General features: G+C 35.5%; 1 protein-coding gene across 1 annotated transcript; it reads right to left on the bottom strand.

The window, feature by feature from the left end:
• Positions 1-18244: 18244 nt before the first annotated feature.
• On the bottom strand, positions 18245-27660 carry LOC149188740 (putative boron transporter 2). The gene is made up of 5 exons (XM_089413091.1): positions 27533-27660; positions 20068-20163; positions 19833-19970; positions 19056-19737; positions 18245-18944 (listed from the first exon to the last, which is right to left on the bottom strand). The coding sequence occupies exons 1-4, from the start codon at positions 27650-27652 to the stop codon at positions 19342-19344; spliced, it is 750 nt and encodes a 249-aa protein (XP_089269217.1). The 5' UTR covers positions 27653-27660; the 3' UTR covers positions 18245-18944; positions 19056-19341.
• Between the last annotated feature and the right edge of the window lie 44429 nt (positions 27661-72089).

The following is a 72089-nucleotide window of genomic DNA, read 5'->3' as shown; positions in this document are numbered from 1 at the left end:
CCATGGGATAAATTAAGGGGTTTTATATTTTTATTGGGCTAATATTTTGTATCATAGTACATTGTTACAGATCGCTTCAAATTTATTTTATAAAAAAATTAGGTATGGAGGTTAGCCCACCTTATTTTAAGGGAGAGGGTAAAAAAAGTAAATTTAGCCCTTGAAATTAGGAGTTACAATCTTCCATTCGCCCTCTTTTTCAAGAAAATGTATTTATGATAGTTATAAATATAAATATAAATACAATGGAGGTATGGTAAATTAATAAGAATATAAATAAACGAGAGGTATGCTAAATAAATAAAACATTTTTTATATTTACTCCATAAGTCACCTTATATTTATGAACACTCAAAAAATGTGTTATATTTAGGTGAAGCCTATGGGTCAAATTATCATTAATACCATGCAAAAAACATTATTAACCCTAATATTAGTATTAATAAAGATAAAGATGGCACATGGTATTGACCCATTATATTCACATGGAATGCAGCCTATTTAAAAGGGGGAATTAAACTGCATAGATCCATCTTTACCCTTGATCAATTATCATGATATGCAAACTAACATAGAGTGAAAAAATATTTGATCCCTCTTGAGGCTTGGTAGATCAAGAGTAAAAATGGACCTTGTAATTTAATGTCACTTAAACATTTTAACATGGTTAAAATAAAAAAATTCAAAAAATTAAAAATTAAAAATTAAAAAAATTAAAAAAAAATCAATTATTAATTTTTATAAATTACTAATAGTAGTTTTTACGCTCCAAGTTTATGATAACCCATGGTATTGACCCATGGTAATACCATGGTATTCATGTGAGCATAGACTATTTAAAGGGGAAATTCTATCAGCTTAGATCCATCTTAATTCCAGGTCTACCAAGTGTTGGGAGGGATAAATAGATTTCATCTCTCTAACAGTGGTAGATGTGGAGTTAACATGGATATAGGTTGGTTTATGATAATGAAGATATTAAATAGACTTAGGAAATTATATTGTAAAAAAAAATCTTAAGGTGAATGGTTAAAGCTACATTTAGTCACTTCACAAAATTTAGTAAAAAATAACGTTATCTCCATTAATATTGGTTTTTCTGATTTAACAAAAAAATTTGAAAACAATGAAATCCTAACTCTTTCCGCATCACCCTCGCAGAAGAGAGATAGTTGCTGCCTAGATTTCCCACCATTTTTCAAACATTCTCAATATGATATTTTCATGAAAAAGTTAAGGTACTGATCTTGGATTAGTTTCATGAAAAAGTTAAGGAATTGATCTTGGATTAGTTGTTTGAAAAATACGTTGGTTTGTACAACCTTTCATCTTCTTTGCTATCCTTAGTTTGTCGTAATGATCTGTAGGGGTTGGGTCCCTGCACCATATTGTCCTAAAAGGCGGAGATTGTGCACTGAAAAGGAATTAATATACATGTTACAACATTGTTAAAAATGGTATGAAGGTAGTGAATTATGCTAATAAGAAATTTAGATTGGGAGAGACGTAATTAAATTTTATTATTTAATTGAAGATTTCCGATTAAAAGAATAATAAATCTACATTTATGTATTGATATATTTACTGGAAGGCTTCTAACAACAGTCACTTCTTTCTATTATATCCCCTTCAGGCCTTTGGGATACCTACTACTTCATTATATTATATAGTTGGGGCTTGCTACTTGTTGGCATGTTGGGGTAAACAAAATTGATGTGTTTTTTTTATCTCGCAGTTGGAGTCTATGGAATAAGAAAGAAATTTGATAGCTTGGCAAAAGTGGTAGCTTGACAAAAGTGGTAGAGAAAACATTAATCTCTCATACCATGACAAACATGGCCACCAAAACTTGCAACATTGTAGGAAGTGAAAATTATGTTTCCTTTTTCCAAACAATTATGCTAGTATATTACAGTTTAATGAATGTGTTTTATTATTATCATATATGGTTTCATACTTTAACAAAACATTTGCCAAGACTTTACAATGTTTTATTATTCAGTGAAATATTTTCCAAGATCTTACAAGATTTTATAATTCAGTGAAAAGTTCACCATGACTTTACAAGATAATATAATCTGGTGAGAGATTTGCCAAATATATATATATATATATATATATATATATATATATATATATATATATATATATATATAACATATTATATTAGTGATAAAATCACCTCCCATTTTTCCTATGTATCATGGGGATTCACCCATTTATTATACATATAAATTTAGGGTGGTTCTTAAAATCTTCCCTATGTTATGGACATGGAGGATTTGTTGATTGGATGCAAGAAGACCAAGATCAAGAGGGTGCTGATATACCCTCACGAGATAAGTACTTTCTTAATAATTTCTATTATATTTTTATTTTCAGTCTCTTGTCTTTGTATAATTTTCTTCATTGTATTTGTTATTTCTTGGCCTTCTAATTAGGGTTGCAGGTACATTATAGATATTTCCAAGGTCATGGAAATCAATAGAAGAACAAGGTGACAAGAATATTTGTGATTGATGAGGATTAGACTAAGAGGGAGTAGACAAAATAAACTTGGTTGAAGTATTGATCTATGAAGAGAAGTATGTTATGACTTCTAAAATGGCTAGAAGTATTGAATATTGTTGTTGATCTAAATCTACTGAAGATGAACTCACTTTGTATGCTTTTCATAAGTGCGGAGGATATTTATACCTAGTGTAGGAGGGAGTTAATTAAAGAATATTTGTTCTATCCAAGATTGAAAGTATGAAGTTTGGTGAACTCCTCGCTGACATTTGGCATAGTGGATTGTGTGTCCATAGATATCTACATGATAACGAATCTATGTTTCTGACTTAATAAATAATATTGATTGGTTCGTTGAATCGTCTAATGTTGATTCCATTTTGACTGGATGCATAACACTTTTGGGTGCTATATGAGCTTGAATGATATGGAGGTTTTTGTTGCCTTACTGGTTTGTATGTTCTGATATCTGTAATGAGAAATTTGTTGATTATTGTCTAATATATGTTGCAGATCAGACTGTAGGGATTCTCTAACTTTGATTGGACTAGAAGTATTGAAGATGGAAAGATTATAACCGATCGGTGTTTCTGTCTGGGCTCCACAATGGTTTCTTGGATAAGCAAAAAATAGTCTTTTGTGGCACTCAGTTTTATGGAAGTTGAATTCATGGTAGCCTATTTTTTTAATCGAGAAGAAAATTGGCTTTAGAAATTTCTTGTCAAATTGTTTTAGCAAATGTTGGAAGCCACAACAATATTCCATAATAATCAAAGTTGTTTAAGCTGTCAAAGAATCTAGTTTTCCATGGAAATTCAAAGAATATTGGCATCAAGTATCACTATATTGTTGACATGGTGCAGAAGAGAGAAATGAAGCTCTAGTATATTTATACAAATAATCAAACAATTGTTATTTTGATGAAGCCTATCCCCAAATAAAGTTTTGTGTGTTTCATAGATAAGTGTGAACTTGTGGAGAATGCCTCTCTGGTTGAGAGGGAGCATTGATCTACCATGATCATGTTATTCTTCCCGTGTCACTTGAGTAGAATAGGGACATTGTCCCTTTGTAAATGTGACTCATATAGGAATAATGGTTTGACAAATTAGACAACATGTTGGATATGCATTCTCTCTGTGTCTTAATGTACTTTTACTAGTATAGGGATATTATCTCTATGTCTTGTACCTTGACCAGTATAGGGAGAATGTTTCAATGAGCATATTCTTGTGTCATGTACTTTCACTAGTATAGGGGTATTATCCCTATGTCAAGAACATTGACTAGTATAAGAAGATGGACATTTTCCTATGTCTTGTACTATGACCAATATAAGGTTGTTGTCCCTATGTCAATTACAATGACTAGTATAGGAAAATGGGTTTAGAGGCTACATGGTTGGATAGAAGCCTCCTAGCATCTAGCTCATATCTCATTTTAGATAGAGTTTATTGATGGAAATCATGCATGGATTTGATTAATGTATTATTAGTATACTTTTTATTGATATGATGGTACCATGGTTATGAGACACTAGATTATTGATGTCTCTTGGGGAGACCATGCACAGATATGTTAGTACCATGGTGATTTGGTACTATATGGTTAATGATGCTAGTGATGATGAGTTATTAATGATTTTGATATAATATTGACTCTTCATTAAAGAAACTTTCAACTTGTTTGACATCTTAATTGTGATTATGAATACCTCCCTAGTTAAGCGAGAGTGTTGAAATTGTAGCTATGGTTGGTCTTCATAAAATTGTTTATTTGCATGTTCTTCATATTTTTGTTTTGTTCAAAAATGTATTTTTGTAAAGAAGAAGAATATTATTTTATTTGTAATTACAAGTGGATCCACATGTACTAAGTTGGCCCTTCTAATTGTTCAAGTCGGCTTGCCTAGAAATTCAGTCATTTGAATCAGATCAACCCTTCTAGATGGTCAAGTCATTTTTCTTGTTTAAAGAAACCAATTCAATATCATGGTGGCTATATAAAGATTTTCATTCATCCTCCTTGCTAAGAAATTCGATCACACATACTTTTCTCATTTTTTCTCCTATGCAAACATATTCAAAGAAGGGTTCAACTGTTAAATCAAGTGAAGAAGGATATATTCTATCTTTCATTGAGATCTGTATTAATTAATTGCTCCTATGGATCAAGTCTGAGATCTATTACTCTGTACAGTTGTCTGATGTATGCTCATTATTCTTCTAATCTGTAGTTTGGTGGTCATAGATATGCTTCTTATTCTTGCGATCTAAAGTCTGGTGGTCTAAGATCTACTTCTTATTCTTATGATTTAAAATTTGGTACTAGGTCGAGACCTAGTAGGATACTTCAAGAATTATTCCAAGGTTCAAAATCTCTTGAATATCTACTTACCAAGATCTAACTCAGATCTATCTCTAGTATGAGATCTGAAGCTATTCCAAATTTTTTATTTGACCATAGTTTAGTTCCTTCATGGATCTGTTTACTGAGATTTAACTCAGATATTTTGAGATTTGAAGTCCAAAATTATAATTTGATCAAATTTTTGGGTCTCTACAAATCTACATTTGAGCCTTAGAAGGGAAGTGATTTGAGCTTTGTCTCTGTGGTAGGGTGAGACGACCAGTCTCTCATTTGTGAGCTTGATTGGAAGACTTTTTGAAGAAGACCCTTAGCACTTATCGAAGTCATCTTGATTGGTCAATTGTTTTTATTTATTGATGTCTTGTTGAAGGATCTCTTTAAGGAAAAGCTTGATAGTGTTGAGAAATAAATATGGAAGCAGATTAGGGTTGATTTATCTTACTGGATAATTACTTGTGAATGTTGTTGGCATTTTATTACATATATTATCATCTCTTCATCAAGCAATTACCAAAAAGTACAAAACATGAATATCACAAGAGACAAGGAACACAAATATGTAGGCTCCAAGCTAGGGAAGAACCCCACAAGGGTGAAAACCCAAGAAAATATTTTTCTTATAGAATCAGATCAAGGTGAGGTGTCCAAGAGTTAAGACCAAGACCAAAACTGCCACAAAGACCCAAGTCATCCCTCCTTCATTTTGTGTCTAACAAATCATAGTCAATAGAAATTAGTGTTGGTCAAATCTTAGAAATCTAGTCATCTCCTGAAATTTTGTCCCCTAAAATTTTGGGCATGCAATATCACAAGGGCTACTTCAGAAAATTCACACATGTGAACAGAAACCAGGGCACAAATCAACTCATCTTCTCTCTCCTTTGACTTTGGTTGGTTATCTTCTTATTCTTGGCATAAAATTTGATGTGATTGAGCAAGTGATCAAATGAGGTCAAGCAACCTTCTATTATATATGTCCAAGAGGTCGAATAAGCGCATATTTAGGCCAAAATTTTCAGGAGGGTTGACTTGGTATTTGTGATGATATTTTTGTCTCTTTGACTTGATTTTCTTTTTCTTTTACAAGAAGTCCAAATGGGAAATTAATTGAATTACATCATAATAATTTTTATTTTCACTCAGTTGACCCTAAAATCACGAATAACATGCCTTGAATAGAAAAATAATAGTAATAATGAATGAAAATAATCAATAATCAATAATACATTTGAATTTCATTATGAAGACCGAAACTAGTTACATTTCCAATAGATGGGGTTCTCCCCTTTATGGTCGGGTTTTTATTTTTTGATGAGGCTCATCAATAGGTAAATTATAAGCACCTTAATTCCACTCTCCAACTTATTAAAATCAACTTTTCTCACATTTCTTTACATATTTTATTATATTTTTCTTAGTGAGAAGGGTAAAGGTGAGATGGCAGATCGAAGGCTAAAACAGCACCCAGATGTACTCTTCTTGTCGACAATTTTTCTTGCCCAATCAACATCGGTATATCCATGAAGTCGAACATCTCCGACAGAATATCTCAAACCAAGGGTGATCATCCCATGCAAATATCTCAAAATTTGTTTGGAAGTAATCCGATATGCATGGAGAGGCTTGGTCATGAATTGACTTAATGTATTCACTGCATAGCATATGTCTTGACAGGTTTTCATTAAGAACATCAAAGCCCCAATCAATTGTCTATACTCTGCTGGATTCACCAAATCGGGCCTTGCAGCTTCTCCACATAACTTCTTGAAATTCATTTCCATTGGTGTGGGCAAGGACTTGCATTTTCTCATTCCAAATATATCCAACATCTTCACAACATATTTTCCTTATGAAAGGAAAAACCCACTGAGCCTTTGCCACACCTTAAGGCCTAGAAAGTAGTGCATGAGTTCAAGGTCCTTCATCTCGAATTTAGAGGCTAACTCCCTCTTACACTTGATAATTAGGGGCTCACTACCTATCAAGAATAGATCATCAACATAGAAGACCAAAATCAATGGCATATCTTGGACTACCTTGAAGTAGAGGTTTGGATCGACATTTATTCTTATGAATCCCAGCTTCACTAGATAATATTCTATGTGGCCGTACCATGCTCTAGGGGCTTTCTTCAAGCCATACAATTCCTTCTTCAACCTACAAACATGCATCTTTTGATCCTCTACTTTAAATCCATGTGGCTTCTCAACGTACACTTCTTCCTATAACATGCCATTAAGGAATGCAGTCTTCACGTCCATCTAATGAAGGGTTCATCCTTGACTTGCAGAAAAGGAAACTATCAAACGAATGGTTGTATATCAAGATATAGGTGAAAATATATCATCATAATATTCTCCCTCTTTTTGGGAGAATCCTTGAGCCATGAATCTTGCTTTATATTTCTCAATGCTACCATCAACTCCATGTTTGATCTTTAATAGCCACTTTGAAGTGAACGTAGATTTCCCCTTTAGTCTCGACACAACATCCCATATTTCAATATTCATAACTAATTCATATTCTTCAACCATATCATCCTTACAAACTTGTTATATAATGTCTTCTTCAAAGGTGGGAGGTTTGGCTTGAATCATGGTTCTCATGGCTACAACATATCCATGGTACCTACATGGCTTCTTCCTTTCTCTAAATGATCTTCGAACGTGAACACATATCCCGTCATCCTGTAATGTGTCATGAAGCCAAAGTGTCCTCTTCCTGGATTGAGGATCACATGGAGGAGGATCTAAGGGATCCATGGGCTCCATGGGATCATCAACAATGTCTATCTCAGATTCAGGAACAGAAGGTCGCTTTCTTTCCCAAGGGAAGAATATTTATCTAATGTTACATCCCTTCTAATTTCAATCTTCCTTTGACTAGGAATATATATTCTAAGAGATTTAGAATTTTCACAATATCCAACAAACATACCTTTTCTTCCTGTGGATTCTAGCTTGTTTCTTTTTCCCTCCAACACATGAAAATATATGGGGTAACCAAATATACAGAGATGGCTAATCTTGGGATTGACATCTATGAACACTTCTTCAGGGGTATTTTTGTCCAATGCTTGATGAGGTACCCTGTTTTGAACATATATGGAAGCATTTGTTGCTTCTCCCCAAAGGAACTTTGGCAACTTTTGATCATGGAGCATGGCACAAGTGCCTTCTAAAATATACCTATTATTTCTTTCAGCTTCTCCATTTTATTTAGGAGTATATGGAATAATCATATGTTTCTTGATGCATTTTTACTTTCAATAATCGATGAACTTATTCAAAATGTACTTTCCACCATTATCAGACCTGAATACCTTGATTTTCTTACCTGTTTGATTTTCAACCAAAGCTTTGAACTCCTTGAACATTTTGAAGGCTTCATCCTTGTGCTTCAAATAATATATCCACGTCTTTCTTGAGAATTCATCAATGAAGGTGATGTAATAGATATGGCCACCAATAGAATGTACAGGTATCAAACCACATATATCGAAATGAATAAGTTGGAGGATGTCATTTGTATTGTTCTCACTAGAGGGGAATGGTCCCCTTTTCTTCTTTCCACTGGCACACCCTTGACATACTCCATCATGCTAGGTTTGAATATCAGGAATACCAGAGACCAATTTCTTCAATTTTGGAACAACATCATAATGTAGGTGGGCCAATCTTCGGTGTCATAGCTCACTTAGATGATTAGTATCATGGACTAGTGCTAGAAGAGGTCTACCAATGACTCTATAGAGTCCTTCAAAGATTGATCCCAATGTAAATTCATCTATCAAAGGGGATCCAACAGGCCAAGTAAGAATATTTACCTTAATGAAGGAAACCCTAATCCCTATTTCTTTCAAAGTAGATATTGATACTAAATTCTTCTTTAATCATAGCACATAGATCACATCATGGATAAAAATGGATTCCCTAGAATCCAAATGAAATTTGACAAACCTAAAGCCTTTAACAGGATTAGCGAAGTTGTCTCCACGAATAATTTCCAAATTTGACTGCCTCTCTTCCAAATTAGAGATAACTTCCTAGTACCTAGAGAAATGATGAGTGCCCCCACTATCAACCAACCAACTATCCCATGAATCCAGAGGAGAAGAACTAGTGAGAGCAAAAATAAGAATATATTCAAATTGATTTCCAACATTACTTTTATACCTAGAGTATTTTGACTTATTTTTAGGATGATGATCTTCTTATTTATCACTTGGAGCATATATTCTTCTTCTTTCATCTCTTCCATTGCAATCATTCCTTTGGTCATCTATTTTTCTTCGGTCATCAAACCTGTTATTGTTGCTTCTAGTGGTAATGAAGGTTTCCCAAATGGGAGGGAGACCTCTAAGAGTTATAATAAAAAATTCCCTATCAAGCACAATTTCCCCAACTCTTTGCAGCTGATCTCTAAGACGAGATATCCTCATAATGTAGGATTGCACAAACTCTCCTTTGTTCATTTTCATGTCTTTGAGATGATATTTCAAGGAGATGATCTCATTCAAATTTTTTACTTCATACATGCCAACTATCTTATCATATATGTCCTTATACTTCCTCAAATTTCCAACATATGCAAATAAACTATCTTGCAAATCCACAACTATAATTTTATTTGCTTTTAACTCACCTTTCTTGTACTTGTTCTTGGCAACAATAGGAGCATTTTCAAGAGGCTCAGGGAATTTTCCTTGAATGTATTCCAAAATATCATTATTATCAACTATGATCCTGTTATAGACATTTTTGGGCCCTACAACCCCAAGCATGAAATGTCCATAAACCAAGGGCTCCTAAGTCCCTAAAAGTGTTGTTCTAACCCCTAAAGGAACAAGGTCAACAGATTACAGCTTCTCCCAGAAGTTCTCCATGAGAAATTGCTCAGAATTGGTCAAAACAGGATCATTGCAGCTGCTCCATTGGCTAAGTGCGTTTCATTGCACCTAAATACACTGTGAAGGTGCGTTGCATTTCAAAAGTCCCTTCTGTGGGGTGCGATGGGCAAGAAATGACAAATGGCAGTGTCATTCCGCAAGGTGGAGAGGCAATGGAAGCTTCCAGAATCTTCTCCTGTGACACTTGCCTCACTGAATTCGACCAAGGATGAGTAAGAGGCCATCAGTCTCCAAGTGGAAGCAACAACTATCAGAGAGAAGACACTAATCAAAACACAAGCTGACTCATCCCCCTTACAGATATCTATATATGGATCCCTCATCCCAGAGATCCAGAGGCTGGAATTTTGCATATTGTAAGGAATTGTTGTTGGTTTTTTGAGACAAACATCAGATTGTTGGGTGATCTATGCTTTGTTTGAGGTGAAGAGGGGCTTCTTTGCTGGGAGGTTGATGTTGGGTCGGAACAACTGGTTGTAACTCCTCCTGGATCTTTTCTTGTTTATCAATAAAAGCTATTTGAGTTTTCCTCCATGCTTTTGTATCATTGATGCTTATTACATTTGTATGGTCAATTTACATCTGATCCTAGATTGTTTATGATTATAGATCCTTGTCTTTGTATAGTGCTATGCTTTTGTGATCTTACAGGTACTTTGTGAAGTTGGGCGTGCAAGGGAGCAGGTAGCTGAGGACTATCAAAGAAGAGAGGGATCGCATCGAAGGATTAGCGCAAGACAGAGGTTGGTCTTTCTATTCCTCTCTATCTATAAGTCATAAAGGAAAAACAAAAGTAGCTTTTCTCTGTTTGTTTCTAAGGCAACTGTCACACCTTAGTGGGATAGAGCAGTTCTATATAGACACTTTTCCCTGTAACAAAATGGCGACTCCGCTGGGGAACTAATTAGTTTGTTTGTTTATCATTCTTTGTTGTTTGTTTCATAAACTTACAAGTAGCATTCGAACTGCATTTGCCATAACAAATGCAAAGTATATAACTGCTGCTTCAATCCATTCACTGGATCTGTTTATGATTTAAACATCTGATTCACAAACTATCTAATTGCCCTTGTGATAGCTCTTAGATCCTCCTTAGATCTACCCCTGATTTTTGCATTACTGATTGCTTTTTGCTCGGCCAAAACCCAAGAACTGAACTGCAAACTGTGACCCGGAACCCGAACAGAGTCTCGTTTCTAGCCCAGCGCAGGTACTATTCAGAGATTCTGAATTTCAGCGCACTTCCCGAGTGGACAACCTGCGCTGCATTTCAGATTCTCTGTGTTACAGGTGCGCTGATCAGACTAGCTCTGTCCAGTTGTGGCTTCTGTGGTTCAATATTTCTAGTTCTATTCCTGAATTTTGCTGCCTGTGATCAGTATATGTCTGTTTGAAACTCCTTTTCCTTGTTGTTATTCCGCCTCCTTTGTACAAAAGAACTATAGATGTTTTTGTGTGTTTGTTGAGACATTTACAGTTCTCCTTTGCAAAAGTAGCGTAATCGTACTTTCGTCCTTTGATTTGAATCGTCGCAAGTGTCAATTTCAATCGTAGGAAAGAGTTTGATTGCTGTTCATGGTCGATTATCCTGTTACTATTGCTTTTGGTCTTAATTTTTAATTTTCTAGTGTCAAGAACAAGTATTCATTTCAAAATCGTAAAGTGTTGTGATCGTCTCCATTTTTTATTTCGAAAAGAAACTTGTTGATATTTGTCGCTTGAAAAGAAATTCAGATTTGTGCGTCAACTTTCTTTTTAGCATTCATATACTAAGAAAGTCGAAAACAAATACATGCATGTGCATTTGCATATAGACAGTATGGTTGGCTTGATTTAGGAAAGTGCATCTTAGAGTGTGCTCTTTGCTCTTTGTGAAAAGATTCTGTCTTTCTTTTCCCCTAGTAGCTAGGATTTTCATTGCATAAAAGAGATAAAAAGTTTGTTTATCATCTTAGATTGCATTTTAGGAATTACATCTACATCTCGTGGTGAAACCGAAAGGCAAACTTCATAAACAAGATCAACTTAAAATAAATTCAATGAATCTAACAATGCTTTGGAACTTAACGCACAACATTTAGAAGTCTAGGCTCGAGACGTATCCCGGCGTCGTAAATCCTGGTAACTGTTGTTCTCACCGATAGTTGGGTGATTCCTCCACTTTGAGACGATAAGTGCCAGTACGGACTTGTGCTCCCACGTACCGTCGAGTATATTTTGGAAGACCCCAATAGGCTTAATCCTTTATCCATAGGAAGTCATGTCTGCTGCCCTAGCGATCGCAATGCACTGAACACAACATTCGGGAAGATTGGCTGTCGTACCGTAAAAAGTATTCTGCAGTTTTGCGATTGGTTTGGTAATACCTCTACCTAGATTTCCAGAGCAGTCCCTCTCGTTCCTTTTCAGACTCTTTAACAGAAAAGGTCCATCTGAGCACTTGTCACTTCAGGCTCATTAAAAATCGAAGGAGACTAGAGTCATCTTTTGTTTTTTCTCGACTCTTAAAAATTGAAAAAGCAAGTTGTGTCAAAGCGTCTAAAATTTATTTTAAACGGAATAATCATCATCTTTCCCTCGTTGGTCTTCGAAATTAGTCTCCCTTCATCGCAAGTTCTTATAGAATCGCTAGGAAATCTTTTGGATAGACTAGAAATGTCTGAACAACCGTCAACATCTAGGACTGTGTCATCTGACAAAGCGACGACAGAACCCCCTACTATCACTCTAACAATGTTTGCCGGTATACCATCTGTCCCGGCAAGTTATCAACAACAAACCGGAGTCCAATCAAGGACTGTTTCGACGACATGGTCTGTTCCTATTTCTTCATCCGGATTATCATCTGGTATTTCTTATGTTGAAACTCAACAAATTGATCCAATGTGTCTTCAAAGGCCAATTTACCCTTTAAGTACTGGATTGCCACCATATGGAGGGCAGTATGCCTTTTCATTGTTCCCTCCCGGAGAACAACCATATGGGAGTTTACAACAAAGTTCAGGTCAAACTGGAATTACATCTAGCGGTTGGGTACCAATACTGCCTCAACAACCAAGGGTTGTATATTCAATGCAACCAGTCCACCCTGTGTCGAATATTCCCACTATACCTGCTGTGGTGACTGCGTCGCAAGTACAAGCGCTACCTGTTGTATGTCAACCCCAAGTTTCTCAGGTTGCAATACAACAGCCTCTTGTCTCGACAACTCAATCACAACCTCAGGTTAGTGCCTCCTTATCTGGAGTGACTCAGGCTCAAACAAGTACTATGACTCCTCATCTTGGTCAATCATCCAGTATTGGGCAACAACAAATGGTCCAACAACCATGGCTGGTTCAATCTCAACAACCGCCATTCCAGCAATCATATCAAGGACCTGAGCAACAAGTCTTTGTAAGTAATGGGCAACCGCATTTCCAAAATGGTTATCAACAACCATATTATAATGGTTATACCCATCAACCTTGTCAAAGTTGCCAGCATCAAATACATTATGCTGGTATGCAAAGACCCACTGCTCAGGGGATTCCATCTTATCCTGGGTATGCTTCGCCTAACCTAAATCAATAGTTGCCCTTTGTAGCAACTCTAGAATTACCAGATCTAAACCGGTTGACGAATGATCCAATTGCTTATGCCCCTTGGTGGCCAGCGATTCCACATAAACTTCCGTTAGATATTCCTAAATTAAATGGAAATCCGGGTGAAGATACGTCAAATCATGTGATGACCTTTCATCTGTGGTGTTCATCAAACACCCTGAATGATGATTCGATAAGACTTCGCCTTTTTCAGAGGACGTTAACTGGTCCGGTGGCAAAATGGTACATCAAATTGCCTAGAGCTTCATTTGACAACTTCAGTACCCTAGCCACAACCTTTTTAACCCATTTTCAATTACCAATAAGGTACTAAACGGGAACGGAACTCCTTACCAACTTAAAACAGACGATGGCCACTCACATATCTGATCATATACATGAGTGGCGACGTCGTCGTAGAATGGTAAAAACGTATGTTCCCGATCAGCTCTTAGCTGAATGGTTTATCAAGTCATTACTACCTTCCATCACGGAAGATGTGGCAAAAGGGGGAGTCGTCACAGAAGAGCAAGTTATCGCTTGTGCGCAATATTTGGACTTGATTTACACTCAGTCCGGCATGCTCTACGATAAAATACCTGACGCCCCTAGACCGGAATTCTCAGTTCCTCCTCCTCCTAAATCAAACAATGACTCTCATGCTGGCGATGGCGTGATTGGCGCGACAGACACGAAATCGACAAAGGCTACATCCAAAAAGGCCCATAAGATTTCTAGTCAAAATGCAAATGAGGAACTTCTTGCCTCGGAAGTAAATGTCGTGTCGACCGACAAGGGCAAACAACTGAAGCAACCAGGGGGCAAGAAGAAAAAGAAAGGGAGAAAAAAGAAGCAGGATGAGTCATCTGCTAAAAAACCTTCTACAAAGCCTTCTGGGCAAAGGAAACCCCCTGCGAGGTGTCATATATGCGATGAGGATCATTGGACGAGAGATTGTCCACATAAAGCTGAAGTTAAGAAACTCTTTAAGAGTTCAAAAACCTCAGCAGTATTGAGTGATCTGTTTCCAAACCCGAGAACCAAACTGGTTGCTAATCAAAATGCTTCCCGATCCCAAGTGCTTATGTTGTCTATATCAAAGCAGAAAAATGATGCTTTGACAAGGAATAAAGATTACGGGAATCCACAGCTGTCGAATAACAAGGCTAATGAACAACCTAGTAGTTCGACAACAACTTTGACCGAAGTTGTGCCACCCATCATTCCTAAACAAATGATAAAGTCGCCAAAGGGAGTAGTACACAAATCGACATTTAATCCTCGTGCAAAAATAGCACAGAATTATAAAATAATAGAGGACCTGGCCCAATCGCCGTCCACTATGTCGACACTTGAGGTATCACAAAATTACCTCTCCCAAAAGCAAGCTTTATTATCAGCAATAGGTGGGATTGACCCAATGGATTCCAATCTTGTGGCCTTTTATCATAAAGGATATGACCCTCAGTTACCATCTCAACTAGCTTTCCTTATTCAAGTGAAAGCCCTCAACAAAACTGTTCATCGAACAATTATTGATGAGGGGGCATCCACATGTATTATGTCGATGAGTTGCTGGAAAAATTTAGGCTCACCACCCTTGTCGCGATCGTCAACAATGTTAAAAGCATTTTATGGATGATCATACACTCCATACAAGATTTTAAGTAACTTGCAAGTTGAACTGGGGGGTAAAACAGTAGAAATTGATGTTGAAGTAATCGACGGAAACCTCGATTACAACATCCTACTGGGAAGGCCCTGGATATATGCCATGGCCGCAGTTGTGTCGACCTACTTCAGGAAGATTGCATTTCCCTTCCAAGGAGGAATTACAATCGTCGACCAACAAACATTTCTCCCCAACAGTTCACAAGTTACGGGAAGCATTCCAATGATCCATGGAAGCAATCATTCGCTCCAAAATATCGGAGTAGGTCTCCTAAAAGACCCTGCCTTAATGGGTACTTTTTCCCTACCGCCTCCAAGTAATCTGGCGGAAGTGGCCACAGTGGAATATGAAATCTTCTATATCTAAACATTTTGTCAGCATGGATCATCGCCATTTTAGAAATATTGTAGCAATCAATTTTCTTGGCCTGGGGGGCAAACCCAAATCAACGCTCATCGAGTGTTTGGATAGATAGGTCTAAGGAATATGGCACCTCTTCAAATCCTTCGTCGCATGTACATTCAACAGATGAAGGAATCATTCATTCAATGATAGGAGAGGCACCATGGGAAGATTACCACCATCGCTCCCGTCTTCCAAATTACCACAAAGATTATTCCAGCAACCTTAATCATCCTTCAGTTTTTGATTCTCTATCAAATACTGTAAATATGGTGGATTTCGAGGATGGTTCTTATCTCGTGTCGACCTCGTTAAAAAATGAAACAAGGAGTCATGAGGATAGTTCTTTTACTGTGTCAACCTCATTAAAAAATGAAACAAATCCCCTTTCCAAATCTCAAAGGTAAACCTTCATTCCAACCACCGAGTTGAATGCAATGAAGCTTGGGGGGCATGCACCTCGATTTGCGTTATTATGCTGGGAGCATGCAAACTTATCATGAGCAGTGTTACCATAGGGTTCAAGCTCGTTAAAAAATAAACTCGCCATGAGCAGTGTTACTGCAGGGTTCAAGCTCGTTAAAAAATAAACCCGCCACGAGTAGTGTTACTGCAAGGTTCAAGCTCGTTAAAAAATAAACCTGCATCGAGCAGTTTTAGCGCATAGTTCAAGCTCGTTAAAAAATAAACATAAGCCATGAGCAAATATTTCCACCCGCATTTAAGCTTGTTAAAAAATGAACTATTCCCCGGTAAATAACCATCGTGAATGTAGTACTTCAGCCATTAAAGCCTTGGTTGTGTTTGCACCGTCCCCTCCACTTTTTCATTGGCCGATCATTCACCTCCATTTGATTGTTTACCCATTTTGAGGAACAGCTGCGAAGAGTGATTTCACTATCCATCCTTGTGACACTGCCATGATTGGAAAATTCCAAACCTTACCTAGAATCAGCTGCTACCCGTTTTATCACTTGTTCCTCAAAAGACGAGTCTCCTTTAAGCTCTTTTCAACTGACTCGTAAAATATGAAAAGATTGCCGAGCCATTGGCCTCTCCAGCTCGTTAAAGGCAGGGAAAATTTTAAGAACCCCCCCCAAATTTATAAATATAATAATTGGGCGAATCTCCATGGTATATAGGAAAAATGGAAGGCGATTTTATCAATAATATAATATGTATATATAATTTTCTGGCGAATCTCTCACCAGGCATGGCGAATATTTTACTCAATTATAAAATCTTGTAAAAACTTGGCAAATCTTTCACTAAATAATAAAACTTTGTAAAGACCTAGTGAATTTTAGCATTGTGAACTCTTAGAGAATTTTTTGAAGAAGTATAAAACCATATATGATAAGAGCCACATGGTGGCAATATCACTATTTTTTTTCACATTCCCACGACATGGAACTTGTCTATAAAATTATAAAAAAACCAACCAAGTCCCTTATAATATGTAGGTAAGCTTATAACAGAGTCTGATACCTCTATTATGCTTGTCTTCATTCAAGTGGCATAGCTGATATACTGTGAATCACAACTCGCTCAAAACTCAACTCTACAGTGTACTTAAAACCTTTGGAAATTGAATCTGACAACTCTATAAAAAGGATTAGTGAAATAGAAGCTTTTGTGAATGAGCCCACTAACTATCACTGCTAAACAATCAATCTAGACTATGAAGTCTTCCATCTTGATCACAATCGTGCTCACGATCAAGGGAGTGCGATCACCTGGCCTGACATAATAGCCATCATAGCTTCCCTGCCAATACACAAGTATGTTCCTGTTTGCAGTTAGAAAAATTACCCAAATTACAATCTATTTACTCCAACCTATGTTGGAAAGTTACAGAAGGATGACTAGTGCAATCAATCCATTCCTTTTAGCCCTGGATTTGTTTCAGTTTAAAACAGAACTATAAAAATATACTTGTCCAATGTCTACTGCTACTGAGCATTAGTTAATTCATAAGAAAGTATGTAAACACACAAACATAAATTCACACTCATGAATATCCCAACTTTCTATCAAGTGCTATGACTAGTGATGGAAATCACAATTATTGTCAAAAGCCTGGAATCATGCCTAAGCATCCTCTATGAATGACCTAATGCCTTCCTGGTTAGTTGTCTACATTAAAGTCGCAACAAACAATATGACATTAGGCATGGCTTGAAAGTAACAAACCGTTGCAAAACTCAGGCATAGATGGCAAGTACAGACCGTGTTTTCAAGATATCGGTTAGAAAATCCATAGCATATAATAGCACAAATTGAGAAACTCATAATGTCCTGTTTGTTGAATATTGTAGCCAATTTTCTCACAGATTATACTGCAGAGCATAAAACTGCTCATAAATTAACATAACACGCAGGCTTCATATTCCTTGTATATGGCTTCATATTCTTTGTTTTTCTTCAAGTTTGTTGCTTTACAAGACTTAAATTATTCCTTCTGAATTTGCTTTACAAGACTTAAATTATTAAAGATAATAACAAATCTTCCCAACCATTCAAGATAAATCTGATTTAACTTGAATGCACATATTCTTTATTTCCATTATCTAAATGTTTTACTGTCATGAAAAATAGATATTTCCATCTCAACATATCCTTGATCATTTGACATTTCCCTTGGTTAGTTTTTAAAGGTAACGGCTAAACATTTACAGAAGTTCTAATATTGTAAGCCTTACCATTTCCTTTTCATTTGTCAAGTTTAATTTCCACATTTTTTATTTCAATGAAACATTAAAGGCTGCAAACTTTGTGGTTATGATCCAACTGGTAGAATAAGGATGACTTTCTATGAAGCTCAAACCACTCACAAGACCCTTTAATACCACCATTCTTATTTGGCATGCCCGGGGTCTACAAAACCACAAGACTGACATAATAGATTTCATGCTTCAAGAAAACATAAATACTTCAAGCTTGACTTCCATTACATTTTTTTACACGCACTATATGGTCTACCCTGTCCTCTTAGATGGACAGAGGTTCTTTGTGAAGACACACCAAATACAACCGAGTGATTTATGGCACAATGATTAAATAATGATAAGCCAACAAAATATGTACTATTAAACATAAGATATGCTCACTCAAGGGAAAGATTACTAGCCGAGGATTTAGACTCCAAACACCTAATTGGAAGTTGGTTTATGTGGCCTCAAACCAAATGCACTTGGACTCGTATTTTTCCCTTGACTAACCAGGGGAATGCCGAATGCTTTTCCCCTCTGTGAGGGCTATGTGTCTTTCTGATCTCACTTATACGGGGGCTATATATTTGTTTAGCTTCTGCAACTTGGGGACTTAATGTAGACTCGGATCCATGAATTAGTGTGCAATCACTCGAGCTAGTTATCCGTGGACTATATATGTGTTTGACCTCACCGCGACTTCATGTAATCATCTCATTCAAAAATTCGCCATCATTTGCACCTGTTCCCATGCTTCCTAGTCCGAACCCCTGAATTCCAGCTTCCTGCAATCAATATATGTTACAGTTCAATTTATTATTGTTCATGCTACAGGGCTTATGAAATAGAATTGAGTAATATTTTTAAAATTTGTTTGATATGTGTCTTGCACTCACTGTTATATTGCATGACATTCCAGGGGCTTCTTCATACTCTGCTGCATCCAATTCTTGAAGATGTGCTCCTTTGAAAAACTTGGGAAGGATATACTGCCTCGCTGGGACTAACAAGTTACAACATGATTAGTAGTGGGAAGAGAACACCATCTATAGGCACCCATGTGATACCAAAACATGCCAGCAAATAACATGTCTGGAAAATGGTGAAAGTGGCAATTGTCTTGAAAGGCACCGTTTCAAGAAATGTAGCATGATACTCCTAAACTTCTCTGTAACCATCAGTTCAACATTGATCAGCTTTGAAAACTATATTACAAGCATTAAATTCAATCACATTATAGTTTGAATAAAGTTCATATTTGTATCTACGGCTTGGAGCAGTGAAAAGAAACAATAGCCTTTCCCAAAATTGATTTCCTGGCAAACTCTCTATGGCCATGAAGGCAAAGTAACCCCAAAGCACAGAAGTTGGGATCTTTCTAATGATGGGCATTACTGCAAGGCAGCCAACCACCATCAGAGATTGCAACAAATTACTCAATTGCTGTTCTTTCACCTCAACAGGAAGCAGGTCATCCACGTCCTTGTCAACATTAAAAATTGATTCATCAACTGGGGAATCCATATTCCTAGTACTTGCAGCCAACTGAATTGTGGTCTCTTTCAATTCCTTAAGCGCCTGCATAAATGGTTGGGACATGACAAGACAAATAAATAAAGGGAGAGGAAAATTAGATAAATTGAAACACCCAAACTCAAAAATAAGACCATTACCAAGGCAGGTGGAGGCTGATAAACCATTGGGGTCTGCATTTGCTCATAGGCTTCTTGCATGTTTCCGTATAATTTCCCTAAGGTTGAATTTTTCTGCATACTTTTTCGGATTGTTGTCACTAACTTGCTAAGCACCAACTGTAACAAAAGTACTTTTAAGTTACTCGTCTATAAAATGTCTGAATTGTGTCTTTTCCCTGAGAAGCTGCAATTGATAATTCCAATATATTGGTACCTGATGTTTGAGGGTAGCTAAGCCTTTCATGTGCATTGGAGATTCAGGAATAACACCATTTGAAGGAGGTATGCCAACAATACCACATAAAATAGTCTGTCACAATAAAAGGAAAATTTATGAATCCACTAGAGATTTTTTATGGAGGTGAAAACAAAGAATGAAGAGTTAGATCAAGATGTCTTCAGGAGACAAAAAGCTCTTCCAGAATAGGGTAGCCAGTGACAGTTGAACCTAAACATGAACCCTGACAAAAATTACAACATAGTTCTAAATAATATATATTTACTGAGGTAATTTGCATACCAAAAATCCTAAGAGAAGTCATAATGGTATGAAGAAGGTTTTCTTAAGTTGAACTCATTTTGTTGGGCAAGTTGGGATGCAACGCTGTGACCAGAGACATTTATGCCTTCAGGATGAAATAGGGATGGAGACTTCAAGAATGTTCTCCAGCTTCTTCACAAAACAAATTGGCTGAGACTTTAAAGATTTCCCTAATGCAGACACCAAACTTCGAAACACAGCCACTTCAGGGCCTGGAGGGGGAGGCAAAGCTACTCTCAAAGCAGGATCCATGATTGTGGCCAATATGAATCTAGGGTTATCTCAAATGCACGCATGGGCTATAACAAATTTATATCTATACATCTACCAAAGATTATTTTTGCATTTTCAAGTTTTTGTAGCTTTGAGAATATATGGTAAGAGAATCATATTTCTCTAACTCAAAATGCTTGTTTGCTGTATTTGGTGCATACATGTACAAATACCATAAATATCCATATTTGAGGAAAAAACAAATATGACGGAAATAAGAGTCTTGTCCAAAATTTATATTTGGAAAAAGAAAATACAGCTGAATACGATAAAATACAACCAAATACAATACAGTCAATATATAACAAAAATAAGGTCCATGACATATTGACAGTATTATTCATATATATGGCCAGATATGACCATATCAGTACTTTGGCCATATTTCTGTATCTGAAGGCCAGCTACAGCTGTGTGTTGTAAGTGTGATTTGCTGAACATTTTTTTGCTTACCAAACTCAAAAGTAGACTCAAACCTAGGAAATGCAGAATCATATAGATTTTCTATAACTCAATTCTATCAATATAGTTCTTCAGAATAAGACAAATATTATTACCTACCAATTCTTTGTAAGGTTGCTGAAAACTCCTACAACCTAACCACCTGTTTATGTAGCAGAACCATTTTGAGGTACAAAACATCCTAGAAATGCCCCTGACAATTTTCTGAGGTGTTGCCAAAACAGAAATGTGCCAACTGCCAACATAACGTTGTTCTCTGCATTTCTTCAGAATCTTGTTTCATAAATTGCAGGTTTGAGGAACCCAAACCTTGTGGTACCCACTCAGAACAACAAAACTAAAAAAAATAGCAGAATCTTTCTAAATGAAACATAAAAATTTGCAAAAAAGGAACAAAATTCAACATATAAAAAGAGTGTTTCCAAGTTTACACGTAACTGCTGCATTTGGATTTATGACCCAGGTAACCATATCCTTGTGTGTTTTGGAAACCATTTCAAAGTTTCGGGTAAATTCAAGGGAAATTCTACTGTAAGAGAGCCTCAGCCTCATAATTTGATAGTATAATGTAAGGCATAATTTTATGGGTAATTGACTCAGCTATGAAAATTCAGATTTACTAAAATCCTCTAAAATGATATTTATCCTTTAACATATTTTTTAAACAACATTGGCTAACATGTGTAATGAGTAGCATTATGGTGTTTTTATAGTGAAATGCAACTGAAGTTTCTTCAAGATCTATTTGTTACTGTATCATCAGTTTAAAATAAAGTTTGCCTAACAATTCCATCATTACAAGTGGTCAAAAGCCTAAAACAACAAACAAATGCATATTAACTTCAAAAATTTAATTTCCATATGCAACAACAAGTGTCATACATTTCTCCCTGTTATTTTCTTTAATATTTAAGAAAATAAATATTATCATCCACACTGATAATTCTTATAATATGTTCTTTCGTATCTTGGTCAGACGCTCAAGGACAGGTCTAATATCTCACTAAGTATTTTATAATATTTTAAGTTCTGTAATATACCTGGTGGATTGGTAATGTGACACGCACTGCTTGTCTCCATTTCGAAGCTTAAGGATATGGTTGAGAGATAGAGGTTGTCCTTTCAACTTTTTCTGGAAGCAAGAGAACATGGATAGAGAACATGAACTAAATATGAGATCAAAAAAGTGGAAAAAGGATAGAGTGCAAGAGATTAACTAGAGTTACAAAAGAAAGGATGAAGAGGAAAAGGGTAAAAAGAAGAATCTACCATGGAATCAATCACTAAGAATGATCCAGTACACTGTCTAACGATATTGCCTGGGCCCTGAAAAGTACCCATGCCTGAGAGGACCTAGCTAGATGATCCTGGGAGGCATCTTCCAAACATGAGCAGACCACCTCTGCACATTCAAGGGCAGTGAAGTCATGGCTTAAAGTGTGTGCATCATTGAACCTTTTGATGAAAGAAATTCGTAACCAAGCAAGCCACTAATTCTAACTTGTATAAGAAAGAATTTGCATTGAAATATTCTGGAAATTGGAGAGAAAAACCTTGGGATTGGCAGGGTATTGTTCAAAAACACCAATACCAGTTGAGAGAAGCCTTACGGCAGTGTTTTCAGAGATGCCATTAACATCAACCGTAGGGATATTTAAAATTTCTGAGATGAGAAATCCACTGCTGCTAAATATCTTGGATCATTCCTCAAATGGTTCAACAATGTAGGCCACTTTGCTTGTTAAAAACATGTTGTCAGTGGTTTATCAAAGTCCAAATGACCGGGGTAAATGGCAAGATAATGTTAAATATGAAAAAGATAATGTTAAATATGAAAAATCCATTGCATGCTCTGAAAAACATAGCAGAATAAGTGGAAGCAGAGATTCAACCATGGGTAAAATTAAGAGAAAAGCAAATTTTTGCAATGCTCGACATGGTCTAGTCAAATATTATGCATACTACGAGCAACTCCAGTGTTGTATATAAAAATAGTCACCGTGGATAAACTTGGCAGCAAAATAAAGAAACATTCAATACAGTTGAGCATACTTTATATGAACCCTTAAAAATGTCATTCATGCCATTGCTCAGTTGGCTTGGCATCCTCTGTTTTATAAATCAAACAGTGTGAGCGGAACTATTTTGAGGAGCGTGGAAGGTTTAAACATGTCTAGTTCCCATTTTGGGCAAAGTGGTGAACATTGAACCTTAGCAAATAACACAGATCCAGAATTGTAGATAAGGCAAGATAATTTTATTCCACAAGATTTCTTAGTAAGCATTTTTCACCAACCCATTATGTCATGACAACAACACTTTCACGGTTGACATTTGACAATTGATCACTCTGATGGGCTTTGTAAAAATTGCAAATACTTCTTCACATTAAACAAATTAATCCAAGCCACCGTTTGTGTCTGACTTTTCCTTTGAGAATATTCTTGTTTCCAAACTTAGAACATCCCCCAGATTGAGTTAGTTAGGTAGAGACTAATCCTAAACGAGATTTCTCTGCTATATCAACAATAGTCTTAGGGTTAGTGTAGGGATTTCCCCCCTTTGTACGGAATTTTCTTAGCCTAAAGAGCGGAGTGAGTTAATAAGTGATAGCTAGTGACCCACTTGATTGTGTCCTCCAACTCCCCCTTTGAGTGAGGTTAGGGATTTTATTCTAGGAGGGTCTGAGAGAAAACACTTCCCACTCACCATGAAATGCAAATTGATGACCATGAATGGTCTTGATCTCCACATGATCAAGCACAACAAACTCTTTGCTGCCATTTCCTTCTCCAATACAGATCAATCCTTCAAATCTCTGAAACAAGAAGAGTTTTGCTCATTTCCATTTGTGCACCCTTACTCCATCAAAGTACGATAGATTCCAAATGATGCAGCTCATAACAATTTCTGGGATCTATTAAAGCATGTCTTCCTAAGGGTTAGAACCATTTTCTTCACGTTATGCTTTCCTGTCAAACTGAAAAACTCCTTCAGTTTTAACCAACATTGAGTTTAAATCCCAAATGACAATAGTCAATATTTGAATCTACACAACGTCTAAACATAAAGATTCAAGATCCCTCAGGTAACATGTGGACATGGAAATTGTAAGGATTAGCAGCATCTAAAGTTCACTCGTTCAATTACCTAGAGCCTTTGCATCTCCACATCACAAGATTAAATAATGTTACAGACATTGATCAGAGCTGTTTTGCTTTCCAATGGAATATTTAAAAAATATAAAATTTTGATGCTGCCCAAAAAAATGATAAATAAAAGAACATGACCTTTTGACTGCTTGGACGCCTGCAACATTGTTGATGGACCAAATACAGGCATTTGAATGCATTTAACTACGTAAAATGTACTAACTTGGATGTGAGCTCTTTTGACTAGCAATTAGTCAAAATCTAGTGTGATGATATTATTTCATAATATTGTCCCTTAGAAACATCACAGAATCAGTTATAAGAGACTGCTTGAATATGCCTGTATATATGCTCTTTGTAAACAATTGAATAAAATGAGATAAAAACAAACTGCAAATGTCCATAGTCACATTTTCCAGAATTGGCTACACAAGGCAACTGAACGGTAAATTACTAATAAGTGGCAGACATTTTGTCTTTGAAGAAAGAAATAAATATAGGAGCTCTTTGTTACCATAATGACATAGGGTGAACTTACAATGAATTACTGGAAAGAAAGTATCGATGAGAATACAATTTATCCTTTTAGAATCATTCCCCTTATGTACAGAACCAAAGAAATCAAATGATTTCCATACAACTTTTAGCTTGAGATGTTTTAGGAGTCAGACTTGTCTTAAAATACAATGATTACTCACAATGCACAAGGTTGGCGCATAGGTGTTAGCTGTCTGATAGTTCCCGTTTAAGCATGTGTCGTCCTAGGAAAGGAGTGTGGAAGGTTTAAGCATGTCTAGTTCCCGTTTTGGGCAAAATGGTGAACATTGAACCTTAGCAAATAACACAGATCCAGAATTGTAGATAAGGCAAGATAATTTTATTCCACAAGATTTCTTAGTAAGCATTTTTCACCAACCCATTATGTCATGACAACAACACTTTCACGGTTGACATTTGACATTTGATCACTCTAATGGGCTTTGTAAAAATTGCAAATACTTCTTCACATTAAACAAATTAATCCACACCGTTTGTGTCTGACTTTTCCTTTGAGAATTTTCTTGTTTCCAAACTTTGAACATCCCCCAGATTGAGTTAGTTAGGTAGAGACTAATCCTAAACGAGATTTCTCTGCTATATCAACAATAGTCTTAGGGTTAGTGTAGGGATTTCCCCCCTTGGTACGGAATTTTCTTAGCCTAAAGAGCGGAGTGAGTTAATAAGTGATAGCTAGTGACCCACTTGATTGTGTCCTCCAACTCCCCCTTTGAGTGAGGTTAGGGATTTTATTCTAGGAGGGTCTGAGAGAAAACACTTCCCACTCACCATGAAATGCAAATTGATGACCATGAATCGTCTTGATCTCCACATGATCAAGCACAACAAATTCATTGCTGTCATTTCCTTCTCCAATACAGATCAATCCTTCAAATCTCTGAAACAAGAAGAGTTTTGCTCATTGCCATTTGTGCACCCTTACTCCATCAGAGTTCGATAGATTCCAAATGATGCAGCTCATAACAATTTTGTGTGGGATCTATTAAAGCATGTCTTCCTGAGGGTTAGAACCATTTTCTTCACGTTATGCTTTCCTGTCAAATTGAAAAACTCCTTCAGTTTTAACCAACATTGAGTTTAAATCCCAAATGACAATAGTCAATATTTGAATCTACACAACGTCTAAACATAAAGATTCAGGATCCCTCAGGTAACATGTGGACATGGAAATTGTAAGGATTAGCAGCATCTAAAGTTCACTCATTCAATTACCTAGAGCCTTTGCATCTCCACATCACAAGATTAAATAATGTTACAGACATTGATCAGAGATGTTTTTCTTTCCAATGGAATATTTAAAAAATATAAAATTTTGATGCTGCCCAAAAAATTGATAAATAAAAGAACATGACATTTTGACTGCTTGGACGCCTTCAACATTGTTGATGGACCAAATACAGGCATTTGAATGCATTTAACTACGTAAAATGTACTAACTTGGATGTGAGCTCTTTTGACTAGCAATTAGTCAAAATCTGGTGTGATGATATTATTTCAGAATACTGTCCCTTAGAAACATCACAGAGTCAGTTATAAGAGACTGCTTGAATATGCCTGTATATATGCTCTTTGTAAACAATTGAATAAAATGAGATGAAAACAAACTGCAAATGTCCATAGTAACATTTTCCAGAATTGGCTACACAAGGCAACTGAATGGTAAATTACTAATAAGTGGCAGACATTTTGTCTTTGAAGAAAGCAATAAATATAGGAGCTCTTTGTTACCATAATGACATAGGGTGAACTTACAATGAATTACTGGAAAGAATGTATCGATGAGAATACAATTTATCCTTTTAGAATCATTCCCCTTATGTACAGAACCAAATAAATCAAATGATTTCCATACAACTTTTAGCTTGAGATGTTTTAGGAGTCAGACTTGTCTTAAAATACAATGATTACTCACAATGCACAAGGTTGGCGCATAGGTGTTAGCTGTCTGATAGTTCCCGTTTAAGCATGTGTCGTCCTAGGAAAGGAGTGTGGAAGGTTTAAGCATGTCTAGTTCCCGTTTTGGGCAAAATGGTGAACATTGAACCTTAGCAAATAACACAGATCTAGAATTGTAGATAAGGCAAGATAATTTTATTTTAAGTCTAAATAAAGCCTCACAGATAGGTAAACAGGACTAAGAAGTACAACCAGTGATGCCAATATGTAGGGGCACCCTATGCTACCCCAAAAGCATAAAACAAAATATAACAGGATCAAACAAGAGAACATGAACTAAATATGAGATCAAAAAAGTGGAAAGAGGATAGAGTGCAAGAGATTAACTAGAGTTACAAAAGACAGGATGAAGAGGAAAAGGGTAAAAAGAAGAATCTACCATGGAATCAATCACTAAGAATGATCCAATACACTGTCTAACAATATTGCCTGGGCCCTGAAAAGTAGCCATGCCTGAGAGGACCTAGCTAGATGATCCTGGGAGGCATCTGCCAAACATGAGCAGACCACCTCTGCACATTCAAGGGCAGTGAAGTCATGGCTTAAAGTGTGTGCATCATTGAACCTTTTGATGAAATAAATTCATAACCAAGCAAGCCACTAATTCATAACCAAGCAAGCCACAAGATTAAATAATGTTACAGACATTGATCAGAGCTGTTTTGCTTTCCAATGGAATATTTAAAAAATATAAATTTTGATGCTGCCCAAAAAAATGATAAATAAAAGAGCATGACCTTTTGACTGCTTGGACGCCTGCAACCGTAGGGATATTTAAAATTTCTGAGATGAGAAACTGTCCATTTGTGCACCCTTACTCCATCAGAGTTCGATAGATTCCAAATGATGCAGCTCATAACAATTTTGTGTGGGATATATTAAAGCATGTCTTCCTGAGGGTTAGAACCATTTTCTTCACGTTATGCTTTCCTGTCAAATTGAAAAACTCCTTCAATTTTAACCAACATTGAGTTTAAATCCCAAATGACAATAGTCAATATTTGAATCTACACAACGTCTAAACATAAAGATTCAAGATCCCTCAGGTAACATGTAGACATGGAAATTGTAAGGATTAGCAGCATCTAAAGTTCACTCGTTCAATTACCTAGAGCCTTTGCATCTCCACATCACAAGATTAAATAATGTTATAGACATTGATCAGAGTTGTTTTGCTTTACAATGGAATATTTAAAAAATATAAAATTTTGATGCTGCCCAAATAATTGATAAATAAAATAACATGACCTTTTGACTGCTTGCACGCCTGCAACATTGTTGATGGACCAAATACAGGCATTTGAATGCATTTAACTACGTAAAATGTACTACTTGGATGTGAGCTCTTTTGACTAGCAATTAGTCAAAATCTGGTGTGATGATATTATTTCAGAATACTGTCCCTTAGAAACATCACAGAATCAGTTATAAGAGACTGCTTGAATATGCCTGTATATATGCTCTTTGTAAACAATTGAATAAAATGAGATAAAAACAAACTGCAAATGTCCATAGTAACATTTTCCAGAATTGGCTACACAAGGCAACTGAATCGTAAATTACTCATAAGTGGCAGACATATGAAGCCACTTACCCTGATTCAAAAGCCGGCTACAGATGGGCAGGACCTACATAACGGGCCTAATTTCTCGCGCTCAGCCAACCATTCTGTCAAGTACTGACTATTGTTTTTGCTGCTGCAGTGGCATGAGCCGTTCAAATCCAAGAAACCAAAATCCAAGAAACCATGGATACCAGAAGAATAAGCGGATTGAAAATGCAAAAATATCGCACCGGCACCGAAACTGTTGCTGCTAACTAAAACATTTAGATCTGTGAACTATGATGAAAAAACCTATTTCAAAACCATTTTTATAAAGGGACCCAGGGAGCCATAATCCGGAATTCATGCAAACAGCGGGCTGAATCGGTGAAAACAGGGAGTGCCCTCCATTTGAAAACAAATTGAGCTCCGCCCTCCATTTCAAAACAAATCTAACCTCCCAGGTCCAAATCGACCCTCACAAACCACTTCCAAACCAGAAAACCCCACTCCCATATCAGAAACCCCACTCCCAACTCAGAAAACCCAAACTGTAAATCAGAAATGGCGATTTTGCTATCCCAAACCAGAGAAAATATCAAAATGGGGCGATTTTAAGAAAAATACGATTCGGTTAGTTTCCCCGCCCTGGGCTAAAATAAAAAAATAAATTAATTTTTAAATAAAATGAGGGCTAATTATATAAAAAAGTTTTTATTATTTTAATTAAAAATTCGCCCCATTAAAATATAAAAAGCCTTAAATTTCGCCTTTGGGCGATTATTCGCCCCTAAAATTAACCTTGGTTAAAGGAACAGGAAGTGCTATCCCTCCTCTAGATTTTAATATTTTTGGACCTGAGGGATTATTACACAAAAAGATCGAGCACTTGTTTTGTTCGGCTCGTTAAAAGTATCGAAAATTCATCCCTTCTGTATTGTTTTATACTTTTTCGGACTTAAGGGATTAGATGACGAAAAAGGAATTTTGGAGTTACCTTTACGTTCCTTTTCAAACTCTCTAAAATTGAAAAGGACCAAGTTATCTTTGTCGTTAAACTCGTTAAAAAGATTAATAGTGACAAACTTGTCTATAGACGAGAACGAGTTTCACTATCGCTAGGCTCGTTAAAACATAGCGATGGGTTTGCTCGAAGGGCAAATTATAGAACAAGCATATGTTATCCTCCTCAAGATTAACAAAAATAAAGAGGTACTGGTCAGCAATGACCGGGGAAAATTGGGAAGAAAACTTAAAGAAACTTTGTTGGTAGCAAGTCGCTCTTGAACATAACACTTCCACTCCGTGTCCGAGTAGGGTTGGGTTGTTTCATTCACCGGTCACATCACCATGGTCACGCCATACCATCCACATTTGGGGTTAATGCTACCAATCCATCACATCAGTGTCGCCGATATGTTCAAGAGAAGTCATTCAGTGAATTCACCCGTGTCTCACCCACTACCATACATTATACTCCATTCATTCATGATCGCCACCCTGAACCTTATATCACCAGATCGTTTTCACCTCCATTAAAATCATTTTCTCCGTTCTGTGTCATTGATGTGGGATTCATTAAGGCCCTCCTGTGACGGATCACTTCTTGTCGACATCAACTCATTATCCAAGAAGTTGATCTAGGAACACCCCATTCAGTACTTTGAAGCTTGCATGCCTCAATGGCAAGTTTCTCACTTCCGGCGACAGGTTTACATCAATGGCCTTCGACCGAAAGATTTTGCGTGGTGTTCGACGCCAAGTCCTTTATTCACACCACGTGAATTGTACTGCAGTACCTTGAGGGTCATTATCATTATCGGTGATTCCTCTCGCGCTTGTTAACAGTTTACATCATTGACTAGTAATCAAGCGATGTCTTTCCATGTTCGACTTTAGAACATTTCTCACATGGATCGACTTGTACTTCGAGTGAAGAGCGGACGAGATTGAAGACCCTAGATCTAGTTTCATCCATCCGGGCTGTGATATATATTCAGGGAAATAAAAACATTAATTGTACATCATTGCTGCACAGATAATCATCCACTCAAAAGGATGATGGCTCTATCAGAATCATCAATCTACACTCAGACGATTGTCTGTCCTATGTACATGAAAATGAATTTATAAAGCTGAGCATGGGAATGCCCGCCTCAGCTAGATCATGAAAATAGTATGAATATAATGTATTTTATTGTATCTTATTACAGGTCTCCTCCCAGCATTGAAAGAACTTCGGATCCTCATAATAAAGCATTTCACCCGACACCAAAAGGTTAACGGCCTCATACTTTAGGGGGCAACTGTTATAGACATTTTTGGGCCCTACAACCCCAAGCATGAAATGTCCATAAACCAAGGGCTCCTAAGTCCCTAAAAGTGTTGTTCTAACCCCTAAAGGAACAAGGTCAACAGATTACAGCTTCTCCCAGAAGTTCTCCATGAGAAATTGCTCAGAATTGGTCAAAACAGGATCATTGCAGTTGCTCCACTGGCTAAGTGCGTTGCATTGCACCTAAATACATTGTGAGGGTGTGTTTCATTTCAAAAGTCCCTTCTGTGGGGTGCGATGGGCGAGAAATGACAAATGGTAGTGTCATTCCGCGAGGTGGAGAGGCAATGGAAGCTTCCAGAATCTTCTCCTGTGACACTTGCCTCACTGAATTCGACCAAGGATGAGTAAGAGGCCATCAGTCTCCAAGTGGAAGCAACAACTATCAGAGAGAAGACACTAATAAAAACACAAGCTGACTCATCCCCCTTACAGATATCTATATATGGATCCCTCATCCCAGAGATCCAGAGGCTGGAATTTTGCATATTGTAAGGAATTGTTGTTGGTTTTTTGAGACAAACATCAAATTGTTGGGTGATCTATGCTTTGTTTGAGGTGAAGAGGGGCTTCTTTGCTGGGAGGTTGATGCTGGGTCGGAACAACTGGTTGTAACTCCTCCTGGATCTTTTCTTGTTTATAAATAAAAGCTATTTGAGTTTTCCTCCATGCTTTTGTATCATTGATGCTTATTACATTTGTATGGTCAATTTACATCTGATCCTAGATTGTTTATGATTATATATCCATGTCTTTGTATAGTGCTATGCTTTTGTGATCTTACAGGTACTTTGTGAAGTTGGGCGTGCAAGGGAGCAGGTAGCTGAGGACTATCAAAGAAGAGAGGGATCACATCGAAGGATTAGCGCAAGACAGAGGTTGGTCTTTCTGTTCCTCTCTATCTATAAGTCATAAAGGAAAAACAAAAGTATCTTTTCTCTGTTTGTTTCTAAGGCAACTGTCACACCTTAATGGGATAGAGCAGTTCTATATAGACACTTTTCCCTGTAACAGTTCCCCAACTAGATCTTCCATGCAACGAAGTTAGATGAGTCACCTAATTTCTCATGCTCTTTGAAGAAAGAGGAAGACATATTTATTTTATTACATAGCCTCCTTCAACTTTCCAAAGATGATTGCTTCAATGATTGTCTCATTTTGGGCTTGTCTTTCACCTTAGCTCTGATATCATGTTAAAATTTACACTGCTCTATGTTGTTTTAATTACTTTTAGCCCAATTCAATTCTTCAATTAGCAATCTTTTCGATAACAATTAATATTTCCAATCATAAAAAATAATTGAAGATAGAAGAATAAATCCAATGACAAAGGAGATAATCAACACATCAACAAGATACACCAGATGTTGTCAAATACTAAGGAAAAACCCACTATGGGGAAAACCATTTGAAATTATTATTCTTATTAGATTGTCATAAAATGTTAAGTAGAGATTACAATGAGGTCAATACAAAATTATTCAGAAAAATTAACCCAACAACATTCAGAAGTATGTTCCAAGCACCAATCCAGATTAGAGACACTTTTCTTATTTGCGATAAACTACGGTCAAATGTCAAAATTCGGCCTTAGAGCCCAATCTCACAAAGGAAGAAGGATGTGTGCATTTGATACCTTCCAATTGCATTGTTGAGCCTCCAAGCCTACAGTTATAGCTGAAATATTCATGTGACAAGTTTGCAGTTGTGACCCAAAACCCTAGAACACGTGTAGGCTTCGGACCTTATAATATCGGACCTATACGAACCAAATTTCTCGACCTAGACTAAGACCTGTGTGAACCAATCAATGAAGAAGATAAGAAGAATATGCTTGGTTTTGTCCAAATTAGCTTAAGGTCACTTGTATCTATAGGCTTCCAAGGGTGTTCATTCTCCTGTTAGGGTTGACCTAATTAAGTGTGCACATATGTGATTTTCTTCAAAAGTACACTCTACCTTGTCCAAATTGAGTGCTTCAATAGTCAAAATTGGTCCTCTTGAAAAGAGGAAACTAGTCCCATGATTAGAATTTGTCACTGAGCTCCGAAATTAACGAGGAAAGTAGATAAATAAATCATGAGTAGGTGAGATGTGTCAAGAGTTGAATATAATAAAACAAAATACATGTGAGCATTAATAACCTGTAAAGGGGGGATTTTGATATAATTGTTCCCATGCATCACTTGAGTGAATATTTCAAATGAAATTAACAGTAAACCAACATATGAGAACATGAGTTTCATTTCACCAAATGTTTGTCATAAGTAGCATAAATCATTGCACATGCTAACGTCCATAATTGAGAAATTTAAATGAATTTGAGATGCTTTATATCCTTATTTCTCCTAGGGAACCTACCTACTCAAAGTTTCTTCTATTTACATATTTATCAAATTTTCTAGAATGGATTCAGGTTGATGGTTTACACATTTTTATAAGGGTCATTCATCTATATGTCAAAATCTTCTACCATGATGTCATCCTTCAAAATAGGAAATGATGCGTCAAGTAAGTGAGGAAATGGTCCAAGAGTGTTCCTCACTCAGAGAAAAGCTCAAAGCGCATGTGTATGTCTCCAAAAGGGACCTCATCCACTATGACATCATCCGAAAAAAGCCCTACATCACCCTTTACATGCACGTAGGAGTGATATGGCACCAATTAGGGAAAGAATTGGCATTAAAGAGGGATGTGCTACCCTGGGACAAGTCATATTAGTGATAAGCATTCTCATCTTCTATCTGAAACTAGATATTTTCCATCAAACAGGGTCAAGGACATCTTAGGGGCATCCTAGGTCCATTTGGGCACATCGTCAAATAGTACAAAACCCAAGATTTGAAGCTTAGTATTTCAGCATCCAAAAGCTCATCAAGATGTGTAAAATCATGTGGAAGTAGCCCAGGGCCCAACACACATCTCTTGAGGGGAAATTTTTGGGCCACAAAGTCATGTTTTCTCTTAGGATTGGGCAAAGAACCCCTTAGAAGGTGTTGAAGAGGAGTCAAGCAATCCCTAAAGGGAGCTTTATCACATGTATGATACCACCTGAATAGGACCACTCAAGATCAAGTGAGATCACTTAATAAGGGATATAAAACCATTAAATCATAATAATGGATCATATACAATGTTAAGGGTGTATAAATAATTCACATAAAATCACCTTCAAATGTCTAACTAGATCAAGGATTGTAAACAAATAATCTCACTTATGTTAGGGATTATTAGGTAAACAATCCTATTATGTGTTTCCCACCTACAAGGGGAATGGCATGTCCTAGCTTGACCCTTCAATCCATAGGTGTGTGTCATATGGTGGTCATGGAGTGGGAAAGGCCTTAAGGAAGATTCCACAACCATAAGACCAGCTAATGTGCAGTCCAACATCTAGAGTTTGATGATATAAAAAGGGAGAAATTGTGGTGGCATGAGATACCACTTTCCTCAACCTGTTTTTTCCACCTCTTTGGTGCAACTTTTACTTAAATGATTTATATTTATCTAGATCCATGGCTCATGAGCTCAAACTTGCTTTATGCCTTTCCATACCCCTTTAAGGGTATGGAAATCGCTCCATCTCCTCAACCTTTGGTTCATATGGAAATAAATCACATTGACCTACGGCATTAAAGGTACGTTCATCTTCATTATAGGGTCATCCCTACTCTTAGTTAATTGGTTCATGATATTCCTGATATGAAGTTAGATCATGAAGGTGTGTGCAAGGGATGCTCTATAGGAAAGCATACTAGAAATCCATTTCATAATAGTGAAACTATGTCTAAATAAATATTAGACCTCATCCATTTTGATGGATGCAAGCCCGTGTCTGACAAATCACTAGGAGGTCATATCTACTATGTAACATTCATTGATGATCATCTGAGGAAGACATGGCTCTACGTACTCAAAACTAAAGATGAAGTATTTTATAAGTTAAAGGAGATTAGGGTTGAAGTGGAAAACCTAACTGAAAGAAAGATAAAGACTCTAAGGTCTGACAATGGTGGGGAATACACTTCTAAAGAGTTAATTGCATATTGTAAGGATGCTGGTATTAAGAGGGAGCTCATTGTTCCCTACTATCCAGAAAAAAATGAATTGGTTGAAAGGAAGAATATGTCAATTGAAGAAGGCATTCAAACTATTCTCCTTAATAAAGATCTACCGAAGCTCTTATGGGGTGAAGCAGCAATGGTTGCCATGTACATTCAAAATAGGAGTCCTCATAAGAGTCTTGATAACACTACACCCGAAGAAGTATTCACAAGGAAGAAGTTGAGTGTGGATCATCTTCATATATTTGGAAGTCCATCATATATCCATGTTCCGAAAGACAAGCGAAATAATTTGGACTTGACAAGTATTAAGGGAATATTAGTTGGTTATAGTCTATCCTCAAAAGCATATAGAATTTACGTAAAGGAAGGAATACATATTGGAGTAAGCAGGGATGTCATATTCGATGAGAATTAAGCTTACAAAGGATATTCCTATTGATTTTGATGATGAACAAGTTCATCATGAGAAATCTACTACAAATAATGAATAAGAAGGACCAAGTGAGCTTATTCAATCAGTGGTTATCTCAACCACAAGGAAGAGGCCAAATTAGTTGAAAGATACATTAGAAGATGCTAAAGGATACGAAGCACTGAAAGGGTCCTCCAGGGAAAGTAAGAAATCAAAAAGATATTCTGGTTATGTTGCATATATGAAAAAGTTGATTGAAGCCAAACCATCTAAATTCCAAGAAGCTGAGCATGAAGGGATTAAATTGGAAGAAAGTTAAGTAGGAATAATATCGATCCATCATGAAGAACGGGGTTTGTGAAATCATTCCTAGACCTAATGACAAATTGGTTTTAAATGAAGTGGGTCTACAATATCAAACATGTTTTTGATGGAAGTACACAAAATTACAAAGGAAGGTTCATCACAAGGGGTTTATCTCAAAAGGAAGGCATTGACTATGAAAAAACCTTTGTACCTACAACAAGGTACACTACCATTAGATCATTGGTTTCATTGGCTACTACAATGGGGTGGAATATCCATCAAATGGATGTTAAGACTGCATTTCTAAATGGGACCATTGATGAGGAAGTGTACATTTAAAAACTTGAACGATTTGAAGTAAATAACAGGGACTCTCATGTTTGCAGACTCAAGAAGGCCCTATATGGCTTGAAGCAAGCACTGAGGGCATGGTATACAAGAATGGATGCATATCTTCTTGGAATTGGGTTCGTGAAGAGTATTATTGATTCGAATCTATATATAAAGGTCATGAATAATGAGCCCATCATTATTCTACTATATGTGGATGATCTATTCATCATCGGTGTAGAACGAAGAATTCAATAATGTAAGAAGATGTTGGCAGTTGAATTTGAGATGAAGGATCTAGGACTGATGAATTACTACCTAGGTCTAGAAGCATGGAAAAGACCTAGGAAGATATATTTATGGCAAGGAAAGTACGTCATCAATTTATTGCAGAAATTTAGGATGATGGATGCTATGCCATATCGAAAGTTGGCGGGTTCCCTAATGTATCTAGTAAATACTAGGCCAAATATATGTTTTGCACTAAACATTCTTAGTCAGTTTCAGTTGGAGCCTCGTCATGATCATTGGATAGCTTCCAAACATATATTAAGGTATCTCCATGGCACTATACATCACTGCCTAAATTATGATAGTAAGGAAGTCAAACTAATTGGCTTCACAGACTCTAATTGGGGTGGCATTGAGATCGATGGAAGGAGCACTACCAGATGATGCTTTAGTCTGGGAGCTTCTATGATCTCATGGATGAGTAGGAAGCAAGATCCCATTTCATTGTGTAGTGTCGAGGTAGAATGTGTGGTTGCATGTGAAGTAGGAAAAGAGGCTATTTGGTTAAGGAAGCCTCTGACAGATTTCTTCGAGAAGTCTCTGGGTCCTACTGTGATTAATTGTGACAATCAAAGTTGTATCAAGATGTCTAGAGATCCCGTGTTTCATTTGAGGATGAAACATATCAATAATAAGTTCCACTTTATTAGGAACTTTGTGCAGGATGGGATAGTGAATTTAGAGTATATTCCAACAGATGAACATGTAGCAGACATACTGACAAAGGCTCTTCCTAATAAGAAGTTTGAATATCTAAGGAACCTACTGGGTTTGGTAGATATTGGTGATTGTATTGATGATAAGGAAATGGAAGAGATTTGTTGAGGCTTTGTGAGTGAAGCATTGTCTGGGGAGACATCAGGTCGACACTTTTTGTTGATGTCTAGAATCCCAAAATTGAAAAGATGGTGTTGTTTATTCAGATATGTTTTGGATACACACCTATATGTTTGGGTTGGTGGTTAGAAAGTAAGCTTGATGGTACCTAAAGGGGTTGAAAGCTTGAGTCCACCTTAGTCCCACTTGGATAGATTACTCTAGTCAGGAATCTAGTCCATGGAATTACGGTGCCTAAATTTTTGAGTGACTGGTTGGATAGATTGTCGTGGCTAGGAATCTAGCCCATAACATTGCAATGCTAGAAAGTTCTTCATGTTTTCACATAGTTTGAGATATTTCATTGTATATGTACATTATGAATACCTCCTTAGTTAAGAGGGAGTGTTAGAAAATGTAACTAAGTTCGGTCTTCAATAATGTATTTGAGTCATTATGTAATGTACTTGTCAAAAGAATAAAGAAAATATTTTTTTTATTGTAACAATGACTTATTAAAGCATGGGTTTCATGCTTGGGTCATCATCATATTAGTCAAAGTCCCCATTGTCAACTCATAGGATTAATATGGAGTTTATAAAGTCATTTCACATTTGAAGAGACCCTTCTTAGTCTTTCGAATCATGTAAAAAGATTTTTAATCAAGCCAGATATGAATTATGTACCCTCCACATCATGTCAACCTAAAGAAGATCAAGTCGGCCTAAGGACCCCCATTCAACCCACAAGAAACCTATATGTTGAAGGAGGTCAAATTCATTTGGATCACTCACTCTCAAGCAAGTTCAACATCTCAAGAAGAGTTGGAGAAGTGCGAAATTTATTGTCGGGAGGATGAAAGAAGTGTGAAATTGGGGAAGTATTTAGAGAAGAATAAAATCAAACTTTTGGTGCCTCTCTCTCTCTGTTTTGTGGTCTGGATTGGGAGATCGAAGTCTCCTAATATTTCGTTGTTGTCGAAAGATGCATGTTGTTGGAAGTTGCTACCTAGTTGAAGTTGTAGGAAGGGGTCGAAGATCTTGGAGGCTGACATTGTGTGGAGGGAAAATCTGGTCTTGGTCTAGGGTAAAGAGTCTCAAAGAATACTATTGAAAGGAAGAATCATATTGACTGGGTTGCCCCCCCCCCTGCCCCCAACCCCCCCAAGGGGGGTTTTTCCTTAGAATGTGCCTATATCTTATGTCTCTTGTTTCGTGATCTTCATACATGTATAATTTCTTGATGAAAGATAAGGTAATAAACAAGTAAAAGAAGCCAACAAACTCTCAAGTAGTTATCAAGAAAGGAGAATCAAACCCTAATATAATATCTTTGATTTTCCAACACCCAGTTTTCAAATGTACAAGTAACAAAAGAGAAAGATACAAATAGGTAAGATTACTTGCTCAACTTGGGCAATTTGCAACTTTTCCAACTACTACTGATTTATGTCAAATGGAGCTTTGTGAACGCGAAGTTTTTTTATTGTTCAAATCACATAGATTGAAAACTATGTCAATGATTCCTTGCTCAATTATACAATTATGCACAGGTGCACACACAAATTTTTTCGAAGGTGATGTCCTTGTAGTGTATGGGCCAGGGAAAAACAAAAATCAAAATTCACCAGTTAAGACATAACTTGTGCATGCATATCTTGTACACAAAAGTGGTCAATTGACAGTTACAATTAATATAAGCAACAATCTTATAGACTGATTATGTGAAAAATTTGTCTTGGAAAAAGCACTAATATTATAGAATTTTCACTAAGAAGAAAATGAGTATATGAGAGAGGAGATGCAAAAATTGTATAGTCTTAATTGAAAAAATTTCAGTGCAAATAGTGCCTCAAGTTTGTAACAATCATAGACTAGCTCCAAATACAACAATACAAAACCTTCTTATGTCAAGTGAGACATATCCAGTCGGTTCTATTGTAGTTGTTGTTATAACATGCCACCAAAACAACAAGCAGTTTGAACTCAATATCAAAGATGGTGAGACTACCCATGATACAACTATTGTAAGTCAATTCTTACACCAAAACATTCTCCAAAATATGTTGCGCATTGAGAAATAATTGTTGCTATTATTTTGATTTCTCTATCAAATGACATAAAAAAGAAAACATAAATTTCATTATTACAATATTCCATAACTTTGATATTCAAAACTTTACATCCAATACTAGCTACAACTCAATGAAACTTACAAAGAAGACTTTTTAGTGATAAAGCATGAACTTGCATCTAAAAACAAAGCACTTTATCTATTCAAGAATATTGTCAGAAATGGTCCAAAAGGATGCCAAATGCTACAATCTACAACAACAACTTTCATTGATGTTCTCAATGACCACTGTGCAACATAACATTTGTTGTCTATCAAATCAACAACATAGGTATTTACTTGCATTTTCCTTTTACATTTTTTGGACACCTAGTATTATGTTCAAAACCCATATATTTTCCCTATCAAAACATATCAAAAATTAATAATTTTACTCACTTTTGGAGCAGGTACATGGAACACTTGACCAAAAAATGTTTTCTCACCACCCTATGAGAAAATCCCTGCTAAATGTTCATATCCCATGCTCCCAAATTCACCAAATTGCACATTTTGCAAAGAAAGTACAACAATTTCGTATCGTCTCGGTGTTGACCACATATTGGAGACACTGAAATGCTACGAAATTGTTGAGACTCTTCCAAACAATTGTTGAAACTCGTCTCTGTTATGCGGTCGAACAACTCTTCCCAACAATTGTTGAGATGAGTTTCTAAGAAGATATAGAAAACATATCGTCCACAATGTCCAATTTGTGAAAGCTCTTTATTCATGGCATCTTCACTTTGACAATCAATAACATAATCGTTGACATCAAGCCAATCTGAAAAAGCTTTCTTGCAACGCTATTTCCTCTAGCTTCAAAGTTTCTTACATTATAGAAAAAAATGCACCATGTAGCTATTAATCTTGTGTTCAAGAAAATATGCCTCATAATGTCTGACCTCTGTTAATTTTTTTTATGCACTCTAGTATTGTGGACCAAAAACATGCAATACAATCTACATGTTGTTTCCCTGATCTGCAACTTTTATTCTTCATATTGGTTTTCCCTATGCTGGTGAGTCATCCAGTATCTCGTAAAGTCAATTGTACTGTAGCGACATATTGAATTTTTATCTCTGGATGTTCTAAAATCTTCATGCCAATATCAAACCTTGGTCTATATAGAACTGCATGCACCCACAATCATTCACATCTCCATGTTACCATAACCATCTGATCAACGTATTCCATGTTTCTAAAATATTGTCTTTGAAATTCTGAGCTTCTATATTGAACAATTATTCACTCATATTCTTTGTCCTCCTCTATTGGGGCTATGTCTTGTTTGTTTCAGTGTCCATTAACACTGATCTTTCGATTTATATGCTTGAATGGATTCCCACAATGATTTAAACACTTAGACTATTGTTACTAGTGCGAACATGCTTGGAAAGGTTCCAATCCCCCAACAACATGTTTGCCCCTCATGCACTAGTGCTTTCCTAAGTACACTGCTTTTGGTTTATTTCAGATGCATGTCATTTGACAACTTTGGTGCATTGGATCTTGCCAGTCACCAGTACTTAGTCAAAGAAGTTGTTCACAATTATTAAACGATTTTGACTATCTAGTTCAGATTCTTCGGCCAAACCAACTTTGTACTTGCCACATTGTATGAAACTCCATTGATTGGGAGATCAAGTTGTTTGGAGATTACATGTCATCAGATATGATTTTTAGCTTTACAGTTTGTCTGATTTTTGTCCTCAATACAATTTTGACTGTTCGGTTTCTATATTCTTAGGCATGTAATGCATTTTGCATGGCATTATTATATAAGGTTCATATTAATCAAAATTTCATCGCGAGGAAGCTCTCACCTGAGATTGTCTATGTAAGTTCATGTATTTTGGTGAATTTATCTCTTGCTCTATTTTTCCATTATTCTACAACAACGATGATGTTAATTCTGATGAGCTCTTATGTAATTAGATTTCTATGGAAATTTTGGATTTTTTTTAATGGGTGATTTTTGAATTTTGATGAGCTCCAATGTAGTTAAATTTCTATGACAATTGTTTTTTGGGTCATCTAATAAGGGTACCAAAAGAGCTTTAATTTTCTGCAATGTAGTGAAAAAATAGGTTTTGTATGAAAAAATATTGAAAATCTATATAAATATTGCGTTCTTCGATTCAAAGTGTCTTTGGGCATGTGCAAGCTTCTGCAACGTGGTTTAGATTGAAATAAACAAGTCACTAACTCCATTTAGATTGATGCAAGAGCACAAACATACCAAGTATTATAACCCACTAGCATATTGTACATATAAAACTTGCCCCTTTCCTCAGTGGATGCAGATGTGAAATAATAGGGTTATCTCATTTTATGTTCTTGAAGAAAAATGATTTGGAGCATGCACTTAGGAATGGTCTCTATAAAAGTGCTACAATAAGAATAGTGCAAACTTCCTAAGCTGTGCAGAGAAGAAGAGCACCCAATAAGTTATTCCCGTCCACAAAAAATTAAACAAATAAAATCCACTTGTAATTTTAGGTTCCAACCTTCCTAAATTGATTAAGTCATTTGAGGAACTGAACATTTAACAGCTTATATATTTAACAACTCATGTGATACAAGTTTCCTTTTACTTGTAATATTGTTGCGACAAAATTTATTATATTTAATCTGGACTTATGTCTAAGCCCTTATTCCCACCCGTCCAAAATCAAAGGAATAAAATCCATGCGTAATTTTGGAATCCCAATTTGAACTAAATATTTAGCAAACTCATGTGATATAGGCTTCATTTGACTTGTAATATTGTTGCAGTAAAATTTATATTTAGTGTGGAAGAATTGATTTGTTATATATATGAGTCTTGGAAATTGTTTTTGGCATAATGCAAGCATTTTGGAATCCCAACTTCTTAGATTGGTTCACTCATTTGAAGAATTGTATATTTAGCAACTCATGTAATATAGGTTTCATTTGACTTGTAATATTGTTGCAACAAAAATTATATTTAGCGTGGAAGAATTGATTTGTTATTTAAAGTATATGAATCTGGGAAATTGTTTCTGGCAGAATGGAAACATGTTTATAGTTTCCAAAATGCTTGCAGAGCACCACAAAAATACTCTCAGTGGTTTTCAACTATGTTTCACACAGTTTCGTGTTCGTTTCTAAAAACCGCTGGAAACCATGAGCAGACCTGAGTTGTCTGTCTTTTTTTTTTATAATTCCAAATAAGAACTTGACCCCATTTAAAAGAAATGGAACTTCCAGAGGTTTTATTTTTGAATGGTAGTTACATAAAATCTGATTCTGTATTGAAGGGATATGCTTTTATTCCATACAGGGTTTGATCTTAATGTTAGCTCCATTAAGTTTTGCAATAATTGCTGGCTACAATTATGGAATTTAAACTGCAGTCTTTCCTTAACTTAAGGAAACCAACTGCAGTAGTTTCCTTAAGTTAAGGAAATCAACTGCAGTTAATAAATTTATTTATTGTTAGGAGCTACTGAAGTGGTCCATTACTCCCATCTGGAGTTCTCTGACTTGATCTGTGGGACATTTGACACATAGCTATCAGAAGCTTGATGGAAGCTTAGCTATAAATTCATCTGTTTGGTCCCCAAGCTAGCATCTCAATCCCCTTCAGTTTTACACCATCTAGCTGAGATAGCAGAGTTTGGAAGTGCCTTCAGATCATTTGTCTTCTTTCCCTTTTGCTTGTGCAGCTGGAGCGCCGTGTTTCAGAAGGAAATTGCATCAACAGTTTCACCAATGGCTGGAGGTAACTCGTATCCCTGGGCATTAAGATTCAGTGATTCTTTTCAGTTCTTTCCGCATGTAGAATTGCTATTTAAGTTTTCTAACAGTTGGTATCAGAGCCTTTTATCTCTGCCTTGGTATTCTCTCGCCGCCCTTTTGTCTTTCTGTGCATTGGCTTCAACTTAAACCAGATTTGCCATGCAATGGAATATTAGGATCTTGACCAAGCTATAAACCCTACTCTAAGCCAATCGTAATCCGCCTCTCCCGAGAGTACACATTTACGTTAAGGTTACTGAAGTTAAATAGCGTCGTGGGGCATTCCAAGAACTCGAACTTATTGCTAGAATTTAATACTTCAGGGGTTTTAAATCTGAGGATTTATATGGTTTTATAATAATGGGGCTGGCTTTGCGGTTTCGATTAGGACTAATCTCGGGTTTGTATTGACATCGCGAAGATAGCAATTCTGGGGTCTTAATTAATAATATAGTTTTATCATATGTTTATTAGAAATATTCTACTCTGTCGTTTTAATTAGGACCCTTAGTATCTTTCGCCATACGTGTATCGAAAGGGCTGTGGATAAATATATAATTTACAGCTGTATCTGCTCAGAGGATAGATCCATCCTTTCGTTCTCTGGCTGATCATACAGTTTGGAAAGGGTTGTGAAAAAAAAAATAAAAAAATATATATATATATATATTTTACAGCTGTATCTGCTCATAGATAATAAACAACTTAAGGAAACTTGTACATACTGCTTTTATTTTGAAAATAATGGAGTCTGAAATTCCGTTTCGTACAATCAAGAGTCCCGGACGTGATTTAAAAAGGTTCTTCTGATTTTTTTTAAAGGGAGTGTCTTGCATTTGGTATGTTACTTTTATTTGAGTAATTATTGGAATAATAGGCGCAATGTTTAATGATTTGAATAATTTGTGGATATATATATCCACAATTTGTCTCTTTAAATGAGTTGCTTATTCGAATCGATGTTTCATATCGAAAGGTTCAACTTAAATATTTATAACATTGCCATGTGCCCCTTATCTTGATGACTATCGTTTTGGTGATTGTGATTATGGCTTGAAGTGATTTAATTGCAACGGTTTTAGTAATATTTGAGTAATTATTGGAATAATAGGCGCAATGTTTAATGATTTGAATAATTTGTGGATATATATATCCACAATTTGTCTCTTTAATTGAGTTGCTTATTCGAATCGATGTTTCGTATCGAAAGGTTCAACTTAAATATTATAACATTGCCATGTGCCCCTTATCTTGATGACTATCGTTTTGGTGATTGTGATTATGGCTTGAAGTGATTTAATTGCAACGGTTTTAGTAATATTTCGCACTATGCACTGTTGAACGAATCGCATATCCAGGCGAGGATATGGTTGTTAAAACGCCATTAGAGGGTAAATTAACTTATATGGCATATCAATGAATTTTTATGGTACGCGCGATAAGTTAAAAGTGTGTATAATGGTTGGGGTTGGCCAGTAATAGATTCCAACCATTTAGATGTGGTAAAATTAATGTTCCCGAGCATATAAATGATTGGCTAGTAATAAATTACAACCATTTAGATGGGGCTTAATTACTTGTGTGCTTTACAATGAAAGCACTATTGCAGAACGAGATGGTTATGTTATATGGTATATTCAAAGACCTGTACAACTAAATACTTGAAAATATAATTAAAATGATTTGAAAATAGAATATTTCTATTAAAAAACAAAGTTAAAGTGATTTGGACATAGAATTTACTCGACAACCATGCTTTTAAGTAAGAAAATAAGGTGAAAAGATAAACTAAATTTCATATCTGTAATTGCCATTTGGCATAGCTCTGGCCTATAAAATTGGCCACCGTTTCCCATAAGGCAATGCAAGTATTGATATTCAGTTATAGGTCTGTTGTTGTGCCATGGATGATAGAATCAATATGCCTTACCCAACTTTGATAAGTTTGCTTGTGATTTGTCGGAACTAATCATCCAACTTTAGATGTGGGGTCATAAAGTAACCATTCGTAATTTATGCTCATAAAAATTTGAAGGCACTATGGTTTCTTTTTTTTATATTATTATATGAAAACATGGAAATTAGTCAAGTTTTAAATATAAAGGTGGGAGATAAAAGGAATGATATATGTTTTAAAAGAGTGGATATTCTTCTCATGCGAACATATATGAACATTGATATAGCGATGGTCTATGGGAAATTCGTGAAAAGGTATTTAAGTTTAAGAATGTTTTCAAAGTTAATGTATGGGGATATGATGACCAACATACCAACATACCCACATCGTTGTTTATGCATTCTTAAATATTTGTTGAGAATGATATTCAAAGATTCTAATTAATATTGACGGGTATACTTTGTGAAGTCTGTGTTTCTTTCTATTCTCAAAACTCTTGGTTTCCAAGCACCTTCGTTGATAAGGAATTTAAGAAAGTATTTTTTGTTGGAACATACACTTGTTCTATCCCGTTTCCAGAGATATTAGTCGATAAAGAAACTTGGAGGCTCACATGAAATTTTATATAAATATATATAAATAATATTTCAAATTTGCAGTTTTGTTTGCAAATTGTTTAGAGCTCATTTTGTAATTGATTTAAGAATTAGTCTTAAATAAATTATGGGACAGTGAGACTAAGGAATGTAAATTTGATTTTAATTCCATTTATCTTGCGAGCAAAATAGCTTGTTTGGTGGTCTATTTTGTTGTTTTATAAACTCCGGGTTTAGTTTATAAATTGAACAATCAATTTGTAGTCATTTTCGGCAATGCTGACTGCTTTTGACTTTGCTGGAGAATTACTACAGTTTTATGGAGTTTATAAAAATGTCATTTTGACTTACTCCTTTCAGTAAACATTATTTTTCTCTCTGGTTAAGTTTTTGTTTATGCAACAAAATAATGTCTAGTGATCCATATGATTCTAATTAATTAGAGAATAGCCACAACATCTTTAATTAAACAAAATTATATATTGATTGGAAAGATCACATAAAGATTATTTAGACATTAAATTGTAATTAATTACACTGAATATAATAAATTTTATCCCACAAGAATTTTTATTATATTTATGTGATTAATTAGGATAAAATTTCATAACCTACCCACAGGAGTTATGAATTAATAAGTTTTATCATAAGGTTTTATTGAATCTGTTTGAATTGAAAATTTAGCCCATAGGCAATTTTCATGTCATTTGATTCAATTCTTTTTAGCATGTTTTACATTGGTAAAACATGAAAATTCATAAAGTTTTATTGAGTCTATTTGAATTGAAAATTTAGCCCACAGGCAATTTTCATGTCATTTGATTCAATTCTTCTTAGCATGTTTTACATTGGTAAAACGTGAAAGTTCATAAAGTTTTATTGAATCTGTTTGAATTGAAAATTTAGCCCAACATGAAATTTTCATGTCATTTGATTCAATTCTTCTTAGCATGTTTTACATTGGTAAAACGTGAAAGTTCATAAAGTTTTATTGAATCTGCTTGAATTGAAAATTTAGCCCACAGGCAATTTTCATGTCATTTGATTCAATTCTTCTTAGCATGTTTTACATTGGTAAAACGTGAAAGTTCATAAAGTTTTATTGAATCTGCTTGAATTGAAAATTTAGCCCACAGGCAATTTTCATGTCATTTGATTCAATTCTTCTTAGCATGTTTTACATTGGTAAAACGTGAAAGTTCATAAAGTTTTATTGAATCTGCTTGAATTGAAAATTTAGCCCACAGGCAATTTTCATGTCATTTGATTCAATTCCTTTTTGCATGATTTATATTGGTAAAACATGAAAGTTCATAAAGTTTTATTGAGTCTGTTTGAATTGAAAATTTAGCCCACAGGCAATTTTCATGTCATTTGATTCAATTCTTTTTAGCATGCTTTACATTGGTAAAACATGAAAGTTTATTAAGCCTCAATTTTAACATAAGCATGTGATTCTTTATTTTGATGCAGTAGTACAACCTACAAATTTCTCTGAAATTCGTTGTGACATTCCCGAACTAGGTCATATCTCCATAGATAGAATTAATGGAGATCTAGAGGAGGAGGTTTACATGAAACAACCTGAAGGATTCCCCTGTAGTCATGGTGAGCAATTGGTTTGCAAGCTCAAGAAGTCATTATATGGTTTAAAACAAGCATCCCGCCAATGGTATTTGAAATTCCATAATGTAATTTCTTCTTTTGGTTTTGTAGAAAACATTATGGATCAATGTATATACCTGAAGGTTAGTGGGAGTAAAATTTGTTTTCTTGTTTTATATGTGGATGACCTTTTGCTAGCAACCAATGATAAGGGTTTGCTACATGAGGTGAGACAATTCCTCTCTAAAAGTTTTTGATATGAAGGATATAGGTGAGGCATCTTATGTCATTGGCATTAAAATCCATAGAGACAGATTTCGAGGCATCTTGGGTCTGTCACAGGAAACCTATATTAATAAAATTTTAGAGAGATTTCGGATGAAGGATTGTTCACCAAGTGTAGCTCCCATTGGGAATGTTGGGACGATGTCAGAGTGATCCAGGTTTAGACCACTGGAGAGCTGCAAAGAAAGTAATGAGGTACCTTCAAGGGACAAAAGACTACATGCTTATGTATATCCTGTTTGAGGCTGCTTTACATGGTGTATGGCTTAAGAATTTCATTTCTGGGCTTAGAATTATGGATTCTATCTCTAAGCCATTAAGAATATATTGTGATAATTCAGCTGCTGGTTTTATGGCTAAAAAAGTGGGAGTCGAAATAAACACATCGACATTAAGTTTTTAGCTATAAGGGAACGTGTTAAAGAAAATAAAGTGGTCATTGAGCACGTAAGCACTGAGTTAATGATCAATGATCCCTTGATTAAGGGCATGCCACAGTTAATTTCAAGGATCATGTATTGAATATGGGACTTGGTTCCATTATGCAGTTTTTTCATTGTATGGACAATGTTAATGAAATTCTTAATTATTGTGATGTTTTTTCTCATATTTATGTGCACCTTAAGTTGATTTGAGAAAATTCATTTAAGAAGGACCAAGAATAAACATAGGGTTTATTCATTAAGAAATTGTTGCCACATAAATTATAATAAGAATAAATACATAGTAATACATGGAATATAATACTCGTCATAAGAGGACTTATCGCCATGATTCATGTATCTATTACTTAATAAATATTATCAATGGTTTTTGAGACATTAAGTTTGGAAGTATGGACCAAGTGGGAGAATGTTAGCTCCATTAAGTTTTGCAATAATTGCTGCCTACAATTATGGAATTTAAACTGCAGTCTTTCCTTAACTTAAGGAAACCAACTGCAGTAGTTTCCTTAAGTTAAGGAAATCAACTGCAGTTAATAAATTTATTTATTGTTAGGAGCTACTGAAGAAGTCCATTACTCCCATCTGGAGTTCTCTGCCTTGATATGTGGGACATCTGACACATAGCTATCAGAAGCTTGAGGGAAGCTTAGCTATAAATTCATCTGTTTGGTCCCCAAGCTAGCATCTCAATCCCCTTCAGTTTTACACCATCTAGCTGAGATAGCAGAGCTTGGAAGTGCCTTCAGATCATTTGTCTTCTTTCCCTTTTGCTTGTGCAGCTGGAGCGCCGTGTTTCAGAAGGAAATTGCATCAACAGTTTCACCAATGGCTGGAGGTAACTCGTATCCCTGGGCATTAAGATTCAGTGATTCTTTTCAGTTCTTTCCGCATGTAGAATTGCTGTTTAAGTTTTCTAACACTTAAAAGTCTTTTATTCAAGGTTAGGGCGGATTCACAGTATCTAAGACGCTACAGTAAATTTTTGTATTTTAAAAGTCAAATTTACTTTTCAGATCAATTTTTTAATTTACTCTTAAAGCAACCTGCAAAAATGACAGACTGAATCCACTAAGATATAACTTTTAGGGTTCGTATTGTCTGATACTCTACAGTAAATGAAGTAAAATTATTCCATAATTATCATAGAATATCTGTGAGTAAAAAGGAAGACAACATTTTTAGAGATCAAATTTATTATTTAAGAGAATGTATTAGTTATGACTACAGTTAAAAGGAGCCTTCTAGTTATGACTAGAGTTAAAAGGAGCCTTCATAAACAAAGGTTTGAAGCCCCGTGGGATCTGATTTTAATTAATTTGTTTGTGAATTAAAAGCTTAACAAACTGTGGTCTGGACCATGTACAAGCCTCATCCTTGTGTTGAAATTGTAATTTCCAACTGCAAGTCCAAACCACACAGTTTTTCCTTTACGATGCGATCTGCTCCTTGATCCCCTTACCTTATTCTGCTCCCTTTGTTTTCCTGCGATGCGATCGCAGATCGCAAACTTTTGCCTTTGCGCGTTAAAGCCCTCCACTCTGCATCCGCCGACTGCGATATTGCGATGCGATATCATCGTACATCGCACCATTCCCCAAGTTGATCCTCGTTGTCCATTCATTTTTTATCCAACGGCTCATTTTTGTTCGTACATCGCACCATTCGCCAAGTTGATCCTCGCCATCCATTCATTTTTTATCCAACGGCCCATTTTTGTTCCCGCCTTGAACACGCATCCGCCATGCCTCATTTATGTTTTAAACTTACCTTTTGTGTTCCTAAAGAAGAAAGAAAGCTTTACACCATAACTGCTCTCCAAAAGAAAGCTTTACACCATAACTCCTCTCCAACAGCCTTAAAGAATAAGAATGGTCCAGACCAAGAAGGACGTGTCTCGAGTAGCTAAAAGCATTAACACGTTATGGGTTTAGCTAAAAGCATTAACACGTTATGGGTTTCATTTACTGTTTACTGCGTCTACCCCAGCAGAGCATCAGAAAGGGCTGATTTGTGTTAGAGGCCCATCTTAGATTGTAAATGTGGTTGGTGGTTCATCAACACACCTCCACGTATAACCTAGTAGAGATTTTCTTTTGTAATAAATGATATATATACCCAGAACAGCAATGTAACAAAGATAGGTGAGAGTGAGAGCGGATGAGAGTTAAAGCACAGCAGTGCAGAACGCAGCAGTGTAAAGAAAAGAGAACATAGCAGTGTTGTTGTAATCCCTCTGATAGAGGAAGACAAATCTTTTATAATAGCAGTCTTTTAAATGAATACAAACTTTTTATGTGTTGTTAAAAACCTTGTTCTCCGGCAAAACATTTTTTTTGTTTGATTGTTTCCGCTGTGCTAAGATCCTATGTGGCAAAACAGAGTATTACTCTCTATTCACTTCTATTCTGTTTTTGAAATTTTACCAGAAAAATTCCCAACATCTTAGTAGAAATCGATTCCCATTCTTTTTTGTACGGATGGCTTAAGGTAATATTTACTGGGCGTCTCGGAACTCTGAAATGTTTGTAAGGCATTCTCCAACACGAGAAAGAAGGATTAAGGCAGTTGCTCCAGTTGGTTAAAAAGGCTTAAGTTAATTTTCAGAGGTCATTCGTTATTTAGGAAGTGTAAATACTTTCTACAGGATTATTTAAATTTCTCAATACATAATTTTGTATAACTGTAAGTAAATAATGGGTGAGGTTTTCAAATTAAATAGAATCAATTGACTTTTAAATTATTGATACAATTTAACATATAATGGTAAATTTCCCATAATAGATTTATTATTAATTATAAAGCCATTTACTGTTAGAGTATTAGAGAAATGAGAGGAGGATTACGTAAATCTTAACTAAAGGAATTGTTTAGAAGTATTATTTTAAATATTTTTAACTAAATGATTCATATTATTTGTGGTTTTTAATTGGAAAAATAAGAAGACAACTAGGTAAATTTTAAAAATAAAGGAAATTTTAAGTCTTTTTAAAATATTTTTAACTAGATGACTCATGTTATTGAACCTTCATTTTGCTATCTACTCATTATCTTTTTGCACTAGTGCTGCTTTAAATTTTGAAAAAAATAGAAAAAATCAGTTTTTTGTTTTAGAAAAATTCGAGTGTTGTGAGTAAAGACAAATTTATTATATATGATTTTGTATAACTAATTTTTAATCATTGATTCATATCTTTCTTTTCAATTGCATATGAATAGTTTCTAAGCCTAATTATCAAAGCAATATCGAGGTTAATTATATATGTGGATTTTATGCCAGACCTAGTAGATATTGTCCTTAATGTTTTACTTCAAATAATTCCTTGACAAATCATTCCTATTTCACTTGATGTTTTTAGAACAAATGATTGGTTGAACATTTTTTTTCATATAGTATTATTATTTTTTTTTAACTTTTTTATCAAATAATTATAAATTTATATTCATTATATATATATGAATTTTATATTAAAAAAATAAAACATTATTCACTATTTTAAATACTTTTGATTATATTTTTTTAAATTTTTTAAATATATTACATTAACAATAAACTCATGTCATTCTTACATAGTAAATACAAACAAAAATAAAGTAATAACAATTTGCAAAAAACAAAAATAGTGATATTGCCACCATATGATTTTTGTTAAAATAATATTAATATTAAAATAAAATCATGATTATTAAAATAATTTCGGATATATTTTATAAAATAAAATTAACAATTAATTAATCCAACGGTCAATTAAAATTTCAAAATTTAATAAAATAAAAACACAACCAAAATAGAAAGACAAATAAAAATCTAGAATAATTGATGAAATCTAAAGAAACATAACACTGGGTAAAACTTTCCCAATTAACAAAGCATCAGACCCACAAGAGTAAAAATAAACCCAACACTGAATAAAAACCCTTAAGCTTTGTTAAACCCACCAAAGTAGAATAAACCCAACACTAAAAAAAACCCTTAAAAATTAAGGGAGCAAAACTAAATCAAGAAACTGAGTAAACCCAACATTCAGCGTTGCACAGCAAATTAAATTAACCCTGCCACCTGGTGATGTGCACCGCCCTTGCACCACGCAGCCAGTAGGGTACCTATATATTTTATGGGAGTAGTATAATGAGGTGGAATGGGAGTAGTCTAATGAGGCGGAGGAATTGTCCGATGGTCAAAAGTGGTTGAAATCGGGGTAATTTTTTTTTAAAAAGTTTTGTAGAGACTGTTTGAATCGTGTTTTTGATGGTGGAAATAGATTCAGCACCATCAAAAATGTCCAAGACACCTAAAATTTTCAAGTTTAACAATTATAACTTGGATTTACTAAATATGACCAGAATTTCCATAACTTTCTGGGCAATTCCTCAAGTTAATTAGACTACGACTATTTTATGGTGGCATCCAATATTTCTAACTCTATAGACCCATTAATACACCTTAAGATTCACCTCGATTTGCAGACTCTTCCAGCGTCCGACGACCCAACCCGTTTCTGGTAAGACCCAACCCGTTTCTGGTAACGTCTTCTCCCACGGCTTGGTATTGTGCATGTCATGCTCTTGGCAGAAGTGATGGCATGCTCATATTCATACATGACACAATGCTCCATGTTTCTGTTTGGTATCTGTGCATGTCATGCTCTTGGCGGAAGTGATGGTATGCACAAACATGACACAATGCTCTCTGGGTGGGAAAATGAAAAATTGAGAAAAAGTCAAGCCTGTTTCTTCAAAATCTCAAAAACAATATGTTTTTGTTTCTCTTGTATTTGGTTCAACAACTTGTTATGGCAGGTGGATAGTTGCAGATTCTCTGTAAATTTTTGTGGGAGTAAATTCACAGAATGGTGCCAAAGTGGTCGTTCTCCAGCCATAGTGTCACGCCCCCAGGCCTACGGTAGTCTTCCAACCGTGTCCGGCGAGGTGCGGCACCACCGTACACTTTCTTTTTAACAATACTCATGCACATGGACTACGCCTTTCACATAAACATACTTAGTTTGTTTTTCTCAACCAAGTAAAAGCATTAACCTTTATACTTAATGAAGCCCATACTCATTCATTAACCATTATGCAATTAACCAAGATAAACACAATTGCACACAAGTATAAAGGGAGGGGCAACTCCCGAACAAGTCTGCCCGATAACAATATATTATGAAAGTCTTCAATAATACATCATACAAGTGTGCCTGGCAAAGTCCAAGGCCAACACTTAGAAATATTTACAATCACGGCAAGACAGCCTTTACAACCATATGCCAACCTCACTTGGTAGGAGCGTGCTCACCCGAGCCACCAGAACTCCTCCAACTCGGTTCTGCACCAAACTGCCTTAGAATCGACCTTCGTACAACCCACGTCAGGCTCCGGTAAAACTGCGCACCTTTTACCTCAGCGCATGAGCTATGCGCAGTCCAAAACTGCGCCTCCTTTTACCCCTGCTCCCAAGTCGTAGAAGAGATGTTGAGCGAATTGCTTGATGGCCAAATGAAGCTCTGCGTTGTACAATATATACGCTGGCTTCCATTTGGTGAAGGGGTGTCAAGCCCTTAGGCCGACCCCATAAAATGTATTTAGGAGCCCCTGCTTTATTGTTTGGTAGGTCGGCCTTTGCCCAAGTGCAAAGCCTCCCTACGCCCATTATAAAGCCTCCAAACTCCATCGCATATTTTCCTAAGTGTTATGTGCGCCCTTGAAACGTCGCACTCAGCTCGTCCGTTCGTCGCATTGCTGCTGCCCGTCGTTCGCTGTTCGTCGCATTGCTGCCGCCCGTCGTGTGAAGGGGCGCCCGCCCGTCGTGCACGGGTCGCCCTTCCTTCGCACTAGCGCGCCCGCTGCTGTTGAACCGCGCCCGACTGTTGTTGAATCGCGCCCGCCTGCTGTCGAACCATGCCCGCGTTCCACACAACCGTGCCGCCCATCGCACTTGTCCGTCGCTCGGGTCGCCCGCCCATCGGGCACGGGTCGCCCACGGGTCGCCCGCCCATCGTGCACGGGTCGCCCACGGGTCGCCCGTTTGTCTATCGCACCGGCTCGTCGGGTGGCCGCACCCGCATACCAACTCGCTGCCCTGTCCAACAGCTCGTCGGGTGACCGCACCCGAACCTCAGCTCGCCGTGCCTGTTCGCCAGCTCGGGTGACCGCACCCGCACCTCGGCTTGCCGTGCCTGTCCGTCGGCTCGTCGGCTCGCCGGGTGACCGCACCCGCGCCTCAGCTCGTCGTGCCCGTCGCACATCAACTCGTCGGGCCGCCCGCCCATCGTGCAAGGGCGCCCGCCTGGGTCGTGCCTACTGCCCAACCGCCGTGTGAAGAGGTGTTCGCCCGTCGCGCACCTGCCCAGGTCTCGAGGGCCTTACACATAGAGTCGTTCGTTCTCTCGCACTCTTGCTGCATTGCTTTCACCTGCCTCTTGCTGGCTCATGCTGCCTCGGGTTCTCTTTCGTTGTCTTGCGCTCCTGCTGCCGCTTCTTGTTCTGTTACTAGGGGATCTGTCTCACAAAATTTACCGGAGAAGAGTTAAGATGGTTTACAAGGCAGAAGGCGTCGTTTTTTCTGTATCTTAATCTGCGCTTTGTTTTTGTTGTATCTTAATCTTCCCTTTTTATTTATTAACAAAAACATATCAGAACTATAGATTCTGATTAAGCCCAAAAATAAGTGAACCTGGGCCTCGATTACTCCAACGAATTGAATGGAGTTCGATGGAAGGTTAAAGACATAGCCAGCGTTGCCCTCCACCCGGCTCCATAGGATGGTAGATATAAGCCCAAAAATTCAAATGCTTTCTCCGCGCCAAGGATTGCAAACAGAAGAGTTCTCTAGCCATAGTTTTGTTCTCCTGCGCTTTTGCTGCCTAGCTTTCAGTTGCCTGTTCCTGGTTCTTGCTGCTTCATGTTTAGTGCCACTTCTAGGTGTATTTCTAGGGGGATCCGGCTCACAAAATTCAGCGGAAAAGAGTCAAACGGTCTCCAACGAAAAGGGGAGACTTTTTTCCAGTATCGATCTCATGATATCTTGTAATTCCCAGCAGCGGGAAGGTAATACAGAGATCTATAGCTCTACACGGCAGAAGGTGTCGTTTTTGCTATATATTTATTGTGATTTTTGCTAGAATTAATGCAGAATAGGCTATTGTTGTTATATAGTTGTGAATTTTATTTTCTATAGTTATTTTTTTATTATCTTGGGATATGATTTGCTGTACCTAACAAATTATATCTATTTAATATCGAAGATTAATATTAAAAATTAATTGTTTTGCTTAAAATAGTTCTCGATAATTCTAGAATAAATTTTTTTATTATCTTGGGATATGATTTCCTGTACCTAACAAATTATATCTATTTAATATCGAAGATTAATATTAAAAATTAATTGTTTTGCTTAAAATAGTTCTCGATAATTCTAGAATAAACTCCTCTTATTTTAGTTTGTCATTTCATATCTTCTCTATACAAGTCGTGACCAATTTTAATAAACCATAAGTTAGAAGATTTTTTATTCACTTCTTCTGAACCTAAGACAAATCAACTTGTTTAAAGAACAAACCATTACAATTTTCAGTGGAAAATAAATCCCCATGGTGCGAATAATAACAAATCCTTATAAGCAGCAATATACATCCATTTGCAATGATACCGTTAAACTTTGCACTAGGTAAATCTGTATTATCAAAATTTTACTTGTCATCGTAATTTTCAATAAGGTGAATGTATTTTGGTGGAGAAAGTTATGAAAGCCAATTACATCGCTACTGTCATTAACCAAATGTTGGATCATAATTTTCACAAATTTAAACGTGTTGAACGCGTTCTCAATATTAGCTAGTAGTAAATTTATATTCACTAACTTAAAAATTACCCTAATTATCTGTTATCACTATATAAATTTCATTATAAATTTCATTAGTGTTTACTGTGGCATGACAAATTTTTCATTTTTATTTTATGATTTTATTAATATAAAACTATACAAAATATTGGAAAACCCATAATTATATTATTATACACAAATAACTATAAATAGAAAATAGTAATTACTATAATTATTTAGTCCATGCAATATAGAGTTTTGAAACTAATTTGAACTAGTTTCTACCACCGTTGTATACATATTTTAAGATAAAGTATAAAAACATGATGGATTGATAAAAACAGTGACGTAGCGATGGAACATCGAAATCTCGTTGTTATTAATGTTATGGAGAATACCGAAGTAATTTGAACTAGTTTCAAGCACCGTTGTATACATATTTTAAGATAAAGTATAAAACGTGATGGATTGATAAAAACAGTCACGTAGCCATGGAACATCGAAATCTAGTTGTTATTAATGTTGTGGAGAATATCGAAGGCATATTTAATTATGGTGATGTTCTCTTTGCTATTGTTAATTAATTAGAGAGATTATATTATTGTTTATTTTTGAATTTTGGTGGAGTATTATGTAATTATTTAATGTTAGAGGTTGTGCAGTATGTTATTAGTATTAGTATGTTATTTGGAAGAGTAATGTGAAATTTGTTTAATTACTTATTTTTATAATGGTATGTAATTTTTAGCTGGTTTTAATAGGGGAGAAATATCATACTAAGTGGATTCATATTGGGGAATATTATTGAGGAAAAATCGAAATAATATATTGAGGTATAAATAAGGGGTAAAAGGTTTTTATATTGGGAAGTATAAAAAATGGAGCTCAAAGTTAATGAAAAAAATATAAATGGGTATAAAAAATGTTAATGAAAAAAATGGATACCTACAATATCTAGTGGAAGTAGGGATTTTTTGAAAATGGGAAGGTGTATTGGGTTCATATTGGTAAGGGGTTAAATAATGTGATTTTTAGGGGTATTTTTCAATATGTAGTCAAATTAAAGGTATTGTTTAATATGCCATGAACACAGTGATAGTTCAGAAGTTCATTGAGAGTTTAAAGGTTCATTGAGTGAAGCCTCCGGGCCAATTTTATGCAATTTTTTTATTATTGCGTTATTTTTATAACCATTAAGAAATGCACACCTATAATTTTCCATATTTGGAACTCTTTAAATTATGTAATTCATTATTCAAATTTTATTTTAAGTTTTTTATTCTTTATATTATTCATACTTTTTACAAATTTAGTTTCTATGAATATAATGTAAAAGATTGATATCATTCAAATTTTATTTTAAGTTTTTTATTCTTTATATTATTCATACTTTTTACAAATTTAGTTTCTATGAATATAATGTAAAAAGATTGATATCATTCAAATTTTATTTTAAGTTTTTTATTCTTTATATTATTCATACTTTTTACAAATTTAGTTTCTATGAATATAATGTAAAAGATTGATATCCTAGAATGGTATTAATTAACTAATTAATGAGAAAGATTATATTGTTTTTTATTATTGAATTTTATTTGAGCACTATGTAATTATTTAATGTGTGAAATTATATCATTTCTATTTTGTATGGTTTGAGTTTAGTATACTTATTATTGTTATTATTATTATTGATAATTTGAACATGTTATTTGGAAAGAGTAATGTGCACTTTAGTAGTATAAAAATCTCAATTTGGAAAAATACATTTGGTAGTTTTCCACACTCACTATTCACAATTTATATTAAACTCTTTATTTGTTATATTGTAATTAAGTTTATTCTTAATCTTTAATTATACCAATGTAAATTTATTTTATCTAAATCTATGATGCCTTAAGAGGTATAAAACCTGTAGAGGTTGTAAACTTTTTAGTAACTGTTTTTAATCTAAAATATTCACCTAGAGAAACTTAATTTTTAATCTAAAATATTCATGTATAGAAACTTGATCTCATTCATTACACTATAGATTTAAAGTTACACTTCATATTAAACATGAAAAGAATCATACATTCTTATCCAAATATAAAAACCAATGATTTTTTTTACTTGAAATAAAAAGTAACTATTTTTAATCTAAAATATTCACCTACATTCTTATCCAAATTAATAAACCAATGATTTTTTTTACTTGAAATAAAAAGTAACTATTTTTAATCTAAAATATTCATCTAGAGAAACTTGATTTTTAATCTAAATTATTCAGCTAGAGAAACTTGATCTTGTTCGTTACACTATAGATTTAAAGTTACCCTCCATATTAAGCATGAAAGGAATCACACATTCTTATCCTAATCAATAAAGCAATGATTTTTTTTTACTTGAAATGAAAACAAAGAAATAGCATAATACTTCCCCACATTCAATGTATGGTAAACTAGTAAACCAGTGACTTGATTATGGGGCCTGGCCCCAAGGGAATAGAAGAGAGTTTCGCAATAACTAGCAATGTAATGCCCTTAGGTCATTTGTAAATATTTCATAAGTTACTTTTACTACCATAACTTAATTGACTATGGGTTGAACAAAAAAACTAGTATTGAATTTAATATTTAAAAATTAATTTTGAATTTTGTCGACTATGGGTTAAACAAAAAAACTAGTATTGAATTTAATATTTAAAAATTAATTTTGAAATTTGGTTGACAAGTTAGTTAGGGTAGCCAAGAAAATTACGGGAGGAGCCACTAAGTGAAAATTTCATTTACCAAATAGTTAGAGAAAATTGTTTCCTTCCCTAGAGAAAAACCTCTACAATTGTTTCTTTCCCCAAAAACCTCTACAATTGTTTCTTTCCCCAAAGAAAAACATCTATGTTGGAAAAAGAAGCTAAGGAAGGAAGAGGAAAAATTGAGGCACCTAAGAGAAATAATTGTGGAAAAAAAAATGGTATCTCAACAATATGATGATTGAGTTAAGGAAGAACCCTGCTAATAGGGGATTCTTGAGTTGAAAGGCTAGTGGAAGGGGATCCTTGAGTTGAAAGGCTAGTGGAATCCCTACACAGAGGTAATCTCTGTCATAACCTAAGTAAGATTGGTTGGAGTCTAAGGTAGCTTGGGAATTCTATTGTTGGGTAGTGGAATTGGCATGGGGGAGAATTGGTAAAGGTACCAATATCATTGGTCTGGAGGAGTGCATTCTCTCTCAAAGAATTTCCTTGGCAGGCTCAAATTGAGAACATATAAGTCCCTAGAATTTGAGAACATATAAGTCCCTAGAATATGTGGTTAATTGTACAGAAGTTGTGGTTTTATTTCATGATATAAAATGAAAGTGTTGATTCCATAAGGTGTGGATTAGATAGAAAATTGTTTGAATACTAAGGGTTATTACTGTAGAATGATTTTATGGTATTCCTAGTTGTTGTTGAAACAAATTAGAAGGTAACCCAATGCTAGAGTTATTAATGTTTAATATGACGTGCTTACATAAATGGCTTATATGTAATCTTTATTTTTTTTACTCAATAGGATATGTTCATGTATATATGTAATGACCCCATAGGGTGTTCAGAAAATGTTTTTTTCCCTAAGTGTGGTTGGTAGTAGAAAAGAAGATTGTTGGTTGCTCATTGTGTGCAGATGAATCCTAAGTGCAACCCAAATGACCAAAAAATATAATTGAGTCTAAATAGAATATAGTGACATATTATTACTAGCTAGTTTATTCCTTGTCCTAGCTAATGATATTTCAGTACCCCATGACCAGTCTGAGCCAGTCTATTCATTGGAACAACTAGGCTAATTAAATTACTTACAAGAAGAAATTTACAGAAATAATATATCAAATAATAGTACATCAAGAAAGGAATAAGTGCATCCGCAACGCATGAAAAACACCATTGTTCTTTGAAAAGGAAAAGAATAATCTGAAAGGAGATAAAAAAACCATAGCAATAAAAATATAGCTACTGATAAAAAGAAAAACAATGACAATAAAATGGATTATCTGGCGATAAATAATCATATGCCAAGATTTGTTAACATAAAATAAACAGTTGAACACAACGACATATAATCAATAACGTCAGATTCCAGAAAGTATCATATTAAGTGAGACGGGCCAAGAGGTTGAAACCGTCAATAGTATCAAGAGCGGACTTATAACACATATAGTGAACAACCCCAATAAAGGTTTTTTATGCATTAAGTACTGACAAATATCGTTGGCATTTGTAGCTAGTTGTAGCAATATTAACATGATCTAGTTGTCACACTACAATCTACATGCTTTGTAATAAAATGAACAAAAACCTTGGAACTCATTATGGAAATGTCAAGGACCCTTGTCATGGAAAAAACTATAAATTAAACCGCTGATGAATTTCATGGTAGCACAATGTCTAAAAACCCAAAAATACAATCATCCCGTGGAAAAGAAAAACTGTATATATTAGGGTCGAACCTGTAAAACCAAAGACAAAGGGTTAAAAAGGAACCTGGATGTGGAAATTAACCTTGAGAGAATCAAGTAACTCTGGTAGTGCTCACGTCAGCTTAGACCAACCTGCAAGTAGAGGAAACCATTAGAAAACAAAGAAACGCCAACGAAGAAATGAATAATGAAGAGAGTTATAGAAAAAACTAGAAGTTCTCGTAGGGTCGATGCCTCTTGGAAGATTTGGAAGCGGGTTGGGTGTCGTAGCTAGCTGCAGATTTAGGGTTCTTCTTAGAAAATAGAAACGAAGGTAGAGAATTAGCAACAACAAATTTGGGAGGTCTTGTTACCCTCGCTCCCAAGCAACCATGGAATAAAACCATGAGACCGCGCAGAGCCATGAAATATTAACAACGACGCTTAAGCACAAGGAAAAGAAAACCCTTTTAATAAATTTTACGATGGTGAACATGCATGGTCGTTAATTTCATGGAGGGTACATCCCGACAGGGTGAAAAATGCTACTTGAAGGCAAAGGAAATCACAATGAGATGGTTTTGTTGCAGAGACATGTTCTACTTCAGAACTAGAATGAAAATGAGTCAATGAGGTGGCTAGGATAGGGATAGTTACCCCTTAATTGCCCAACGCACATCTCCACCTTCTAATTGAAACCCTCATAATCGACGATGTACAACCTTCCACAAGTTGGATTCAGGACCAGCCACTTGTCCCTTAGTTCACATAGGTGGCATCATGAATGTTCGAGAGTTGCCGAGGGTCAACCCTAATGAAATGTTGTGGAATCAATATATGTTGCTCATGGAGTAATATATTAAGGTGATGGGTAGCCCTTTAAACCATACAAATATAAAAATTAAGAGAAGTAATTAAAGTAGCATGGAATGCTTCAGCCAAAATTACCAAATCCATAAACTTACAAATTAGGTTTAGGTCATAATTCATTGGTGATGAAATTATTATAAGCAATGAATATCAATTTCTTTTCTTCGTGAAAAAATAAATGACAAAGGAAATTATTCCGGATACGTATCTTTTAACTATACATATGAGTTCCATAAAGTAAGTGTACTAATAGAATGGATTCTAGTTATTTTATTCTTATGGTGGATATCACAAGTGGTATCAGAGCATCAGGTTACTACACTATGGCCTGATACAGGAAACCAAAAACAAATTGTTTATTGTTTCACAGAGAGAGAGGGAAGAAACATGAGGAGAGGAAGTGGTTCAAGGATTGTACCACTTGAGAGACCACCAGTAGGACCTAGACCTATTCCATATATAGAATCCAATCCTGAAGTGTGGATCCAAATGGGGGGGAAATCATGAAATAATACTTCCGTGTTAATAGAGACAACACAACAGTTGAAGGAAGAAATGGTAAGTTTCAGGTAGGATAATGAGAGGTCGATGTGTGATCAAGAACGAATCATGAAAATCCTTACAGAGAGGTAGAACCATAGGAATTCTAATCCAAGTCCTGATAATGGGAATAGAGTAGAAGCCTTTAGACAAGGAGAAGCAATTGTTTAAAAAAGAAGGCATACCCAGAGGTCAGAGGGAGACATATATGAGAATGAGGAAGCTTTGGAAATGCATCAGATTAGAAGATAGTTAAATGACAAATGAAAAAACTGCAAAGTGAATTCAAGAAAATTAAATCCACGATGTTTGATGGTGAGCTAGAGGAAGCGGTGGAAGCCAAGTTACTAAATATGAACAAATGTTTCCAAATTTATAAATATAACAACAATCTGAAGGAACGATTAGAAATTTATCAGCTGCAAGGAAAGGCCAACTTGTGGTGGGAAGAAGTCAAGGTTGTTAGTGGAGTAGAGGAGTAAGAAGTAACTTGGGAGAACTTTTATAAATATTTGAAGGAAAAATATTTGACTAAATTCTTTTATAATGATAAAGCGAAATAATTTAATGATTTGAGACTAGGACAACTTACTGTAGATGATTTTGTGACTAAATTTACATCCTTTTTAAGATATGTACCCTATATACATGAAGAGAAAGATAAGGTACACCATTTTGTGAGCAGTCTTCCTGCATTTATGAAATAACGCCTAGAGTTTGATAATCCTAAGACAATGGACGAAGCCATTTGAAAGGTGTAGATATGTTATCAGCAGATGATGTAGAAAGGAGTAGGGGGTAAGAGTTGGTCAAACTGGAAAGGGCATAAAAGATTTCAAAACACTAAAAGTGTAAAGGCTGCTAGTATAAAAAATACACATAAAATTCAACAAAATAAACCAATTGGGAAAAATCTATAGAAACTTCGATTACAGAATGATAAAAAACAAACGGAAGTATCAAGCAAACCGAAGGCCAATCAACAGCAAAGACCCCCACTACAATGTTGGGGTTGTGGGGAACCCCACTACTATAAGAATTGTCCTCACCATTTCAGAACAGAACCAACTGCAAATATTCAAGAAGCATCAACAATTGGTGAGGTGGCACGAAGTATACCAAAAATAAATGTTGCACTGGAGGACCATCAAGCAGAGTATCAACTGACAATGATAGAGTTTGAAGGTAAATTTTCTAACTACCCTGTATCTATTTTAATAGATCTTGGGGCAAGCTTGAGTTATATTAGCCCTAAAATAGTGGAGGTATGTCATTTACAAACCAAAATATTCAAGAACCCTTGGTTAGTGCAGCTAACTACAGGAGAAAAATGAAGGGTGTTAGCCAAAGTAGAAAACTTCCATGTCGAAATAGTTGGTCAACCAATAAGTATTGAGTTGAATGTGTTTCCCTTAGGATCGTATGATATACTTATAGGGATGGATTGGTTAGAAAAACACTGGACCTTGGTCAACTGTAAAAATAAAAGAATTAGCTTCATTAACAAAGAAGGATTTAGGCAAGAGATTCAAGGAATCGAGAGGCCAGTAAAACTAAGACCCATTACTACATCGCAGTTGGGGAAATGCATTAGAAAAGGATGCCAAATATATGTTTTTCAAGTTGGATATGAAAATTCTAAGGATAAGATAGAAACTATAGAGAATTTTCCTATTATACAAGACTTCATTGATGTGTTTCCAGAGGAGATACCAGAGCTACCACCTAGGAGGGACATTGATTTTACCATTGAACTAATTTTAGGATCCACCTCGATGTCAAAAGGGCCATACCACATGAGCATTGTTGAATTAACAAAGTTGAATATACAACTGTAGGAACTTCTTAACAAAGGGTACATTTGCCCAAGTGTATCACCATGGAGAGCCCATGTGCTATTTGTTAAAAAAAAAGATGGCGTGCGAAGGTTGTGCATTGATTATCACCAATTAAATAAATTAACTATCAAGAATAAATATCCTTTCCATGGATAGATGACCTGTTTGATCAAGTCAGGGTGCAACAATGTTTTCAAAAATTGATTTATGGTCAAGATATCATCAGATTCAAATTAAAGATGAGGATATATGTAAAACAACATTCTCGTTATGGCCATTATGATTTTGTTGTGTTACCGTTTGGGCTTACCAACACCCCAACAATGTTTATGAGTCTCATGAATGGCATTTTTCATCCGTATATGGACAAATTTGTTCTAATCTTCATTGATGATATCCTTATATATTCTAAAAATTTAGAGGAGCATAAGGAGCATCCGTGAATTGTAATGTAGACATTACGTGAGAATCATCTATATGTGAAGTACAACAAGTGTGATTTTTATAAGGACCAAATACAATATTTGGGACACATCATTTCCTCGAAAGGAATCGTTATAGATCTAAAGAAAATTAAAACTCTTATGGAATGGAATTTCCCTAGGAATGTTGCAGATATTCGATTGTTTATGGGTCTAGGTGGATATTACCACAATTTTATAGCGGTATTTTCAAAAATTTCTTATCCTATCATTTCCTTACAAAAGAAAGGAGAAATTTTCAAGTGGACAACAAAATGCCAACATAGCTTTGAGCAACTGAAAAATTTATTAACTATAGCCCCAGTATTAAAGGTTGCAAATCCTGAAAAGGAATTTGTGGTTTGCACAGATGCATGTAAAGAAAGAGTTGGAGGGGTATTGATGCATGAAGGTAGGGTAGTAGCCTACGAGACTCGAAATTTAAAAGAACATGAGCAAAGTTATTATTCTCGTGACTTAGAGTTGGCTGCGGTAATTCACACTTTAAAAATATGGATGCATTATTTATTAGGGAGAAATTTTGTTTTAATGACAGACCATAGCAGATTAATGAACTTCTTCAGACAATCCAAATTGAATGCATGATAGGCTCGGTTAAAAGAACATGAGCAGAGATATTATTCTCATGACTTAGAGTTGATTGTGGTAATTCACACTTTAAAAATACGGATGCATTATTTATTAGGGAGAAATTTTGTTTTAATGATAGACCATAGCATATTAACGAACTTCTTCAGACAATCCAACCTGAATGCACGATAAGCTCGGTGGATTTCATGTTTAATTGATTTCGACTTTGATATTGGACATCTAAAGGGGAAGGAAAACTGAGTAGGAATCTTCATTAAGTAGGAATCTTCATTATGTATATGAAATATCCTACAACCAATTAGAGTTTTATTTGATTAAGGAAGTTGTGAAACCCCTTGCAAAGGAAATCTGACCAAAGAGTTATGAGAGACTAGCAGGCATTTCTTGGGATAGGCATGAGTGATAATTGATAATTTGGAAGTGCCTGAAGAACAAATTTCATGAAAACAAACGTTCTTGGGAAATTCAGGGTTCGAAACACCCAATTAGTCATTCGAGAACATGCTTTCTCCACTAATCCTGCCTTCTGGTAGTTCCGAACTAGCAGAATCCCCAAATACTTTGTTGGTAGCCTACCCCGAGTAGAGCCCAAAGTGTGAAAAAGTATTTTTTGTACTTTTTCTGGGCAATTGAAAAGGAACATATATGTTTTCTCTTTGTTCACCACCATTCTAGAGGCAAGCATAACATGCGTAAAAGATTGTAGGAACTCAGTGAGAAGAAAGTTGGTTTTCAACTTTGTAATGATGTAATTGGTCTGTTGTTTCATTATTGTAGATATAGAATGCAAAGATAAAAGATTAATTGGAGACTGAAGATAATTTTTCCAAGTTGCGCTGACCTTGCAACACTTCTTTCATGACTAATATCCCCTAATTCTCCTTGAATATAATTTTTAAGTAGAAAAATTCTGGATAAAAATCCATAGACCAATCATCTAGCCATGGGATATTGTCCTTTTGAAAAGGTTTCAATATTAGTAGTAGTTCCTCATTTGTAACTTTCTTAAGGAGAACCTCATTTTAAATTCCATTCACCATTTGAGAAGATAAGGAGATTTCCTTAAATTTCATGGAAATTTCCAAAACTGTGTCCAACCTCTAGTATAGTGACATTGTGAAAACTCTTGACTTTAACTTTATCCTCATCCATGAATTTCTAAATAAGTTAATTATTTTTCTAAGATTTTCAAATTTTTGAAAAAGTTTGATATTCTAGTCATATGGTCATATACAAAAATTTCACATATACAATATATGCACATACACATAAGTTACACATATATGGAAGACATGCGCATATACGGAAGATAAGCACATATACAAAAGATACACATATACATAAAATGTTTGCATATATAGAAGATGTATGAATATGCAGAAGTTGTGCATATATGCACATATCTTTCATATATGGGTATCTTCCGTATATGCCCATATCTTTCGTATATGTGCAACTTCTGTATATGTGCATCTACTATATATGTGCAACTTCTTGATATGCACATATACAGAAGTTGTGCATATACAAAAAATTTTCATATATGGAAGTCACATAGTTTCTATATGAAAGTTGCACGTATACAGAAGATCTACGCATATACGGAAGATACACATATACAGAAGTTGTGCATGCCTATATGTGTATATGCACATCTTCCATATATGTGCATATCTTTCGTATATACGTAGCTTTCGTATATGCACATATCTATATCTTCCATATATGTGAAACTTTTGTATATGTGCATATCTTCCATATATGTGCAACTTCTCTATATGTGCATCTACTGTATATGCATAACTTCTTGATATACACATATATGAAACAAGAGCATATACAGAAGTCATGTATGTACAATAAATATGTGTATATATGAAAGATTTGCATATATGGAAGTCATACAACTTCTATATAAAATATATGTGCATATATGGAAGTTGCACATATACGGAAGATACGCATATACAAAAGTTGTGCATATATGTGTAGCTTCCGTATATGCGGAGCTTTCGTATATGATAGCTAAAAAAATTTCATATATACTTTATTTATTTAAGTATGGGGGATTTACACTGAACCTTTTATATTTACTTTATAACTTTTAATTTGTGTCATAAAGTTTGTCATAGGGGTCACCATAGCCAAATTCATGTGAGGACATCTTCATAAAATCTCTATTATTACTTAAAGTGAAATCTCTAGGGTGTTACGGCTTTTTTCACTCAGACAAATCACAGTGAGAGGCATATTTCTAGATTTTTATTGCAACACCCCTACTCCATCTTTCATGATGTTGAGTTTTGATGGAGCCTCACGTGGAAACTTTGGAGATGTTGGTAATGGAGGGATATTGAGAGACGATCAATTAAAACCACTATATGTTTATGCATTTTCATGTGGAGAAACAAAGAATAATTTAGCAGAGTTCTAAGCACTGGAAAAAGGTCTTCAACTTGCAATAAGAACATGCATCCTCCTTCTACAAATTCATGGGGATTCTCAAATCGTCATTGGCATGGTGCAAAATCTTTTGGTGGGTCACCCGCCTGAAGAAAACAATATCTAGCTAGAATTTGCAAAAGATAGAAACCTTCTTGGAATTTTTATGATATTATTGTTCCAAAATTAATAAGAAAATCCCTATAGAGCTAAATGATTGGTGAAGCTAATTCAATTTGTTATTGTCTAATAGAATTCGAGTCCATCCTAAACATTCATTTTCCTTTAATGTTGTAAAAATTTTACCTTTGAGGCAATAAAATTTTTCCTCTTACTCAACAATCTAGAGGGCCAAATCATGTAAGACATTAACAAAATTAATTATAGATACATATTATTAAAAAATTTCAAAGGAACATCCAAACTATGTGTATTATCATGCATAAATAGTTGTAACTTTCTTTCTTATTTTCACAGAGTGCTTCTTGGTTAGAGATAATGTGGAGGTAACATCAATCATAACTATGAATTATGAACGATAGCTGGAATACCATCATCATTTAGGTTAGTTAGGTTAGCCACTCGATAAAATGGAAATCCAAGTACTCCCATATCATTGTATACCATTAATAGTCAAGTTAGCCACACCATAAAATGGAAGTTCACGTACTATTGATAAGCTTTAGTGACCCCTCACCAATCACTTTCATATTCGTCCCTATTTTTGTTGGTGACATAAACCTTGTGAGGGCTATGATTTTCATAATACAATAGAGTTTCATCTTGACACACGAACCACCACTACCTCCACTTCTTTTTGTCATTCACCCACTTTTGAAAGATCCCTCAATGCCACCTGCAAGGCACATTATACTTATTGAGACATTTCCATCACCATGAGATGGTTTCCTCGTAGTAGGGTGGAAAACATCCAAAAATATGTGAGATAGTTGTCCACATGGAGTTATATTGTGAAAATGCATTCAGAGTAGGGTAAACATCATATGAAAAAGTTGTGAAGTAGTTATCCATGTGGCATTGTATTGTGTAAATGTTTCAATAAGACATTCAAGTTATGGTCCAATTAGATTTTTGGAAACTCTTTTTTAAATAATTTATCGAAAAATAAATATTTTTTTTTTAAAATTCAACATTAAAAGTCATATTGGTCAATACTAAACTAATATCAATCATTAGGTAAATTGATTGTTATAATCCCTTTGTGATAGAAACTAAAAGAATTACCATATACAATATACCACCGAACAATATAACATTAAATGTAGTATACAATGATATATACATTATTGAATAAATATTATAATGTTTATCACATCATACATCATATACAATGATGTGATATTTGGATGCATAATACCTCAACTACAATATATTTATTACAATATAAAAACATATACCTAATAAATAATAAATGTATGTTAATATATATTTATATATTGTTTTGATTTTAATATTTTATTTTTATTGAAATTTTAAGTGTTTATTAAATTAAAATAATTTACAAGACATAATATTGAAATTTCCCAATATTAATATGATTGTTGTAATATGTTGGACAGTTGTCTTGATGGTCAGTGGCCTAGTGAAGGCATCTACAAGTGTGTTGGCATTGAAGTCAACAATCATGCTAGGAAGATGTGTTGCATAGTTTGCGTTGCCTAACTATTGGCAGGAGCAGTGCCTAACTATTGGCAAGAGTGTTGGTATTGATGTCAATCAAATTAGCTTTGATGCTTGTTGCAACAGATGTTGGCAGTGATGACCCATGAACTCTCATGGTAGCTGCAGGCTTCATATAGAGAATCATCATAGTAGCAGGCTTATTGGAGAAGCTATAAACTAATGATTATAGTGATGGACCAGAGGGAAGTCCATAATAGCTGCAGGCTTCATGCAAAGGACCACCATGGTGGGTGTGATTTCAGCTATCCGAAGAGTCAAGGAGAAGAAGAGTGGCAGAGATTTTGGAGCCATATTAGAGGTAGAAGATGAGCTCAAAGCCTACATCAAACCCTCACCACTGGAAAGTTCTCTATAAGGTATTTCCAATGATAGGCAAAAGTCCAGAAATGGATTCCTAGTTCAAAAGTTATGGCCTGTTGAAGTTTCAAGGATTAAAACCTCAGGAAGGAAAGAATATCGGCGATCACATACCGGAGGTCTAGAGATATCAGTGATTGCATATCAGAGGTTCAGAGAAGTAGGCATATCGGTGAATGCATATCGGAGGTCAGGAAAATTGGTGCATCGAACATCGGGGATCCTGAGATATTGGAGCATCGACACATCGAAAGGTTGGACATACGAGTGCATTGGAATATCGGGGATCACATATCGAATGTTCAGTGATATCGATGCATCACAACATTGTAATCATCCATATCTGCAATCACAATATCGAAACTTTCAAAGTGGTGAACCTTTAAAATGTTGCGATATGGGTGAAGTGTCAATAACGTTAAAAGCCATCGGGAATGCAAAAAGATGATTAACATACGGTTTCATTGAAAAACCAAAGGTGTACGGGCCCTTTTCTCTCTCCTCTAGCAGGACACGTGACAGAATCGAAGGTCCTGCATATCAGAGCATTGACACATCAGATATATCAGCAATCGGAGAATCAGAACTTCTTCGTGTGAACCCTTTAAAAAGGTTTCGATATGGGTGAAGCACCGATAGCATTAAAAGTCGCTGAGAATGCTAAAAGAGAATTAACAAAGGATTTCATCACAAAATCAAAGGTCGGTGAGCCCTTTTCTCTCTCCTCTAGTAGGACACATGGTGACATATGATTGGTCTCGATAAGGACACATGGCAGTGTCTGGTTGCCTCCGATAAGGACAAATGTAAATATATGATTGGCTCTGGTAAGGTACAATGGTAGCGGACGTCAGCATGACGTGATAGTATGGTAGGACACGTGGCATGATTATTCAACCATATTGGGTGGTTTAATTGGCCATATCTAGATGATGCGTGCCACCACTCAGGATTCACCACGTGGCAATGATGACATCATAACAGAAGTTGTCGATGAAGGACTAAGGATATTGGAACTTTATAATAGTTGGTCATTAAAAAGTTCCAATGAGAGGGGCTCTGATATGTGGCTAGCACATGGTCAAGACGAAACTAAGAAAACTAAGGGGATGGAGCATAACATAAGGAGAAAGGCCCTTGATAGGATGCTAAAGGACTTAGCACCTAAGTTGTATACCCATGTTCACAAGTAGCGGTCCTATGATGAGATTCAATAAAGAGCTAAGAAGGGGCTAAAGGCCAATCAAAATATTGTAATATCGTAACATCTTCTTAATAGAGTTACGAGATGTTTGGGCTCCAATATTGCAATATGGTGTAAAATATCCAATATAGCATCACAAAGGAGTATTGAAGGTTGGATGAGTCGACAGTTGAAGGGTAAATGAGCACAGAGGAGTTGGTCACTGGAATAAATGGAAACTGTCAAAGATCAATAGAAAGCTCTGAGACAAGGCAACAAGATAATGATCCACAGAGAAGTCATGCTGAAGTACTGTGAAACCATGAATAAGCATGGAGAGCCGTAGTGATAGAAGATCATTCACAGAGAGGACTGTGCCTAGTGGAGTTTGTAGGTGGATTGAGAATTAATTCTCAGTATGGAGAAGCTGTCAGGTGCCCATTCTCATGGTTAATGTAGTGGAAGAGACTAAGTCAAATGCAACAACAAAATGAAGAGTCATGTCGGGGTACAGTGTGCAGTGTGAACACATGGCAGTCTGGTAGTGTCGATCGAGGGGCAATAAAGGAACAAAACCCAAGAGCTCAAATGACAAATAGGGAGGAAGAAACATATTGGCCAGAGACCTAAGCAAAAAATCTCTGAGAGTGTGCATTATTGTGTAAGGTTGAGTGAGAGCCTATTCTACATAGAGAGGTCGAGAGTGAATATGTAGAGGTAAGTGATCCCGAGAGAAGTTGTGTTACTGTGAGTAAAGGAAAAAGTTTCCTGTGCTTTGTGTGTAAGGTCGATAGTTTTTTGTGCGTTGTGTGAAAGGCGTAGTTGCCTATGCTGCTGTGGGCAAGGTCGAAGTTGCGTATGTTGTGTGAGATATGTGACTAGAACTCATTCCTTTTGTCCTACTTATCCTCTTCTTGTGAAGAATACTTAAGGACAAGGAGGTTGAGTTTCGGTAGCTCCTTTTTAAGGCCATTGTTCATGTATTTGATATCATCCTTACATGTCATCACTTTGAGATCCTCCTTACTTTCCATCTTAGACTTGAGATGTGACAATATTTTTCTTAAGTTCATTGGTTAATGAATTTTAAAAGTTTAAATTCTATTTAAATTACCATATTTAGGAGGTCAACTTTCTTTGTCGTGGTAATATCTATACTCATATTCTTTATTCCAACTTGGACATATGAAAAATTCCAAATTTTCATTTGTGTCATAGATAATCCTTCAAAAGACTTTGTAAGAGTTACATCTTACTTAATGTTTTTAGACATGGCAGGCTAAATCCTTTTAAGGTATTATGAGCATGAGACTATTACACTACATAACTTTAAAATATATTATTAAGTTTCCAATAATTTCCTCGAAAGATGTATTATACAATCCAGTATGATGGATATGTGTGATTCAGTCCATTTTCAACTTAGAATTGACATTCATCATACAATAAAATAATTTCTAAATAAAAAAAATAATATCGACATAAATTCCTCTTTTCGAGAGGACCAAAATTAACCTAAATATCATCTAATTTGGACAAGGTAATATCTGTTTTTGAACTATGAGCCCACATGTCCATATTTGATCAGGTCAACCCTAAAGAAAAGTGGACACCCTTGGAAGGCTATAAATACAAGTGACTTCTACCTCATTTGGACATCATCATGAGACATTCTTCTATTCTTTTTCTTGCTTTTGGCTCGCATAGGTTTGAGGCACCTATACAGAAGAAGCACATATATGGAAGTTATGTGCATATATAGAAGAAGCATAGAGACAAAAAACATGCTCATATATAAAAGACATGCACATATATGAAAGATATGCATATGAAACTCATATCTTCCGTATATGTATAACTTCTGTATATGCACAGTTTCCATATATGCACATATATGGAAGCTGCACATATATGGAGGTTGAAGTTCTGCATAACTTTTGTATATGCATAGTTTCCGTATATGCACATATACAGAAGTTACGCATACACAGAAGACGATATAGGACATGCACATATATAAGTTCTACACAAATTCTGTATATGCACATATCTTTCGTATATGCACAACTTCTATATCTGCACATATCTTTTATATATGTGCAACTTTTTATATATGCACATATTCCCAAAACAGACTTGGGAATGTATGGGGAAAGCTAAGTTGCAATGGTCGCCAATCCAGTTGCAAATGGAAAACCAACAAAAGATAATTCCGATGGGTTGCCTACATGGAGTGGTTGTAGATA

The sequence above is a fragment of the Pinus tabuliformis genome, chromosome 3_1, assembly GCF_031772625.1.
Source record: "Pinus tabuliformis cultivar Carrire ecotype Pingquan chromosome 3_1, CPIR1, whole genome shotgun sequence".
NCBI lineage: Eukaryota > Viridiplantae > Streptophyta > Pinopsida > Pinales > Pinaceae > Pinus > Pinus tabuliformis.
This window is presented reverse-complemented; position numbering and strand designations above follow the sequence as displayed.

Bases quoted from the DNA above. Each gene is read 5' to 3' on its own strand.
- LOC149188740 (XM_089413091.1), bottom strand. From the start codon at position 27,652: ATGAGCTGCATCATTTGGAATCTATCGAACTCTGATGGAGTAAGGGTG. The intron at 20,164-27,532 runs GTCATGCTCTTT...TTATTGTGACAG, and splicing joins GGCGTCCAAGCAGTCAAAAG to ACTATTTTATGTGGTATTGT. The intron at 19,971-20,067 runs GTACCAATATAT...CTTTTGTTACAG, and splicing joins TAGCTACCCTCAAACATCAG to TTGGTGCTTAGCAAGTTAGT.